We start from the raw sequence: 71,562 nt of genomic DNA on the forward strand, positions 1-71,562 counted from the left end.
ATGTTCACACACTGAGAAAGCATCAGGAACACTATTAAAAAATGACGTATAATGAGAATACCCGCCCGTCTGGGCGGGCCGGGACGACACTTTCAGGCCATTGCCGCCCCAGCCTCAGGGAGAGCTAATAAGAGACACCTCCCTGGCCGGGGAGAGGTGTAGGATACCGTCCCCCCCCCCCCGGCGCTCCAGACGGGCCGCCTGCCCCCGCCCGCGCTGCCCTGCTTAATAATGGCGTATGGATATAAAAACGCATAGGCAAACACTCGCAGGGGCAGCGCCCCTATCACGCCGACCGCCCGAGCGGGACGCCATCGCGCAGTCCGGCGCCCCGGCCGAGCGGCCGGCGGACCGACCCTGCCTGCAGCGTGCTAGGGCCGTTGTGCAGGGCCGGTCACGGGTTAGCCCGGATGGGTTAGGGGCGGGGGCAGCACAATGCACAGTCCATCACCAATGCCGATCAGTCAGCTGCGGATGGTCCGGGAGCACATTGTGCTCACACGGAGGCTGACGTACGTACACCATAACCATACACATACAGCGACGTACACAAATACATAACAATCCACATTCGGAGCTCCTACTGGTGGCGGTGCTCAATATCCACAGTGTTACGGAATGACAGTCCGAGAGGGGCCCACTTTCTATCGTGCTCATTGTTCTTATTATTAATTTTGGCATTATACTTCTCACTGTCCTTGTCTGCTTTCAGGATTGCAATTAAAGCCGAAATTGATGGTACTCTTTTTGAACAAATGATGTGCACTGCAGCACTTACACAGTGATTTGCCAATGCATCATCCGTTATTCCCAAAATTACCTTTTGTAATGCGATTTTTTTCAGCTAGAAAACCAAGTTGCTTGCCTCTAAACCACGCTTTCAACTCAGTCCATAGGCCTTTGGCTCTCGGACAGAACCAGACTCTGTGTTGAATATCATCTAGTTGCCCACAATATTCACATTCATCTGAGTTCCTGATGTTCATCATTTTTAACAAGCTGTTTGTCGCTAGTATACGAGTAATTATTTTATATTTCGTACTTCTGTACTGCATTGGGGTTTCTTTTAATGTTAAATAAATTTCACTCCAATTTAAGGCAGGGAACTCGCTTTCCCATTTCGCCTCCCATTTGTTGTTTTGGCATTCAGTTTTCTTTCTTACTAGGACATTGTACGCATTAATGACTCGAGTTTCTGGGCTTAAAATAAAGCCAATGACCGGATCAACAATTGGCTGTTCCACCTTGTGCCTGTCCTGTGATGTAACCCAATCATTGGGAAGACTACTAATTAAAGCAGAAAAATCAAGAAAATTTGCCCCTACACGATAAGTCTGGTTAAACTCATCAAAAGTCATCAACATGCTGTTAGACTTCAAAAGATCATTTAACGTTCTTATGCCACTTTCGTACCATCTCCTAACCCAAGTGCACTTAAACTTTGTGAAGTCGGAAAAGAAGATATTACTTCGAGTAATGTCATCATCTTCCATTTGGTAACTATCTCGGAGATCTGCTAGAGCCAGCATTACTTCTTTCCAGAACTGATTTCGAAGTCCATTTGTTTTCTTCCTAATCGCTTCTGCTCCTAAACCCCAGGTAAATCCTATTTTTCGCATTTCTTTTTCTACAATTTCGCCCCAAACATTGGGATTTATTATTGCTCTCTTAATCCAGCTAATCTTTAATGCCGATATATAAGAGTCCAGGTCAACCATGCCAACACCCCCCTTCAAAGTACTTTTGACCGTTGTTAACCGGTTTATCTTATCATTCTTTCCATTCCACAGAAAGCCAAATAGCATTTTCTTAAGACTCTTCAGCACAGCTGTTGTAGGTCTGGGAATTGACAAAAACAGATAACTGACTTTTGAAAGCAGGAGAGTTTTTATAATTGTAACCCTACCTTGTAACGATATATTGCGGTATTTCCATCTTCCTATTTCTCTTGCGACGTCATTGATTTTGTCATCATATGCCTTTATAACCTTGCAGAGATCATTTTCGAATGTTACTCCTAGAATTTTAACTGATTGACACCAATCTAATGAAACTTTCCTTTCTAGGTATTCCTTATTTCTGAACACTTCGCCAATCCACATTGCTTTAGTCTTCTCTAGGTTTGGGCGAAGTCCAGAGTACTTGGCAAACCAACCAAGCTCTTGAAACAGTGCTCTTAAGCTATTTTCATCAGGGTGTAATAAACACACAGTATCATCGGCGTACATTGATATTTTGTGCTCTCTGTTACCTAGTTTCACGCCTTTGATCTCACGATTCTGAATGATCTTGTTCGCCAAAATTTCCATCACCAAAAGAAATAGATAGCAGCTCAAGGCATCGCCCTGTCTACACGATCTGCTTAGTTTAATTTCGCCAGAAAGATGCCCATTGTAAGCCACTCGTGCTGTTGATCCAACGTACAAAGCATTGAACCAACGTATTATATTAGCGGGAATATCTTGCTTTTTCATTATCTCCCGGAGAAAACTCCAATTCACAGAATCAAAAGCTGCCTCAATGTCTAAACTGATGAGTATTCCGCTAAGTTTCTCATCATTCATCGTTTGTATGGTGTCATAGATCATTCTAATGTTATCTCCTATGAACCTTTTCTTCAAAAAGCCTGTTTGATGTGCTCCGATCAGTTTATTCAAAACTCCTTTGAGCCTATTCGCTATTGATCCTGAGATCAGCTTGTAGCATACATTGAGTAAAGTGATTGGCCTATAAGATTTAATCTGATCTCGCGGTTTATTTGGCTTTGGGATAAGTACAATAATGCCCTCTTTCATAGTGTGCGGGAGTGTCCCTTTCTTCCAACAATCATCGCACATAGCTTTGAAAAAGCATTTCAACTCCTTCCAAAAGAATTTGTAAAATTCTACCGGGAAACCGTCACTACCAGGTGATGTACCGTTTTTCATGTTAATTAAAGTCTTCTCAATTTCCTCTATGCTTATTGGCTCCGCAAGATTCAATTTGTCCTCGCTAGAAATTTGCTTAATCATGAGATATCGCATATCATTTGATTCGGCTGCTCACCAGGAACACAATGACACCATTTTTAAGCTCTAGCGTCATTATGTGCCAAGTTATTGGCAAAAATGCCATTTGACCTCAGTTGACCTCATTTGACCTGACCCATGGATAAGTAGGCACAAAAGAAAGAAGCACCAGGTGGCCTGCTGTTAAGTACTGTGGTTTCAAAGCACAAAAGTGACAGAAAGAAGCGGATATTTCCAGTATTTTCCGAATTTAGTACCTATTTTCCCATAGGCTTAACATTACGACGCAATGACCTCTAACTGACCTCAGGTCAGTGACCTAAAAAAAAAAACGAACTATATGTTATACAACCCGGTGATCTTAGCACCTCCTGAAAGTTTGAAGGATATCAGTCCAAAACTGTGAGTTGGATAGTTGCAAAAAGAAAATTGAAATTTGACCATGACCTTGTACCGGTTTTTCTGACCTGGTGACCTGACCCAAGGTCACCCGGACCTGAAATTTTCAGGTCATATGTAAATAGGTTGCCCCATAGGCTATGCCAAATTTGGCGGCGCACCGTTTTTACGCTATCTTCGAAAAACCTTTGGGGGGGGGGGGTGTCGCATCGACCCCCCTGCCGGGGCGAGGGTTAAGAGCCTGGATACTCCCAAACCTTGAGCTCGATGAGAACGTGATCTCCAGGCCAAGGAGCCTTTTTTCCCCTGACTACCAATAAGGTAAGGTTAGGTTAGGTAAGGTGGCTGCTTTGCCCCACTCTCCCCTATTAAGGGTAGTGTGCCAGCTTTCTTGGACCGTATGGAGTTAATGGCCCAGATAAGGAGAACCGGATTTTTAGAACTTATCCATACCTTCAAAACTCATGGAAACGTCTTAAATTCTTCAAATTTTGAGTACCCCAGTGCGAAATTCGCCCCGACGGGTTGTCGGTCGTACCCCAACCACATTTCACACCACTATGAACAATAAATGCACACACTGAAATCGCTATTACCGATATGCTCATCCAATCAAGTTTCGATAAACCCGTTCATCATCATCTCCTGCGGTTTCGAACACGCCTGTTAGGTGGCTTCTAATGCTCGTCGAGGTCGGAATTTCCAAATACGCGTGGTGCGTCGGGCCGCGCGCTCTGACTTCGGCCAAGAAAAATGCGTCAGCTGATCATTGTCATTTCTGCCACTTGCGTGTGGTGAAATGGGGTCATAACTTATAAGACGGCTTTTTCATATCAATTATTTTACATAAAATCATATTTCAAACCATAAATAATGTTCGACAGCCAAATAAAAGAAACAATACCAATACGGGCTTACAGTTTAAGGCTCGACATTGTGTTGTCTACGATTAGACAGCTGATAACTCATTCCCGTACGTCGTATGGTCGTAACACTATAATGACCTTGGCTTATTGTCACAAGTGCGCCGCATTCGCGATTGTTGCCCGACGCCTGTTTGCAGGTGAGCCCACTACAGTTGTTATACATATCTAAAAACCGAAAAACTTTTAGGCGAAAAAGGCACTATTCCAGGCCCATTTTTGATTTTTTTGCGATATTAGGTAAAAACAGAAGCTTCTTATCCTAGGAAAAATAAAATGGGAAATCTTTCAAAGGTGGCACACTACCTTTAACCCGCGCCCGGCTGGGGGTCCTGGATTTCCACGCCCTGCTGGGGGGGGGGGGGGGTGTTTGAACACCCCCCCCTACTAACTCGGCTCCTGGGCCACGTAGCGATACGCGGAAGGCGGCGTTCGAAAGAGCGTCAAAAATAATGAGGAAATCACTTCGGTCAATTTTTTGGTCAGGTCAAAGGTCAGGTCACCAGAGGTTATTGAAGGCAAAATTTCGCCGATTTCCAGGTCGAATGTCGACAATTTCCAAGAAGCCAAGGCCAACGCATAACTCAGGAACCAATAGAGCTACAGCGCCGCGGAAAAGCGCATTTGATAGCCCTATTAACGCCTTTTCTGAGTGATTTTCTCAGATTTGACCTAACGTCAACGGTTTTGCCTGCAGGGGGCAAAAACTGCAAAAAAGCCGATTTTTTTCGGAAACAGTTTTTTCTGCAATAACTTTTGACCCAAGCCTTGTACGAGCTTACTTTTACCGGCATCGTGTTCCTCTCGTCAAGACACATCGAATGAACTATAACTTGACCTTGAAAGGTCAACTTGAAAATTTGACCTCAGGTCAAGGTCATGACCTGACCGGGAAGGGTCATGTTGCATATCAGTCGATCCGTATCGTCGAGCTGAACACATCTAAGGTGTTTTCATCGCTCGAGCATGCCTCTATCAAAAGTTATTTGCGAAAAACTGTTAGATACCATTCGTGACCTAAGATGACCTCAGGGCATAAATAGGGGTCACGACTCACGGACACCATTTTCATGTTCAGTGTGTCTAAACCACTTGTAATTCAGTGTTTGAGTGTTTATAATGTCTTTCGTCCAAAAGAGGCGCATTTCAATTTTCTCCCATTGACTTATAATGAGGAGGTCGCAAAATTGACCTGACCTTAGGTCATCGACATCAAAATTCTGAGATATACATTTTGTACATGCTATTGCTCTTAGCAATCGCTGGAAGTTTCAAAGCGATCGGTCACTCGGTGTAGCTATGACAGACATTGAAACTTTTTATGAGGTGAGGTCACTTCAAGTGACCTGGTGACCTGACCTTGAATGACCTTGGTCTGAAATTTTCACAACTTGTGTAGAATTGATGTATGATAAGGTGTACCAAAAACAGGCGCCGCCGTTTTTGAGATATTCGCGAAAAACCACAAGGGGGTGTACAAACACCCCCCCCCCCCCCAGCAGAGCGCGGGTTAATGCATCATTGACCATTTAATGTATTCATGTATGATGTAGGCATTGTACATAGTATCTTTTGACCTTCTGATTTCATATCTGATAATTATTCGGTTTATATCGAATTACAATTAAGGACCGGCGCAGTGGCGGCGGAATAGGGGGTGCAGGGGGTGCTGCTGCACCCCCATCGAAAAACATGGGGGTGCAAACATATCTTTTTGCACCCCCAAAATCCGTACAAGGGGCCCGTCGCACCATCCACAACATTTCTCCTGAAAACCAGTGATCGGAAAACGAACACTGATGTGGAATCATCCGGGATGTCCAATTATGGTCAGGAGCGCCCCATGCTAGTCTTTGGGGCCCCCACACCGGCCGGCTAGAAGTGTCCGAGCCGCGTTTGGTGCTCCATGCGGCATCTGAGGGCCCCCACGACGGCCTCAGAGGGCCCTTTTATGACGATCTCTGAGGGCTCCCACCTGGGGGCTTTCTTTGCCCCTGGGGCCCGGCTACAATGGCCACTAAGTGCCGTCATGACGACCGCTGAGGGCCCCACAGAGACCCCAGGGCCCCAAAGAGACTCCAGGGGCCACGCTAGCCTCTGAGGGCCCCTATGACGGCCTCTGAGGGCCCTTACGATGATCTCTGAGGGCTCTCACGACGAACTCTGTCCCCTGGGGCCCTATAACGACCACTAAGGGCCCTCATGACGACCACTGAGGGTCCCACAGGACTCCAGGGGCCCCACTGGCCTCTGAGGGCCTCTACAACAGTCTCTGAGGGCCCTTGTGACGGCCCAAGACCCAACTCAAGTCTGAGGGCCCATTTAGCTTCAGACGGCCCAGCGACGGCCTCTGAGGGCCTCAACACAACCAGGCTGCAGGGGCTATGCTGGCATCTGAGGGCTCTGCAACGGTCTATTGAGGGCCCTAACAACGATGGCCTCTAGTGGTCTTAACAAGGCCTCTGAGAGCCCTGCAAAAATATCTGAGGGCCCATGAAGACCCTCAATATGGCCAAGGACCCTCATGACGACGGATGACCTCTGATGATCCTCTCGAAGACTTCTAAAGGCCCTCACAACAACTTCTGAGGACCCCAGTACGGTCCCTGAGGGGCTGAGGGCCCTCACGACGACCTCTCTGGGCCCTCACGATGGTCTCTAAGACCCAACGCATGCTCCAAAGGACCACACTGGCGTCTGAGGGCTCCACGACGGCCTCTGAGGGCCTCGATGCAGGCAGGCTCCAGGGGCCATGCTGACCTCTGAGGGCCCTCTTGACGGCTTCTAGGGCCTAACAAAGGTTTCAAGGGCCAACGCTGGCCTCTGAAGAACCCTACGACGGCCTCGGAGGGTCTCAACTCAACGCAGGCAGGTGCCAGGAGACATGCTGGCCTCTGAGGGCCCCGGCCCCCGCAGAGTTCAGATTCAGAGGATTCAACGACCTTTGTGGACCTTACGAAATACGAAGGTCTCCAAGAGCTCACGCAGGCTCCTAGAATTCCACACTGATTCTCAGGCCCCATGTCAGCTTGTTGAGGCACTTAAACTTTGCACCCCCATCCAAAATTACCTTCCGCCGCCACTGGACCGGCGAAGCGCGAGAAACCATCATTACTTACAATATTTTTGACGTAAGCCAACGCGCAGCGCCACATCAAAGAGAACAGCACCTCTCCGCTAAAAAGTTGTTTGTTTACGCTTTGGCTTGGACCAAGGACCAAGCCAAGGTATCTTCTTGGGTGTATTTAGGGCCTTATTCTTCAAAGCCGTATAAGTTTTCTTGGGTATCTTGGGTGAAAACACAGGGGTCGCATGGGGCGATTTGATCAAGGGTCTTGAAATTCACGGGTGACATTAGTCACTCGCATATTCTTCGACAGGACCATAAGTGCAGAGATATTAGCCGATGTATTTGATGTCGTCATAGCTAACTGCGTGGTTCACGAAAATTGATTACACATTCAAAAGTTTTCATGAGTTTTCATTTAGCTTTGCTGGTTAAGTACAGGTTTTGTAAGGTTAATTTAGGTCAGACTTGTTTTATTTCACCCATAAGAAAAAGTAAAACCCCGTTGGATTTTACGTTGTGCGTGAAGGCTTATGACGTCACTTTTTCATCATGAGGCATTTTCCTTTCTTGATAAAGTACAATTGTGACGCGAAAGATTATAGAGTTCGGTTTCAGTGGTTCCGAGTGATTCAGTCGGAGTTGCTTGCGTTCTGCGGAGTTGTATAGCCTTGGTTCAGTCGCTGGTTCAGTCGTTCAGTCAGTGAGAAAGATTCTCGGAATTTTCATACTTCAAGGCTGAGCGTCCTAACCCAGCAAGCAAGCAAGTTGACTCTGGTTCGCGGCGTTAGCGATTAGCGAAGGTAAGTTGTTATCATTATGGATTGATGTTGTAGTTATTATTTTCTGCTTGATACAGTGGCGCGGGAACTCCTTCCAGACTGGGGGGCTGAACCATAATAGAGATCAACCTATGGTACCCCCAAATCTAGTTCATTCACCGGTTTTAGGCCACTTTTTCAGACCTTGACCTTGGCCTTTTCAACAAAAAAGAAAATACAGAGCTGGGCACTGCGCAACGTAGGTCGGCAACTCCGCAAATAGCGGACTACCCTCATGGGAGCGGAGTTACGGATCGGCTACCGAGTCCCAAAAGTTGTGGAGTTGCGAGTTGCGGAAGCAAAAAATTATAAAGCGCAACTGCTACCGGGGCCGCCACCAAGATACGGGATTGAAGCGAGATACAGATTCCAGGACAAGTTTATTAGATATGTGTTTATCTCATCAAGACTAATCAATTGATATGCAACTTGACCTATTTGGGTCAGGTCATGACCTTGAACTGAGATCAAATTTTGAATTTGACCTTTTGAGCCGAGGTCATCTTATATATCATTGATGGCCTTGAAACGACGCTCCTTGGTGGAGAAATGCTATGGCAATTAGATTAATGACCTAGCTAAACCAGTATAACGCCTTTTGGGGCGACTAACGGAGCGAGCGAGAGGGTGAGCCTTGCACATGCGAAATTTCGAGGGGGTACCTCCAGCTGACTTGCGCACGGCACCCTACTAACCGGTCTCTAGCGATGTGCCAAATTTGACCACAATCGGCCCAGCCGTTCTCGAGATCTGGAAGCGGCACCCGGCACGTGCGCACGTGCAAAATGGGTCCCAACTGACTTTTGCATGGCACCCTACTAACCGGTCCCTAACCATGTACCAAATTTGAGCGCCATCGGTCCAGCCGTTCTCGAGATCTGGAAACGACCCCTGCACGTGCGCACGTGCAGCAGCACCCCAACTCTGGCACATGGATGTGCAGTGCCTAGTGGGTGCCTACCTACATGCCAACTTTCAGCGCAATCGGCCAAGTAGTTACCGAGATATTGCAACAATTACAAAAGTGACACCTCTTCGTTTTGCACGTGGCACGTGCATAAGGGGTCACCCACATGCATCGGGAATAGTTCAATACTTGATAGAAGGAATGAAGCTACCCCACAAAAATTACCGCATGTAAATCGGTCAAGTGGTTGCTGAGATATAAGCCTCGCAAAAGCGTGACCACGGCCGGCCGGCCGGCCGGCCGCTCATACTCAGAAATTTCCGTTATTCTACGTAAGACTCCGCTCGCTTCGCTCGCTCCGTAATTATGAGAAGTATGCGCATCTGGCTGACCTTATCCTCACTTCTGTATGGAAATATGAAATTGCCAAAATAAATTACTGTATTAAAAATCGAGATATTTCGAGCACAGCTCTTCGTCGGTCGATTGTAATTATTTACACACATAACAGGCACACAATTGTGCCAATTGTCGATTGTGTGCCTGTTATGTGTGTAAATAATTACAATCGACCGACGAAGAGCTGTGCTCGAAATATCTCGATTTTTAATACAGTAATTTATTTTGGCAATTTCATATTTCCATACAGAAGTGAGGATAAGGTCAGCCAGATGCGCATACTTCTCATGATGATATTCCTCAGAACGCTTAACCACTTACGCTCCGTAATTACGTTAGAAGCTATGCCCGATAAAGACTAGCTTTGTCAATATTGGCGATTTTGCATTATTTAACGCCTGTGGGCTTAACTGTGCAACTGAGGGCAATTCTGAACTCTGACGTCTTACCTACTCCAGATAGCGCTGTAAATGGAGTTAGAATGGACTATTGTTTCTTTTTCCGTGCCTCTCTAGCCCTTCTGGTTCTCGAGTTAGCGAGTTAGCGTCTGTAGCTAAAATTCATCAAAATCCAGGAAAACCGGGAACATTTTCACTTTGATGACCTCTGGTGACTTTCAAAAAGTGCTTCCTATCAGACATAGCACTCCACTTCAGGACGAGAACTGATCAAACATTGGTACAGGTCACCGCTGAAGTTATGTGAGGTATTCGTGGTGGCTAGGGTTTGCATCTGTATCTCAGGACCTATTTGTCCGACTGCCATGAAATTCGGTAGGTAGCTTACAGGCGCTGACATCTTTTCAGCTGCAATCTCGTCCTTTGCTGTCCACCCCTAGATCGCTCCGTATTTTAAAATCGTTGGTCAGGGCCATCTGTTGAGGAGATTCGTAACTAAAATCCTGATTACGCCACTGATGCCCCAACCACGTGATTCGGCAGCGAACCAATCACCGTTCTTGTAGACAGCATGAATGGTGCCAGGTGTCCTTGCGTCGAGGCTAGCGTTTCTCGGTTGTGGCATGACCGAGAGTCGGGTCGCAGAGCAAGGTCAGTGGGGTCAGCCTCGTCAACCGCCTCCGAGTTAGCGGTGCGCTGGGCAGCGCGGGTCTGTCGGCGCGGCGGTTCCTCTGCGCCACCGATCGTGTTGACTGTTGATAGTTCTTTCTGGGTAGGTAAATATGGAATGCGTTCATGGCTGTGCTGTTCACGATGCCGTATAAATGAAAAGGGCAAGATGCATGGCCACCACATCACGACAAGTGTTTCCGCAGTTTGCACATCGGTCCTGACAAGGTCTCATCAATAACGACTCACAAACCAGTTATATCGTCGAATGACTTAACCCGCGCGGGGCTGGGGGGGGGGTCAATTTTACCCACCCTCGCGAATTTTTGCAATAACTCAAAAACGGCGGCGCGCAGCGCCGCCAAACTTTTCTTACATCAATTTGACACGTTCCCTGAAAATTTGAGCGAAATCCGTCGGAAATTTTTTGAGAAATTGACGTTTTAGTGACGTCGTGTTCGCCATTTTCGCCTCAAAAACGGCTAAATTTCAAACGCCGCTAGCATCTTCATTTTTAAAGGAATCAAGACGTAACAAAAAAGGTTATACGTAATTCTACTTTTTCTATCAAATGGCTATCTCGGTTTTTTGAAAATTTTGGATTTTGGCCAGAGTTTAAAAAAAAAAACTGACTTTTTTGGCAAAATAATTATAAAATCCAAAATTTTGATTGTATTGAAAAACCGGAATATATGTCAGAGATGTGGTCTATGTGCACCTACATACCAATTTTTAGAAGAATCGGCTAAAAAATGTGGGAGTTATTAAAAATTTCATGACGTCACGACACACAAAAATTTTGAAAAATGAATTTTATGGAAGTTCTAGACCTCGTACGGAAACAAAAATAGTACCATTCGATTCGCCGTGAAAAACTGTATCAGATAGATACCTTTTAGGCCTTAACAACCAACTTCAAAATTTGACCTCACTTGACCTGACCTTGACCTGACCTCGACCTGAAATTCATCCAGATGTGGTCCATATCACCTATTGAGTGTGCCTATTGAATTCTATCAATAAAATGACCCATAAAACATGTGTCGCACATGCCCTTTTCTATATTTTGTTTTTGGTGACCTGACCTGACCTGACCTGACCTTGACCTCTGAATGATATTGTATGCAGAGAATATTGTCTTGGTAGCCTAAGAACATGTTTTGGGCAATCAGTCTCAGTCCATTCTTCGGCAACTACGGTGCAAGGCCGATACTGTAGAAACTTGCAATTTGTACCCTTGACCTGACCTTGACCTTGAACTCAAGGTTCAAACTTTAAATTAAGTACATGTTTTTAGTTGTTCGTGATGAGATCTTTCGATTGGCGTTTGAATTTTCCAAATCGGACCATTAGTTCGGGAGATAACGGGGGGGGGGGGTAAAATTTACCCACCCCCAGCCCCGCGCGTTCGGCTGGAGACCCCAGCCCCGCGCGGGTTAACTAATGATTATAACCGGTCGCCCTCCAACCGGTCACCCTACGATTCAGATCTCGGATCCGAGTTAATCTGACTTAGGGCCCTTTCAACCCAGTCAGTCAAGGGCCCTTTTGACTGCGGACCCCCTGGAAGAAATCCTACACTGGCGAAATCCTACACTGTAGATAGGCCACTGGCGGTAGACACTAAACGCCATCGTAAGGGCCCTCAAAAGTAGTCGTGAGGGGCTTCATAGGTCATCGTTAGGACGATCATAGACCAGCCTAGTCAAACAAGCCTCCGTGGTGGCGTTCGGAAACCGTTGTGGGGCCCTTATAGGTCTGCATGGTGCTTGAGTGCCCTCAAGCCCATCGTGGGGACCTCAGATGCCAGCGCGGCCCGTGGAGCCAGCGTGGGAGTCCTCAAAGGATGTCGTGGGGGACCCTGGAGGCAATAATGGGGCCCACAGAGGCCGTCGTGAGGGCTCTCAGAGTCAGATGCCGTCCAAAAAGTCGCTGTGTACCGTGTGGGCCGAGAGACCGGCATGGGGAGCACCCGACCGTATTGGACTCTCAATAGTCCCAGATCGACTTTTGTCTCTCATCACAAGTATAGGGTGTTCACTAAAAAAAAAAAATGACACAAACTTTGAATGGCTGCATATCAAAAGTGAAGCAAGCTATTACGATGCAACTTAGCATAGAGATAAAAGGGACGTTTTTATCATTACCGAGCATAAAATTTCACGGATGTAATGAAAACAGTGGCGTTGGAGGTCGTTTTAAACAAGGACTACCAAAAGCCCATTGGCAGGCTTATCCAAAATAGCACGTCAATGGGAGAGTTTGGCACGTACAAATGCCAAATGAAAACTTAAAATGTCAAAATTAGTTACATACCGTACAGTGGGACGAAAGTTCTAGAGGGTGTGGGAGTCCGAAAAGCTGAAGTGGTGTAATTGTGAAGATATTGACCTGAGGAAGGGTCGGGGCCCCGAAAATGCACGTGGAGGGGCTTTTTGACACCTCACGGCGCAATGCTGCTGATCAGTAAGGCATTAACTGTGCCTAAGCGAAGAAGATATATCACACCTGAGACTAGGCTGAGTTACACCGGCGCAAATGATTTCTCGAAGCGACTGGGAACTATAAGGCCAGAGAAGTAAATATGCTATGGTCAAAAAAGGGACAAAAATGCAGAAAGAAATTAAACTATTTAAGGTAGAAAAATCATGTTTTTAGTTAAAGGGCGACAATTAACTAGACAATGGAGTGTTCTGTTGTGATGTGATCTGTACGGTAGTTGGGCGTGGTCCATGCGACGACTGCGGGGCCGCGCGGTGGCTGCGCGTGCGCAGGGCGCGGTGTGCGTGCGCCTGTCTGTTAGACTGTACTGCGGTGTCATCGTCTGCGCGGTTCAGCCGGCCCGCGCGGCATTCTGAAATAGAGTGACAGACTGAACAGCTGTGTTCCTCTACATGATCGATGATGCAAGGGCTAACGTCCATTTAAGTGTCAGCATGCAAGCTAACGCTGGATGCCGTGGTGTATGTGTTATTTCAGAGAATATCATCAGTTCGACTTTATTCCTCCAGACTGGTCCTTTACAATATGATACTTTTTGAGCCAAGTGTATTATTAAGCACTAGAGGTTCATGCAGAACAACATATGTAACCAGAAGGTGATTTTCTGGTCCGACCTCGCGCCAGCACACTAACCAAGGGCTGCCTTGAGGGCCCCGGCCGATGTAAAAATTCCCATTGGAACGAGACCCGATAAGCCATTTTCCACGCCTGAAATTTAACAAATGAGTATCTAATGTGATTTGCCTAAGGTTATAACGTATGTTTGTGTCTTTCGATTGCATACAAAATATCAACTGGTTGCTCATTACCACCATCAACTGGCCAACATCACGGTCCACTGGTGCCAGAGCTTGTGACAACACTTCCAAGGAAATGTAAAAAAAATGACCTATGGGGATCAGGCAAATCTGTTGACGCTCTAGGGCTTGCAGCAGATGCAATGTGCATTACAACAATGCCTCGTTTGTTTAAATCGGTACATTTTTACCGAAGATACAGCCTGCTAAACTTTGTCTCAATTTTTAGTGAACACCCATTATGTTATAAATAATGCGACGGGTTGCTTGAAGGACAGCCTACAGATTTAGGGGGCGTTTTTCCCCATCAGGGCAGAGGGCATCTTTCCCCAAGGTACCGAATGAACATTTAATCAGTACAATTTGTTAGCCATAAAACTACACCCTGAAAGCTGGTTGTGACACAGGACACGCCTGTTTAACCCGCGCCTTGATGGGGTCTGCCGAGCAACGCGGTCTGATGGGGGGGCCATTTTGCCCCCCCCCCCCCTAAGATCTCGAGAACCACGCAACATAGCGACAAGCGGCAAACGGCGTTGGATAGCCCCAATGGGTAACTACCTTGTGATCGAATTTCATTGACCTAAGTCAAACCGATGACGTCACAGGTCAGGTCAAAGGTCGAATTTTCACCGTTTACAGGCATTTCAAGAATTGCGTTGTAAAATCGAGTAAAATACATTTCATTGAAAATCATCGATAGGTAAATGTTCGTCAAACACATATTTTGCTATTTGAGGTCACTGATACCAGGTCAGGTCACAGAGGTCAGGTCACTGAAGGTCACAAATTAAAAATATCATGTGATGCGTGTTTTATGGTCCATTTTATATGCCAAATGCGATTATGTGGGACAGGCAACCCTTGGGGTCAGTTCATATTATGTTTTGGTCATGGTCAGGTCAAGGTCAGGTCAAATTAGGTCAAATTTCAAAGTAGATATTTTTGCATAAAATGGGTATCTTTTCGATGCAGCTAGTCACGGGAAGTTCAATGGTGGTCTCCGTTTTGCGCTACGTGGTCTAGAATTGTTAAAAATCGAGTTCAAAAATTTGACGTCATCAATTTTAAAAGTTTTTTCGCTATAACTTGGCCAAAAAAGGGGTATCGATCTGAAATTTGGTATGTATATCGAAGAGCGAAGGGACTATCACATATATTCCGTTCTTTCGAAATTCGAAAAAATGATTTTTTTTAGTTTTTCTAAAAAATCAATCAATGTTTTATATTTACAATGTTTTGACACCAAAATATTTTTTGAAAGCAGCAAATAAAAAGCATGCAATTACTACTGGTGATTCACCCGTCAACCGTTGCCCAACTGAGCTTCGCAAATTTTTGTGCAGTTAACAAGACAGGCTTCCGCTTTACGCTAAGAGTATAAATGTCCAGGTTCGATTCTTTGTTCCGCCGCTAGAGGGGGTGGGGCGCCTTTACCACATGCCGAGATATTCCTTTAACATTAGCACGTGCATTTGGGAAATGGCTTCGGCCCGCCTCGGCTAATGTTGAAGGTATTTGGGAAACGATTCGGCCCTAGGGCTTTTTGATTTTCCCAGACAAAATTTTACTGAATATTCTGAGCGGAAGAACCAATTTCAAAGAAGATATTTACGGATTGTGTGTTCACTAACAGCAACAGCAAAAGTAAGTGACTGCGTGTTTACTTACTTTTGCTGTCAACGTAATTCAACTAAACAAGGTTATCGTTCCAATGCCAATATATTTATTGCTGCAGAACATGGTCGGAATAATAATTATTTCTACATAATGCACGCAAAAAAAAACGAACAATTTAAATGCGTGAAGCATCTTAACGTGCCACAATGAAACATTTGATATTGTTCCACCTGGGATCCAAGACGCGTTTGATTAAGCGTTTCACCCAATTTTCAGTTTTCCTCACGGTTTCCTCACTCCTGCTGGACTCCATATCTTTATTCTAACTTCTTCACCATCTTCATCCTCAGCTTTTTCAAACCCTAAATAAGGGGGAAGTAGGAATTTCATCTTGCATGCTCAACGCAGCCCAATAATGAAAAACACAAAAAATAATCACGGTGACTATAAATATGAACATAGTACTAATATAATATCAACACAATATTAAGATTAAAGTGTAAAATATCAAATGAATATGATATTAACTGTTGCGCCAGTACGGCATGTGGTAAATCTCTTCCCAACCTTGGGCTGTGAAAATGCAGTTTTATTCACCTCGGTTTTTTGCTACGGACCTCGTGCCTACCGGCACTCGGTCCTCCGCACAAAAACCTCGGTGAATAAAACGCATTTTCCCAGCCCCGGTCGGGAATATATATTCCCATACGCCGAGATATCCCTTTAGCATTATCCTAGCCGTGCGGGAAACATTTGCACGTGATCTTTCCTGCACTGTTTTCCGGCACGGGTTGATGACCTACAGTTCTGGTGATTTTTTGATAAAAATCTTAAAAAAGGTGATTTCAATAATTAAATTGTGAGTTTCTGAATAGATATCACGGACGTATAAATAAAAGTGTGATAGATATTAAACGGCGTATGGGAAATATCTTACTGAACTTGCTCTGGGAAGAAAAATGGAAACCTCGGTCTTCAAAAAATCTCCGGCACTCGGCTACGCCTCGTGCCTACAATTTTTTAAAGACCTCGGTTTCCATTTTTCTTTCCCAGAGCCGTTCAGTAATATATATTCCCACCCTGGGCATCTTACCCCACTCTGAACTCTCTACTTTAATTTTCCAATTTTTAAGGTTTTGAAAAGCTGAGATAGTAGTTTGATAGCCCTGTGTATTCTGAGTCTTGTCATACAAAGAAATCAGATATATTAAAGTGACCATCCCACCTTAACATTAGTTTTGAGCTGAGATAGCCGATTGGGCTCCCTGTCTTGCACACACCGGTTTGGGCACTCACAACATCGAGAAAGGCTTTAATTCGGAGATATTTTATTTCAAAGTTGCAGCACTTTGGATTTAGAGGGACTAATGCATTTGAATGCCCCCTCTCAATTTGTGACGTCCAGTGGCGGCGGAACACCTTCAATAAGGGGGGGGGGGCACTGCCGACTTTTGGTCCCATTCTTTTGATGCAACATCCATAGGGCTAATGTAATGTAGGGCGGTGCAAAAATCAAAGTGGACACGGTGCCCCGGTGTCCCCCCCCCCGTTCCGCCGCCTTTGGTGACGTCAGCGCAGATCTAGCGATTTAAAAATATTGCACTAACATCTTTGTGAATCAGTGATGGTGAACACTGCTTCGCACGCAACATCTGCCGTACTTATAAGATACCAAATTATTGCTTCCAAATGATGTTGTAGGAACAGCGAAGGCTCCGAAAAATAAACAAAAGTAATTTTCTAATATCTCAAAAACCGGTTTGTATTTTTCAATGAAATTTGTTAGATATTCATTTTTTTCTCCATTTGAACAATGCGACACCACTGTTATGGCCAATTCATTACCTTTTTTTAACCCTCGCCCGCACATGCCAATTTCCCATCCTAGAACGCACATGGGGGGGGGGGTGCCACCCCCGCGCCATTTCGTTCCTGTTGGAGATAGAGCTTCGCGGTAAAGACCAAAAAGATTCTTTGGGAAGAGACGAATCCAATGATACCCAGTTTTACCTTCTCAGGTCAGTCATTGACCTTCCAGGTCAGGTCAAACTAAAAAATGTTGCTGTTTTCGGTCACCGTTGGATATCAAGTGCGCTGCTTATCATATACCGATGACGATGCCGTTTTCTGGTGCCAAGTCAGCTAGAGCCTCTTTGTCACACTATCCGACCAGTTTTTGCTGCTGAGGTCATTTCAGGTCAAGTTAGGTCAAGGTCAATGATATTTGTTTGTATGTCTGTGTGTGTCTGTGTGTATACTGATGTGTGCACCGATTGTTTAGGTGTCCATATTACATGAAATCATGATCTGAGAAGCTTTTACCAAAAATGCAGTCAAAAAACTTCACGGAAAGTCAATTCAGCTTGCCTAAAACGCAGTTATTTTAGATGACCTTGGTTGACCTTGACCCTGACCTTGACATCTGTACAGTCTGTCTTAAAAGTACCGCGCAAAGTGACGGTGGATCCATCAAGCCTGACCGAGGAAGGGCCTGCTATAATTTGAAAGTCACCGAAACAATTGACCTGGGGAATGAACGATGATGTCAATTGCATTGTATAGTTTTAAGACAGACTATACATCGTCTATCAACATGTTCCATGATAGGTGGGAGGTAAGACTGACAAAAAAGGTCGAAATCAAGGTGTCAAAAGCTCACAAGGCCCATAGCCAACGCAAGATGTTGAGAATTGGTCATTTGGGTCATGACATGACCTGAAAAAACAAGGTCATATCTCCGAAACCAAAAACCACAGAAACTTGACATTTTCAGTGGACATCAAGAAAGGATAGAGGAGCAGCTATACGAAAAATCAGGCTTCTAGCTTCAAAAAATGTTGAGTGCAGAGCAGAAAGACTACCTGGTGGGGGTGGCAACCCCCCCCCCCCCCATGTGCGGGCGAGGGTTAAGGTGGAAGCCAGGATCCCTTTAAAAACTGAGCTCTTGAGAACGATTACCGTAGTTCAATGTCTTGCATTAAAATCGGCCGAACATGACGGCACTCTGACGTCATTTCCGTCCGACTTTTGGTGGCTACGAAATTTTTGTTTTGACGCAAGTTGTGAAATTGATGTAGCCGAAGATACCTTCTGTTAGTTGTTAATACGCCCAGCGGTTTAAAAGATATGGCAAAAAACGGGAGGGGGTCTGTATGTCATGCGCGGGTTAAGCAGGAATTGAGCTGCCAACCCCGCCCACCCACTGTACCCGGGCGAGCAGTTGGCAAATGTGAGGCACCCTCTGCGCCGGCAGCGAAAGTTTGTCGTACCGCGGGCCAAAACTGAGCGGTATAAAAAGTCCACTGTGCCTGTACTCATAGATCTACTGAACAGGATGTGATCCCCACGTAGATATGCTCGGAGTTCTTTTGAAATGCACTGTGTTTTTAATTTTTGTGATGCTTTTCAGTTCATGTGGTGCCACCATTGCACAGGAGCTCATGTACGGCCTTTTTACCAGTCGTTCACTGTCACGTGGTCAAATACACTTTTATGTATGTATGTATGTATGTATGTATGTATGTATGTATGTATGTATGTATGTATGTACGAAAGGGACTCCGGTATGAATAATGGTTTTGAAACCAGATCCTGTATTTAATGTGTTGTGATGTTGCTGGTGCCTGCTGTCAGCTGTCTTTTCTCATCCTCTCTGAAAATTTCAGACTGGTATCGGACAGAAGCGGACAAGCCAGGCTGTGCATACAACGCCGTCAGACATGAGTAAGTACTCTGTTCTCCAGTTATTTGTCAAAGTTCCGTTATGAAATTAACCTCCCCTACCTCATTCAAGGAGTCAGTTCAGCTGCCCACTCAGGACGCAGGGCGTATTATAACTTATAAGGCACTTACTGTGCCCCATTTCGGGAAACAGCACCCTTGCCTTAGTACAGAGCCCCTGTGAATTTGACCCACTGTATCCCTTCCCTGTGCCCTGTCCAGTGACCCGTGCCCTGTGCCCTGCCTTGTGCCCTGTCCTGTGCCCTGCCCTGTGCCCTGTGCCCTGCCATGTGCCCTTCCTTAACCCTGCCTCCTTTGACCTGCTCGCTGTCCTGCCTTGCGCCTTGCCCTGTTCCCTCTGCCCAATAGTTGGCCAGCTGTTTGTGTACTTGTGGGCGTCGGGTAATCATACACCAACGTCCATAAATGCTTCTATACCTAATTGCAAGGATGTGCCATTGGTGCGCTGTCGTAACCATACCGTATGCCTTTTGCTCTACTTCGAGAGCCGAGACACTAAAGATTTATTAACCCGAGCCCCGCTGGGGGGGGGGACAGAATCTGCCCCCCTCCCCACGTATTTCGCCAATAACTTATAAACGCGTTACGCCAGCGACGTCAAACTTTCAGTACCTGATCATACATCAATTTAACACGTTCCCTGAAAATTTGAGCGAAATCCGTCGGATTTTTCCCTCAGAAAATTGCGTTTAAGTCACGTCATGTCACGCGATTTTTGCCTCAGAAACGGCAAAACTTCAAACGCCGCTAACATCTTCATTTTTAAAGGAATCAAGACGTAACAAAAAGGTTATACGTGATTCTACTTTTTCTATCAAATATCTATCTTGTTTTTTGTGAGAAATTTGGATTTTGGCCCATTTTTTTTTAACTCACTTTTTTGGAAAATAAAATCCAAAATTTTGAGTGTATCGGCTATCGGAAAAAAACGGAATATATGCCACAGAAATGATCTATGTGTACCTACAATCTACATACCAATTTTTAGAAGAATGGGTTAAAAAAAGGTGGGAGTTATTCAAACTTTTATGACGTCACGGCACACAAAATTTTTGAAAAATGCATTTTTTGGAAGTTTTAGAACTCGCACGGAAACAAAACTAGCACCATTCGATTCGCCGTGAAAACTGCATCAGATAGATACCTTTTTAGGTCTTAACAACCAACTTCAAAATTTGACCTCACTTGACCTGACCTTGACCTGGCCTTGACCTGAAATTCATCCAGATGTGGTCCATATCACTTATTGAGTGTGCATATTGAATTCTATGAATTAAATGACCCATAAAACATGTGTCGCACATGCCCTTTTCTATATTTCGTTTTTGGTGACCTGACCTGACCTTGACCTTGACCTTTGCATGATATTGTATGCAACGAATATTGTCTTGGTAGCCTAGGAACACGTTTTGGGCAGTCTCAGTCCATTCTTCGGCAACTACGGTGCAATGCCGACACTGTAGAAACTTGTATTTAGTACCCTTGACCTGACCTTGACCTGACCTCTGACCTACTTAAGCAAAAAAAAAATCATTTCAAAAGATCCGCCTTGTTGAGAGCTTACGATTGCCGTCTTTCTACGACCATCGGTTCGGAAGTTAGACAGAAGGGGGCAGAATCTCCTCCACCCCCCCCCCCCCTCCCAGCAGGGCCCGTATGGCTGAATAGCCCAGCGGAGCGCTGGACTGAATAGCCCGCTTTTTACGCGAGTTATTCGCGAAAAACCGAGTCAGTCGGGGAAACTGGTCAAACCTTCCATTTTTTGAAGCCTTCCATTTTTGGAAGGATTTTCCATACTTGGGTACACAACTTCCAAAAATGGGTACGCTGACGACGTCATCGTACCCAAATATAGAAAATGTTGCGCATATGTTGGAACTTACTGATTTCCGCCGAACATGAGGCCCGCAAATGCGACTATCGCCCCTGGTCGCTTTCAATTCGCCATAGTGAAGTGTACATATGTAATCTAGCGTGGATGTCTAAATCCTAGCGTGGATGTAATTTATGTAATTTTTCAAAGTAATGAGTCGTGGAAAATTGACAAAAATTTACCGACAAACGATGGATTTATAAGACTTTATGAAACATTTTGTAAGCAAAAAGCATCCAAAACGAAAAGTAAATATCCTTAAAAGTACTTTAATGATGGGCCATGCTTGTTTGATACCGCCGACTTTGTTTACAGTGCGGAATTGTCGGGACGGAGTGCGGGGGTCCTGCAAAATCTTCCATTTTTGGAAAATGCATTGGAAGGTCCTTCCAAAAATGAAAGGCTTCTAAAAATGGAAGATTTGACCACAGTTTCCCCCACTGGAGTGAGCCGTTCGACCCCCCCCCCCCCCCCATACGGGCGAGGGTTAATTGCCCAATGACACGAACCGTTTCCGTTCGTATCTCATACGGAAACTTGCATACGAAGCTAAGAACCTTGGCAAACGAACTTCTTGCATACGAGCCTTATTCACTACGAGCCTTGGACATACGAACCTTGACCGATGCTACTTCCCCACTACGAGCTTAAGCCGTTACGAACCTTATTCCCTAGGAACTTTATCCGATACGAACTGTTCCATACGAACCGTTGCCTGCGAACTCTTGCGCATACGAAGTTTGGGTTTACGAACTGTTGTCCGGGTGGCGGTAACTGGTGTCTTTGTCGCCAGGTAACGGGTGCAGGTCGTGGATGCTGAAGATGCCCTACGCCACTCTGTTGGCCACCCTGCTCTGCATCATCGGGGTCGGCGTCTTCTGCGGCTGCATCTACAGGGTGTTCACACTCTGCCTTAGGATGTTTGATGAAGTCTTCCACTTCCACCTGGACTGGTAGGTGGCGGAGCTGACCGTCTCATGCATCATATCTTTTTAGACCACTGGAAACTGTGCGAAGCATGTGAGTTCATGCGAAGCTGTTCATTCTTAGGTGGTGTGCACCATAGGTGGGCATCGTTAATCAAAAAGTTAGTTTCGTTAATCGATAAAATCCTTTAACTAAAAAGTTAGTTCCGTTAAACGATAATCTAACCGTTAACCCGGCGGCCGCTGGGCCTCCGCGCCACCTGCCGGCCGCTGGGGGGAGGGGGGGCATATAGTTGCCCCCCCCCCTTTACTTCCGCGGCGATATCGTCGCAACGCGAAGAGATAGAGAAGCGAAACTTTGCACACATCTTCCTGAATACCTAGCCGAGATTGTGTCCAAATTTGGTGTCGATCCCATTTGAAATGACGTCACAGTGACGTCATAAGTCAAATTGTAGATTTGCGACTCTCAGTTTCCTCACGATACATCAGGTATATGGGACCGAATATAAAGGGCCGATTATTGGTTAGGAACTAGATGGAAGTGTACTTAGATGTTTTAGGATGACAGCAGGTGCTGTCTAGTTCATTTACAGTTGAGTTTCATGCTCAGCGTCATCAGAAACGGTCCATATCGGAAAACGACAAAACTTTATGACGTCACTGTGACGTCATCTTAGATGCTACAACCACCAAACTTTCTTCAAACATTGCCTAGGTATTCATTTGAAGCTATACCAAGTTTCACGTTCGTAGCTCATCAGGTTTCGGAGATATTCCACAAAACGTAAGGGGGGGCAACTTTATGCCCCCCCCCAGCGACTCGTGGGTTAATTCACAACAAAAGTAACGGAAGTTACTTTAGTCCGTTAACCCGCGACCGCCTGGGGGGTCGGATCCGACCCCCCCCCCTCCGTTTTTCTTGAATAACTCACGAACCACTTTCGCTATCTACTTTTAACTAGGCATACCTTCTCCCCCATCAATTTGACGTCTCCTGTGCAATTTTTAAGAAAAAAGTTCCAAAAATCTCTGAGATATATCGATTTTAGTGATGTAACTACATGGCGTTTTTAGTCAAAAAGTGGTAAATGTTTAAAAAATCGCCATAAATCAGAGTTTAAAGCAAATTGCACATTAACCTGCGAGTTGCTGGGGGGGGGGCGTTAAACGCCCCCACTTTTTTCGCCGGGCCATAGCATAAAAACGGCGCGCCGCAGGCGCGCCAAATTTTGGGTACCTGTAGGGAATTAATTGAAGTTTATTGTGACAAAGTTTCAAAAAAATCGGTCGGAAAATTTTTGAGATATCGAGGTTTTAGTGACGTCATGATTTCTGAGTTTTCGACCAAAAACGGCATATGTTCAAAAAATCATATAAAATCACAGAATAGACATACAGACATGCCGTAAACGCCATTAGACTGCCAAAACCATGATCAATCAAATCGCTATCTTCGATTATTGATTATCATTCCGCATTTTCCAAAATCTTGAACTGAATCTTGGCAATTTTTCGTGACTTCTTCACGACCATGATACATGAATTTCTTAAATTGAAGTTTTTGAGCCAAACACGTACACATATGATAAAATGAATGTCACCATCGTGTTGTACGCCCCAAATTACCTATAAAACATGTGTCACAGGCTGCGAATATCAGTTTTGATTTTCGGGGATATGTGCCTACCCGGTTGACCTGACCTTGACCCTGACCTATGCTTGACTGACCCCTATATGGAGCTGACACTCTTGTAGGCCTTATAGGGTGGATTGTGCACCGTTTTGACAGAGTTTATGGCGAGAGGCGCCCATTGCGAAGTCCTGAAATTCATGCTACTGAAAGTCCGATTTCAGGTGTTTGACCTGACCTTGACCCTCAATCTTAAAATCTTAAGAGTGCTTTGGGAAGGTCTTGTAGAGACCTTTCGAACGCCGCCTCGCGGGGCTCGATACGACCATTGGTTCTCGAGATAACAGGGGGGGGGTCGGATCCGACCCCCCCCCCCAGGCTGTCGTGGGTACGGAAATAGCCCAGGCGGTGCCGGGTTAATCGTTAACATTTTACACGGTAATAAGTAATAAACAATATGAAAATGCTTGTGCATTTTTCTGAGGACAACTCGACCAACCTACGCTAACGACTAGGTGCCACTCACTTGTCGTAGCGCGGTTCTGCTCTCGAAGACCTGCCAACAACTGCGCCTGCTCGGTGACGGTATGGATAAGATATACCTATTTATAAATATAATACATGGTGATGATATGTGTGATGCGAAGGAAGGGAAAACTTCGCCAGAAAGGAAAAACTTCGCTGCATGAAGGTTTCATACACACCAGTAACTTTACAGTAAACTTTTTCCTTCGAAATAAAAGTAACGATTAACGGATTAACGGACTAAACTTAAACGATTAACGGAGCCGAAAAGTAACGGAACTAAAACGGTCCGTTACACGTGGAAAAAAATTAGCGAGTCCGTTAATCGTTAACCCAAAATTTAGTTCCGTCCGTTAATTAACGGATTAGCGATTTAACGGACTTGCCCACCTATGGTGTGCACCTGTCGCCTACCACAGCCAATGTCTGAACATTGGTTCGCACTGCGATCGCCTCTAGTCGCGGTCGGCCGCTGCAGTCACGTGGCCGCCCGCCCGTGACGTCAGACACCGGCCGGTGATGACGTCACGGGTGGGTGGGGGCGGCAGGAAGCGCGCCGTCTCGGTACTGATCAGTGGAGCGCGGCCGGCGCCCGGGGCCGCGCCCGGAAGGCAGCCGGACAGGTGCACGAAAAACGGTCCGGACTGCGCCCGCGGCGCGGCGCGGCGCGCTCCACGCGTGACGCGCACAGCACCGGCCCGCCACAGCCAGTCCGAGGAAGGCTCCTAATGACATCACGCCACGATTTCTGTCATTTTTGCTTCGCCGGCCCTTCCGTTTTGCCTATAGTCATTTTTTCCCAAAAGGGGTTTGGCTTCAAACACATTTTTCGACTGAATCCAACGCTTGAGCCATTATTCGATTCAGCAGGTCTTCCTGAGTCCATTGGTGGCTTTTCCCACTGGGTAGCTCATTTTGATCGGAAGTTATTGACGGAAAACTCTTATTACCCTTGTGACGTCATAAATGACGTCACGGAAGGTGACAGCGGTTGTAGTTGTAGTTGACCGGTTGTAGTTGCACTCCTCTCATGGTGTCCAAATCCCAATACGCTTCTTTCAGTTTCGAGGCACCACCTCAACTAGGGGCTAATCACCAAGGCGTTCGCTCGGGCGGAAAATTCCAATAAAACCTTCAGCTAAAAAAAAGTCACAAAAATATTTTTTTAAATAAAATCTCACAAAAATTTCCACTAGTAAAGGAGACATGCAAAAGTTACTTTTTCAATAGAAAAGGCAGAACAATGCTTCCCTCGTATAAAGCTCGCGTTGCGTGGTCACGAGGTCACGAGATCAAACACGAAAATTTTGTAAAATTAAGGGTGTAGATTTACTGCTACGCTCATTGTGAACACATTCATATATTGTTTTGCATTTTTTTTTTCACTTAGATATAAGCCATCGAATATCGTCATGTTTCGTGACCTCAGAAAAATGCCGGAGGCTTTAACTCCGTAATGCTTGCTCCAATCGAGCTGAAACTTGCAGAGCTGGAATCAGCGCATCAGATAACCCGACAGACGTATTTTGAACGAAATATGAGGTGCACCCCTGGTCGATATATCGTGGAATGTCCCGAGACCTGTGGTCTGACGCCCGGCCCGGCTCGTCTATGGTCTGTGGTCTGTGATCTGACGCCCGGCCCGCTATATGTGGTCTGTGGTCTGACGCCCGGCCCGCTATATGTGGTCTGTGGTCTGACGCCCTGTGGTCTGTGGTCTGTGGTCTGACGCCCGGCCCGCTACATGTGGTCTGTGGTCTGACGCCCTGTGGTCTGTGGTGTGTGGTCTGACGCCCGGCCCGCTATAGGTATGTGGTCTGTGATCTGACGCCCGGCCCGCTACATGTGGTCTGTGGTCTGACGCCCGGCCCGCTATATGTGGTCTGTGGTCTGACGCCCGGCCCGCTATATGTGGTCTGTGGTCTGTCGCCCGGCCCGCTATATGTGGTCTGTGGTCTGACGCCCTGTGGTCTGTGGTCTGACGCCCGGCCCGCTATATGTGGTCTGTGGTCTGACGCCCGGCCCGCTATATGTGGTCTGTGGTCTGACGCCCGGCCCGCTATATGTGGTCTATGGTCTGTCGCCCGGCCCGCTATATGTGGTCTGTGGTCTGACGCCCTATGGTCTGTGGTCTGACGCCCTGTGGTCTGTGGTCTGACGCCCGGCCCGCTGTCTGTGGTCTGTGGTCTGACGCCCGGCCCGTCTGTGGTCTGTGGTCTGACGCCCGGCCCGCTATATGTGGTCTGTGGTCTGACGCCCGGCCCGCTTTGCCGCCAGGCTGGAGCCCGTCCAGCTCGTCTGTATGATTGTCGGTGTGGCCATGGCCGCGCTGGGCATCATGATTCTGCTGGTGGGCTGCCTGACCACGGGCTCGACGCGCGCGCGGGTGTTCCGGAGCCGGCCGGGCAGGGCGCGCGGCCGCACCTCCTGTGCCGTGGTGAGTGCTGGGCCCTGGCTCTACAAACCCAGCGAGAAAGCAAGCAGTAGTAGTGGTTATCTGGATGGGCTCAGTTGGCGAACCCGACCTGCCGCCGGGTGGGTTTCGCTGTCCAATGGGTTCAGTTGGCCGCGCGCCGGCTGTCTGAGTGGTTGGTAAGCGGTCTTCTATCTCGTTGGGTTTGTTTGGCGTCTGTCTCAGAATAGTGTTTAAATGCGACCACCATTTGATTTTTTTAATGAAGGAACGATAGAGGAAAATGCGGATATTGTTAGTGAACGTTTCAACGGAAATTGCGTTTGAAATAGCCGTAGTTTCCTATTTAAAGAAAAGTGCCTCCCTTTTATCCAGGCGGGGGGGGGGGGTGTATCATTCTTTAAAGGGACCTTCCCACCTTCAAAAAAGTTAATGAATTGGCATGAGAGTGATGTCGCTCGGTTCAGAAAGAGCAAAAACGAATATCTCAAATTTCACCGAAAATATTCACCGGTTTTCAAGGTGACTTTTACTTTTGTTTACTTTTTTGGGATCTCCGCTGTTCCTAGCGAGTTCATTTTGGAAGTGCGGCGTTTACGGCGGATGTTACGCGCAAATAGCATATACCACCACTGCTTCACAAAGATGTTAGTATAAGGTTTTGAAATCGTTAGATCACAGCTGACGTCACAAATTCTAAGGGGACGTTCCAATGCATTAGCCCCTTAGAATCAAAAAACTGCAAGTTTGAAATTCCATATCTCCGAATTAAAGCATTGTTCGATGCTGTGAGTGTCCAAACCGGTATTTGCAGGCCATGGCCACCAATTTGGCTATCTCAACTCAAAACTAATGTTAAGGTGGGATGGTCACTTTAACATTTGATACAGATGCACAATAGGTCGGATGCGGTCGCTAGCACGCCATAAATGGTTTTGGTGACTTTCGCGAAGTACAGAGTGTCCCATAAGTTCGTTCTCACCTTATATTGGCATGTAAAACAGAGTATATTGCGTTTTGTTATGTTTATGACCCCTCAATGTGCTCCCCATTTCATAGGCAAACACCTTAATATGTGCTGCGGCATGCCAACCGGCATGTTTAGCAGCATAGTAGGCTTGAAGTTAGCCCAGACTGACTTGACATGCGCCGTGAGCTCCTCGAGGCTGGAACAGCGCTTCGCCTCGATGAGCCTCGATTTCAATATTTCCAACCACAGATAACAGTAGTACTACTGTTATCTGTGTTCCAATACATTTTTATGAAATTTGGGTCCGATGAGTTGCCTGGGATGTGATCTTGCCACAGACGCCTATCACAGTCTCCTGGCACTGCTTTTAAGCTTTGCTTGACCTCTGCACTGATGCACTGTCTTGCTTGAAGATGGGCCTACGACCTCCCGGATGCCATTTTCTCCTCCAAAAATGTGTTCATATCGCGGTTCGAATTGAGCTAGAAGGCTGAAACTCCTCCTAGATCTTCTTGGAGAGGCATTCTGCGTCCCAACACTGTTTCTGGAGTATCAATCGCAACCTGCTCAGCGTCTGGACGCATATTACCCCACATTACCGTGACCCTGGCCTTTTGCATAGGAATAAAGCGGGATGACACGAAGGCCTTTTCCGTCGCCCATATGGGACCGTTTTGGGGTTTGGACGGGTGTTTTATCTCGAACACGGACTTGGTAGTCCAGATGACCATATTGATGTCATCGTGTTTTTTTTTTTTTTTTAGCCTCAGGCATACCGAAACAAATGTTTGGCCATATTAAGGCATTTTTGACTGTTTTGCGTCCTCCGTTAAGTTTAAGCCCAAGTGACCGTGAGTTATGTACCCCGAAATAATACTCTTAGACAGCTGGTAATCCATCCTGAAAAGCCTGCTTACCAACTTTCTAACGCTAAGACGTTTTTGACGGCCACTATGGGTATGGCGCCACACAGTTTTGGCCACATGGCTCACTCCTGAGAGCTGACAAAAAAGAGCATAAACTTGCAGCGATTGACTCCCGACAAATCATCGGCGTCACTTGCTGACTGTGCGTCCAGTTAGCGACAGACATTGGCTATAGACTGGATGGCCTCAATCACCCCCAACCCGCAACCGTCGCAAATGGCCCACGTGCAGACTAAATACCGAGACGTACCCGTATCGGAGACCTTTATGTTGCGGCGTAAGCCGTCTCCACAGGAAGTGAACTCTCTAGCAAAGAATATTTTGTCTAGACGAATTAGTTACCGTGGAGCATATTCACAGTTGTCATGGCAACCCCAAAAGCTCAGTTACAAAATAAATTAAGCGTGACTTTAACCCTCGCCGGCACAGGGGGGAGGGTTGATGCAACCCCCCTCCCCTAAGGTTTTTCGCGAATAACTCGCGTAAAAAGCGGCCGATCGCGACGAAACTTTCAGTACCCTCGCATTGATCAATTTTACACCTACCCTGCAAATTTCATGACCCTGACCCAAATGACCTTTGACCTGTGACCTCTTTTCCGAGACCATGTTTGGCCGGAATCGCGATTCCGCGTATGTCGGCTCGCATTAGCCGCGCGTTTGCAAGCTTTTCGTGGTTTCAAACGTTCAAACATGTAATATGAATGATGTTGCTCCCATGCATTAGGGTTGGTGTCAAGGTCACCTGAAGGTCAGGTCAGGAGGTCAGGTCATTGACCTTTGATGACCATTGACCTTTGATGACCTCGGTTCACTTTTTCGAGTTTTACATGTTTCTAGGCTAGTTTTTGGAGCTGAATTCGAATTTAGCAACCATTTGAACATTTAAGAAGTAGTTTTGGTGCCTTCGTAACATGTTACGAAGCTGTCTGAGGCGGTTGACACGTATTACGAATACCCGTCACAACCCCTACCGGTTGACCTGACCTGACCTGACCCGACCTGGTCTAAATGCTTAAAGACATCATCTCTGATCAAAACTAACACGATATTCGTGATCAGCACCCCGGAAAACCACATAGTAGCCACACTTTACGACTTTCTAACAGGTCCCGATTTTCCCGGTTTTCGGGTCATTGACCTGACCTGGGAGGTCACCCGATGACCTAGGACCTTAAAATTGGGTATCATCGGCTTCCTCTCCTGACGTGTAACACGCTCGTTTTTTTCCGCGAAGCTCTAGCTCCATCAGGGGCCAAACGCGAGGGGGTCGTACCCCCCCCCCCCCTTGTGCCGTCGAAGGACGCAAAATGGCCTGTGCCGGCGAGGGTTAAATATGAGAGCCTCTAAAAGAAAAATTTAGGTGAGAAGGAACTTACGGGACACCCTGTAACGTAATATATGGTGCAAACGAAGCAAAAATGTTCACAATTTTATATTCTGGCAGTTATTTTACCTACCCTGTGGCATCGCACTTGCCACTTACACGTTATACCACCGCCAACTGGCATGTTTGGTGAGGCTCCAATGCTCCCGTTATAATAGCGATAAAGTTGGTGGTCGAATAATGCCAATCTACACTTAATCCTTCTTATAAAAATGTTTTATTTTATTTTCTGATCATTCTGAGCAGAAAAAAAAACAAATCCATTGTAAAAAAGCTGATTTCAAGAAAGTGAACTATTCCCTTTAACCGCACAAGGTATGTAGACCCGTAAGTAAAAGTTTGGGACGGACATAGGTATGCGAGCGAAAATTGATGCAAAGTTGGCATATCAGATCGTCTGGGGCGTTGCCTTCCCTCCCCCTCCCCCACCCCGAATCGAATTCGAATCCCCCGCCACTGATAAGCAGTTGCATTTCGTTTTGAATCTTTTCTACGCAATTTGAATCTTAACTGGTGTTTCCCTTCAGCACCAAGCTCCGTCCTGTGCTAAAACAAAATGGCGGCATGATATCGCCTACTGTGCCCCGCCATTGGTAGGTATGCTGTTGTGACTGAGCGGTGGCGCTGGCTGTCGCGTCTCTGTGCTCCAGTTCATGGGTGTCGCCTACATCCTGCAAATGGCCTGGATGCTGATGTTCGGCGTGCTGGTGATCGGCTGCGTCATGTTCGCCATATTCTGGAACATGTGCCTCTCGGACCGCGTCCAGGTGCTTCAGGAGTGCATCGACTTCAGGCAGTTCGGTGGGTGCTCCCGATGGGAGGCGGGCGGGCAGAGTATCGATGAGTATCGACGATGAGTGCCAAGTTGGCACTCATTTCTGCCTTGGCACTGCCAAGGCACCATGTGGTGGTGCATGGCGCTCGTTGACGGGGTTGTTGTGGGGCGCTCGTTTCCCTTTCGTTTGTATTATCTTGGTTATCTTGTTACCACATTATCTTGGTGCCCGTTCTGGCGCATGACCTGGCCGGGTCACCGGCAGACCCCCTCTCAGCCGTCCCGGCCACGTGGCTCCGATCGTCGCTAGCGCAGCTGGGGGGGGGGGGGGGGGCAGGCTCTGTCTCTGACCACTGGCCAGGGCATCCATTCCTAACAATCGTGTTCCCCAATAACGCGCGGCCTGGCCTCCGTTCCCAGCGTTCGTGTTCCCCAATAACACGCGTGAGGAGGACATGCAGGTGTGCGGCGCTGGCGAGCAGAAGCTCTTCTGCAAGGACTACGTGGAGAACATCCAGGTGAACCTGGTGCTGTCGGCGGTCGGCTGCTTCCTGGTGCTGCTCAGCCTGGTGAGCGCAGAGCGCGGCAGACGCGGCCGGCGGCCCATACTCACTGCGTTCTGCTCTTCCGATAGAGCTCTCACAAGACCCAGCTGTACGGTCATTTTACGATCGTCATCAATGCTATCAGTTATCAGTCAGTTATCATCGTTATCAGTTCCTCATACGTGCCTGTTTCGACTGCTGCTGCTGCTGCGAGCTACGTCCCGCACAGAGCGTTACTCTGTTACTCCGCTGTTTACTAAGTTGGGTCCGATAAAAGTTACCATCCCACCTTAACAGCAGGTTTGAGGTGAGATAGCCAAATTGGGGTCCCTAGCTTGCAGTCACCGGTTTGGGCACTCACATCTAGAAATGCTTTACTTCCGAGATATTTAATTTCAAAGTCTGCAGTTTTCGGATTCTAAGGGGTAATGCATTGGAATGCCTCCTTAGAATTTGTGACGTCAGCGCAGATCTAACGATTTTAAAATCTTATGCTAAAACCTTAGTAAAACGTGGTGGTACAGTTCATCGCTAAAGTAATGTGCGGTTTTACCAATCATCTGAACGGATGGTTTTGACTGGCGATTTTTTTAATGCGGAGTGATTGAAAAGAAGACGTCAATAGATAAAGTTGCAGCTGCAGGGGTGACGTGAGAAACTTGTTTGGGGTATTCCCATCGCACCGTCCAAGACCGCCTTTCTGGATCCGCGAGTGGGGTAGGTACGAAATTTTCCTTTTGGCACAAGGCCTCAAATTGATGCGGTCAAAGGCACTGAAAGTTTTGTGTCGATACGTTTAGCGGCTTAGAAGATAAAAACGGGAAGGGGCTCTACGTCTGCAGCATCTCCCCCCCCGCGCCAGTCAAGCGCGGTTCAACTTAGTTGTAAAACTGCCCGCCGACATCATCGAGCATTGATAGCTGGCCATTTGTTACCGGTGTCTGGTGTCCAGTGTCACCTATGATGACTATGCGCGTCTGACCGGCCGGCGGCCGTCCCGTCCCGCCAGGTCAACTACCTCATGTGTCTGGCGGCCAACTACGCACACATCAAGGACCAGGAGAAGTTCGTCGACCTCAGCGAGATGCAGTACCTGCAGGTGTCTGAGCCGGGCACTCTGGCCAAGGACCGCTTCTAGGCTCGGCTCGCAGCCCGGCCTCCCACGGCAGTGAGCCGCTGTCCTGCGGCTCGTTACTTAACCTTCGCTAGATCAGCGGAGGATGGCACCGAGATTATGTATATGAGGCGGCGGTCTGTCACTAGTGTCACGTATAGAGACAGCACAGGCCCGCTCGGCCGCTGGGTGCTGGTATCCGTTCAGCGTGCTGCCGAGTGCCGGCAGGACCCGCGCCATCGCACCATTGCGTGCTCTGTGGCCGGGCGCCTGCTGCTGCGGCGGCGCAGAGAAGTGGGCCGTGTTACCCGACCATCGTCCGTGTATGTACAATCCCGTCTGGTGTTGTGATTTCTTCCGTCCAGTTCCTGTCCCATGTCTAGCGTGTAGGTTTGTGAGTGATGTGTGTGCGTCTCCAGTAGTGTGTTTTGGAGTGCAGTCTCCGTCGGTTACGCAGCACTCCGAGTGTGTGTGTGGGGGGGGGGGGAGGGGTGACCAGCGGGACTGGGAGGTGCCACTGGAGGCACATGGACACTCGTGGGTCCGCGACGCACCGCACGTTGATCGCGCTATTCACACATGGACGCCCGCAGCAGGATGCCGAGCTGGCACGCGCGTTCGAGGTCGCGCCCGCGATCGAAGGCTCGCGGACACGGCTGGCTGCGTGCGAGATATTATTCAACAAAGCTACCACTTGTTTGTGATGAACTGATGTTCGAGGCAGCTAGAGAGCGTTCGCGGTAGGTGGTTTCGCCGGATTAATTTTAGTTATCAGCGTTCTGGTTTAAGGGGCGGCAGTGCGGTTTCTGCCCGTCCGTCCTGGATCGGCGGCCGGTTCGCCCGGCTCAGGATGTGCAGGGCTTGGGAGGCGGCGTTGGGCCCCGCGCCGCGCACAGCATCGTACTGATAGCCTTCACACGCCGCGCCGGTGATGGCATTAGCACAGAGTCTGCGTCGCACTCGGAACCGCCCGCTTCTTGCCAGATGGACGCCGCGCAGCGCGATGGTCCCGTCAACGGCGAGGTGCAGACGAATGTTTTTGATATTTATAATATATTTTAATCTCTAACGCTGTCTCTCCCGAAGTGACTAGTAACAAATGGGCATACAAGAGCACGCCTCGGGACGCGCCTAACGGCACTCTATCATCGTCCCACCTTGACCAAGCACAGTCAAGGCGGGACGTGCTCAGTGCAGTGTTCCGTTTCACATTGTCAGTCTGCTCCCAGTTCCCACCCTCCCAGTCACCAGCACAGCGGAGCGGCGCCGTCACCGCCTGTTCCACTCCTCCTGTTTCTCAGGGTGGATGTTAAACTTGCCGTGGCGGCCGACACCGGCGAGGAAGCGGCGCGCCCCGTGGCGGCCCTCCCGCTCGAGCGGCCCCCGGCCGGCGGCACGCGCCTCTCGCAGCGCCTCCTGCGGCGAGGCGGCCTCGAACGCCGCCCGGTAGGCGGCGCGCCGGTCGGCCGCCACGCACTCGGCCGGGAACTTGGCGATCGAGGATGCCAGGTTAACTGCCTGGCCAAGCGCGGTGCCACAGGCCACAAGCCGGTTGGCCAGCCCCCACTCGAAAGCCTCCTGGCCGGACACGGTGCGTCCAGTCAGGATCATGTCCAGCGCGCGCGAGAGGCCGACCATCAGCGGCAGGCGGTCGGCGCCGCCGTCGAGCAGCGGCACGCCAAACCGGCGACCGTACGCACCCAGCACCGCCGTCTCCTCCACGACACGCAAGTCGCACCAGAGCGCCAACTCCAGGCCGCCGCCCACTGCGAACCCGTCCACGGCGGCCACCACGGGCTTGGCGCACGGCTGGCCGGCGGGTCCCGGCGGCGGCTCCTCACCGGCGGCCAGCTCGGCCAGGTCGCAGCCCGAGCAGAAGTTGCCGCCGCGGCCGTGCAGCACGGCCACTGGCGAGGTGGTGTCGGCCTCAAACCGGCGCAGCGCAGCCGTCAGCTGGAGCGCCGTCTCGGCCGAGATGCTGTTACGCGATGCGGTGCGGTTCAGCGCTATGGTCGTCACCGAGCCGACGCGGCCCGTCAGCACGTGAGGCGCCGCATCAGCCGGCCGGTCGCTGCTGAATAAGCAACGCTGGAGCCCAAATGGCCCATTGGCCCTTTCTCGCAGCAAACGCAACACTGCCATCCTTTCCACTTACCAAAACCACAGCTGTGAACCTGCAAACAAAGTAGAAATTATGGGTATAAGGATGTTGAGTGTATGAACTTCCTAACAATTACATAAACATTGCCTGACAACAATGAAAATCTGTATTTTGTAACACTAATTCATTTTGATTTATGCCTACCATGGGCATAATTGTGAGCACCAAAATCAAGTCACATATTTTGAAACAGAATACAATGATTCATCCAAAGCCCCTGCTTTACAGTGCAGTGAGAATAAGTGGAAGTGGAAGGAGTGGAAGTGGACTGATACAAGCTGAGTGTTAGGTACTAGCTTCTGGGATGAGTGCATGGCTTGCATTGATGAAAAACAACGTTAAGTTCAAATGTTTTAGTTTCCTGGTGGTCTGAAGTCAATGAGGTTGCAGTGAAGGTTTGTATAAGGCACATTTTTTACACATTCTGAGCAGAGGCACCAGGCAGGCTGTGTGAAACGCACCTAATCTTTTATCCTGAATAGATCCATGCCTACTGAGGAGAACTCTTGAAACTGTTCTATAGTCCTTGGGTGGGTAACAATATTTTTTTAAGTTGTCTATATGTTTCATTTCCATTTAAGTTGGTTTATATTAGTCCTTAACAATACATATATGCAACAGCTGGGACATACCTACCAACCTACATTGATAAAATGAGAGCAAGTACCTGGGAAGGGAATCAATGTCATACACAAGCAAATAAAATTTATATATTTGAGGGCAACTTGCCTAGATTGAGATAGAACTCAATCTATCGTCTGGAAGAATATCAGATAGGCCTCTCTTGCACGGAGACTGAGACTAACCCCGAATTCAAATTCGCAGTCTCCTTGGACGAATAGGTATGTCTATAAACTTGGCAACCGGTATTAATAGTCTGCGGACCATTAAGAGTGCATTTAGAATCACATGAAAACGATCTTGACTTGTGCCTCCAGGCAAGAGAGGCCTATCTTTATCCAGACGATAGCAATAGAGTGCATAGATAGATATAAAGACATTATGGGCCTGTTCCAGCGCCTCCAGAAGAAATTCTTGACTGGAGGCTCTACCAGAGGTTTTACTGGAGGCGCTGGAACGCAATCTGGAGATTTCTGGAGATTGGCGTCATAGATACCAAAAGAATGACGATTGTTCTCTCTTGAAACGCAAAATTTGTTTTCAATTTTAGTTAAAAAGATAAATAAAATTATAGCAATGTAATTTTCTTTACATTCAAGTTGTAAAATAATCAGTCAAATGTCCTTTGTTTACATTCGTGATTGTCACATGTGCACCATAATTGTAGACCAGAGCCTCCAGAGAAATTTGGACCTCTCAACTCTCTGGAGGCTACTGGAGGTTTCTGGAGCTTTGGCGAGAGCTTTCTGGAGCTTTCTGGAGGCGCTGGAACGCTCTCTGGAGGATTCTAGAGCTTTCTGGAGCTTTCTGGAGGTTTCTGGAGGCGCTGGAACAGGCCCTATTTCTATGTAGAGTTCAGTGGATAGAGCGATCCTTAGCGTTACAAATGCAACAAGCGCGTCAGTCTGAAATAAAAACCGGCCACTAAAACATTTTGTTGTAAAGGCCTGGTTACTACTTACTAGAGATGTCAATCGGATACCAACTTTTATTAGGTACACGGTACACCGATACTAGAGCACTTCACGGATAGGCTTTTTAGGATCCGGCCCGGCCCATATCCGGCAAGTCATATCCAGATCCGCCCATTATCCGCCTTTCTTTGAATATCAGAATCCGGCCCACCCATGGCCCGTATTGCAGCCAAACTTCCAAAAAATATCCGTAATAATCCGTTTCACCAATAACTGGTTTCACCCAAAACTGGACTAACAAATTCAACAACTGGAACTACACTGTAAAAAATGCTAACAAACCAGTTAGTTAATTCTTCAAGCAAAATCTAGTATTAAAACACACGTTGTTGCAAAAAATGGGTCAGGTAACACATATGTTTGCAACCTAACACCACATCCATTTCATCGAAGCAGAAAAGCTAACATCATTGTAAGCCGACAAATATTATCCGTGCAAACCATGCCGTGCTATTTGACAAACATGTTTGTTTATGCTTCCTTTGCCTTTTTTTTGGGTAACGTGTTAACTAACAAATCAAACGCATGTTGTTACTCACAATCTTAGTTTTCTTACTACTCTTTTTGTTGTAGCATTACAAAGACCTTAGTTAATTGAAAAAAAATCGCCATTTTGTGCGCCCCTCTGCGCCCGCCATTGTTCAGTCTGTGCCAAGTCAGAGAGGGGAGAGGACGCGTGCGTTGTGAAGGAGCTGAGCTGTGGCGTATAAGTGTTGCGTGTGCAGTATAAGGAGCTGCTGTGGGATGCAGAAGTGGTGATACTGTGGTGATACATAACCCGAATAAGAATAATAAGAAGTCAAACAGTGAAATGATATGGATTGTTGGACATGGCTTTCATCCTTACTGGTATGGTGAGTGATTATGGGAAAGATCAGTGGAGATATTGCTGGCGTTTTAGTGTGGTTTATGTATGTCACTCATTTTCTTTTCAAATGAAGCTCCAACCAGGCTTTAGAGGGTCTCAGGTTGGAGACACTGTTCATTTGTTGACTGTCAATTGACGTCTATAAGTACATATGACGGACTGAACAATGAGCATGTTGCACACTAAAACCGCATTAAGCTTTGAACAAGAAATTAAATGTACCTAATTTTTGGTTGGGCACTCAACCAGTGAACGCAGTGAGGTGCTGTTTTATGCAATTCCTGTCACTGCAGCCATGTTGTCAAATAATTTTTTTTTGTAGACACATGAGCCACCATTGTTCGGTCAGGGAATTTTTGCCCTTTTGTTGCAATTTAGTTTGCCCATATCGACAGAAATGAAGCACTCTCAATGTTTTCGTAATAGGTATTTGGAGCCTGTATGGTGTCATGGCTGGTGCGGATTCCTGCAGGCTATATATAGCTTAGAACGTAACTTTAGAACGGAGCGCCTTTGCCGCTCGGCAGTTTCCTACAGAAGATTACTTTTTTAGGTTCATTTTTAGTACAATAAGAGAAATATTACTGTATGCAGTTGTAAGCTTGCTGAAAGGAGCTTGAATGCAGTTTTGAATAAACATGTTTGATGAGTTTAATTCGATTCGTTTTTTTTTTTTTGGGGGGGGGGGGCGGCTGTGAAAAGAGGTGACTAACACGCACATTAGTTAAGTTACACGCCTGTTCTCAAAAATGCATTTAGTTTATTAACACGCACAGCTTAGTTAGCTAACACGCAATATGTGTGTTTTGCGTACACGCATATAGCTAGTGAAAAGTGGCCGTGTGACAAACACATGTGTTACCTAACACGTCTGTAGTTATTAACAAAACACACCGATGATAGTCAATAAACACGCTTACACGGCTTATCTTAGTAACCTGGCAAATATTCGAAAACTAGGAGGTGTGTTTCAAAACACGCTATTCAACCTTTTGCGTGTAATTGAAAACACACTTAGTCATGAAATGCGTGTTTTGCTTACACGCCTATGGTTAGTGAAAAGTGGCCGGATAACTAACTAGTTGGTAAACTTTTTTTACAGTGTAACAACTTCAGCTGTCTGGTCAGCCATACATCTCATAGACCATCATGGTTCCAAAAACCATGCATACATTGCATACATTATCCACTTGAAGACAAGTCTTGTGACAAGTGAGTGTCATAAAATGATGCCTATTACTTTAATCAAACCTCTGCTGCCGCTTAACACATAGGGGAGAGTGGTGCAGGAGGCCCCCCCCCTTAAGCTCAGTTGCTATTTTTAGACAACTGATAATATTTAAGAGCAAACGTGTGCATGCGCTGTGAGCATGCATCATTTTCCCATACATATTTGCATTCAAAATGAATCTAGGGGGTACAAAAACCGTAAAATTTAACATTTTGGAAAAAGTTGCAAAAGGGCCTCTTACACTATGGGTATGGTCCCAGCCAGCCTTCTCAAGTGGGGCCCACATGGGCCCCAAGCGGGCTCCAAACTGGGACCCATCTGGGCTGCCCACCTTGGACCCAGATGGGAATGTCATGGGCGTCCAACTGGGTCCCATCTGGGCACCCCAGACGGGGCCCATGTGGGACCCATCTGGGGCCCGTATTGAGCCCGCATATGGGCTTTCCCAGTTGGGACCCACATGGGCAGCCCAAGTGGGGCCCATATGGGACCCAGCTGGGATATATGCATATACATGGGTCCCACACGGGCTTCCCCAGTTGGGACTCAGACATGCAAAAAGCGCACATGGAATTTAATTGGGATTTGGTACCTAGCTTATGTCGTCCACTATTTCCGCGTGAATCCCAAAAAGCAATGTGTTCACACGTGGGAGAACCACATACCCTTTGCCTCTCACTAGATCCCCAGAGATTCGAACTCAAGACCTATGGAACATGATGCGGGGACCCTAACCACTACACTACGCTAACACTGCAGGTAGGCGGCCGGCGGCCGGTAGAGAACGGAAGCGTGGATGCGTACCTATTGTGAAAAAAGGGAAGAGTTTGTAACGATAGTGATAGAGGCCCGAGCGGTCCGTCAGCTCCGTATTGCGTCTATTTATAGTCACCAACTGCCGGCGCGGCCGCCCCCGCGGCCGCGGCACCACACAACGAACACCGGCGACGCAGTAGGTATCAGCGACCTCGCAGGGACGCGGGCAGGGGTGTGCCCAGGCGGCTGTCAGATCAGGAGTCTGGCAGGGTAGCGGCACAGATCAGGCAGGGTAGCGGCACAGTGGAGGCGCTGGCCAAGTCCAGCACGTAAAGTTAGCACATCTAGCCCATCTGGGACCCAGTTGGACGCCCATGACATACCCAGATGTAGCCCAGCCCACATTCGCCCAGATGCCCCACTTCCAGCCCATGTGGGCCCCATTTGGGATGGCTGGCTGGGGTAAGACGCCCCCCCCCCCCCGGGTGTTTCACAAGTCAAGTCGACTTGTAAAAGACGCTTTGCGAACACAGCTGCAAGGCCTTTTATTTCGAAAAGCTAAGCAAATACGGTGTTATCGAAACCAAAAACACTTCCAAAGCGCTCGAACAATGCGAAAACTAGCACAACCAAACGCTGATGACCAACGAAAATTGTACCTATTACCTCTTAGAAAAGAAACAGAAAAAAGAAACAAAAACAAACTCCTTGAAAAAAGAATGCCACGCCTGCCGCAGGTGCAGGCGTTTTATCATCGGGGGCGTTTTTTATCGGGGGGCGTTTTATCATCCTCGAAGGGAGGGCCTCTTAAAAAAATGCAGTGTTTTAACGTCACAATATTTATGGTTTATGAGACATTTGCAGCGCACCAGAACAGGGTCTATTCTGAAGCTAACATGCGACAATTTCGATGAGATAAGATTGTAGTTTATAGCCATTGTTTTTTCAGATATGTAAGGGTGATAAAGATGCATATATCTAGCAAGTAAAGGGGCAAAAACAGAAATAGACTTACCAAAAGTCGCTGCGACGCACCTGATACCTCAGGTTTCGTGAGTTGTTGTTTCAAGAGGGCTTCTGCTTTACGAGAACATTAAAAAATAAATAACATTATTGGTTTGGTAAAAAAAGCGATGGGGCCTCTTACCGACCCTGGGCGTCTTACACGGATCTCCCCTAAGGTTAATTTTTAACTTCAATGTTGAATGTTAAAATTTTGATCCGTTTTGATCCGGGTTCAACCTTCAATTCCCGAATCCGGCCCGCCCATATCCGTTCTTTTTTAACAAATTTAGAATCCAATCCTATCCGGTCCGCGGATTTATCCATGGATAACGGATTTATCCGGCCCATGAAGTGCTCTAACCGATACCAAACCGATACCAAGTTGGTACAATGGACCCTCGATGATGTACACTGAAAGAAAAAATTCCACCCTATAATAGTTAGTTTTTGGGTAGTGGACTAGTGGTCATATACCTATTGAACAGCCTTTTACTTATGGTATTGGTAAACCAGTTCACAGAAACAGTTCACTTTCCTGAAATTAGTATTTTGCTATTGATTTATGATTTTTTATGCTCAAAATGATCATGAAATAAAATAAAACCTTTTTGTAAAAACAATTTTTTTCTATATTTTAATATAGGACGAACTAATGGGTGTGCACTTAGTTTCTGGAAAAAGATTGATGATCCGTATCTTTAAAACTATTACAGCTATCAATACAATTTTTCGTATAGTGAACAATCATTTATTTGGAAATGAGCATGCCAAAATTCAGACCAAACCGAATATTTTTTTCATACAGAAAGGAGCTTACAACTAAGTAATGAACGCGGAAAAACGTGGCGGAATTTTCACAAAAATAACAAAAATTCGAGAGAAACAACTTCTCTTCCCACTGGCGCTTTCATGGGTGTCGATTTGTATACCTTTGGGGGTGCTGCAGCACCCCCAATGCTCAAATGAGCACCCCCAATGGTTTTCCGGGCACCCCCAATGATTTTGTCCCTCAATAACTCCCACTAACTCTGCTTGAGGAAAATAATTGTTCTGCAGTCTTTCAGTACTAAAAATAAAACAATTACGCAATTTACAAGGCATGAAATAAAGATGTAAAGAAAAGAAAAGTTAGTTTTAAGAAGAAGGACGAAAAAAGACGTTAAGTTGCAAAGACACTGGTGTGGGTCCGTCGTACACGGGTGTCGGACCCTTAGAGCTCACAGTGATGCAAATGGGGTTCACGAGTGGCCATAAATACCCAAAAGTCAAGTTTACCAAATCGAGTTAATTGCGATATGACCGAGTAGACAAATGTTTGGGGCATCTGAAATCACATGGTTTTCATGTTTTTGTCAAAACCGGCCTCGTGTATAATCGTCAGAAGTCGTGACATTTTCTAGGTCGTAAAATGACGGTCAGACACTCGCAAGTTCAAACGCAGCTGGTTTGCGTTCATTTCGTACAAATTGAAAAAATTATACATGAGAATGATCCCCAAAGCCTTCTGCTTCTAATGCTGGGTCACAAAAAGCCTTATCTCATTCGCCTTGGCGGTAATCTGACTATTTATCATCATGTTGCAATCCCAGTTTTTTACTAAGAAAAAAAATGCTTTCGTTTCACCTACAGCACTTAACCCATTTACGCCCTTCGTTGCGTTTTCGCAACGCAAGCAAGCGTCGACGTGATCGAAGCTTGAAAAGTGTGTAAAAGAGACTAACCGATGAGACAAGTTTCAGCGTGTGTAGCATGGTTGTGCGCATGAAACTACGCAGTTACAAGTCTGTGCGGCCGGTAAGTTACTGCCTAGAGCTCCCAGAGGGAAGTCGAAGGTTTTGTGAGTGATGACGTCACGAAAACCAAGATAAGTAGGCTAAGTGCTTAATAATATCGTAATGAAAATTGTGTAAACATATTCTGCAGAGTCCCTACAATAGCGTAGATATGCATTTTGTTAAGAAATAATGCTACAAAAAGGGTTTGTGACTATTTTCAAATATGACTACGGTCGCGTTGCGGGAACGCAACGAAGGGCACATCGGAAAGACAGCGGTGTTGCGAAAACGCAACGATGGGCACATTGGCAGGGTAGCGGAAGTATAAATATCAACAGTAGACTTCACTCGTGATACGCTGTGGGTTCTCTCTTTCTCTCCCCCATCTTCCTCCCTCTCCTCCTCGTTCCCCAACTCTCTCCCCCCTCTCTCTTTCTCTCTCTCTCTTTCTCTCTCTCTCTCTTTCTTTCTCTCTCTCTCATTTTGTAGCCATGAGGCTGTAGCGGCGGAACATCTTCAATTAAGGGGGGGAGCACTGCTGACTTTTGGTCTCATTCTTTCCATTTCCATTTCCATGCAACGCCTATCGGGATAATGTTAAAATGGCAAAATCAAGGGGGGCACGGTGCCCCGGTGCCCCCTCCCCCCGCTCCGCCGCCTATGCCATGAGGGACGTATATAGGTATGTTTAGTGCAAGGTGCGTTCGCACGTAAAATGTTGCGACACATTTCATATTTGCTGGCTCAAACAGCCACAAACACTCCTTTCTTTTTCTCTCGCAGATTTTCGGCCTCGGGCTGTTCGTTCACTAAGCAATGTGTTCCCATGCATCTGAAAATCGCATGGTAGGAAAAGGACCCATGCATCAAACGGTCGGCGATGCTAACGGAGCTGAGAGATAATTAGGTCCTTTGGAAATTGGATCTACTATGTACATTGTGCATAAATAATGAATAACGGGGATGTATTCTGGTATCAGGCGACAGATAGGCATCGCCATTCTCTGGATAGAATCTGCTGACTACCAGCATTTACGTTAGAAAAGATAACTGAGGGTCGGAAAATAGTGGGATAGGCCCCCTCTGAGGGTAGCTGAGCCCTTCGGCAGGGGTAATGAGGGCGGACCCATGGGAAAATAATAATTTTTAGGATTCATAACTCGCATAGATTCATAAGCTGCTTGATGTGGAGTATACGCCTGTTTTCTTACTTTGATAGGCTTTTTATCTAATCAGACCATTTTTAGAGCTAGCAGGATTATTGGAATTAGGGGAGACATTTGTCTGACCGGACACGGTCAATCGTAGACTGGAGACTGAGCCCAGCCAGTGGGCAGCCGCCACCCATGACCCACCCCCTTCCCCCCTCCCAAGCACTCACTGCACCCGGCTACAGGCGCGCTCCTATGTGAGCTGCCCGATTGCGATACACGTTGCCGGTCCAGCCCGGAACAGGGGGATGAGGCGTGGAGGAGGATTCAACTATCCTGAAGATGGAAAGGACGGATTGACGTCGAATCACCATTCTGTCCTGGCATTGTCTCGAGAAAGAGGTTACACGTGAAGGTCGCTGAAAGTGGGGCCATGAAAATTTTGGATTAGGTGTTAACATGATAAACTGGGAGTCGATTTGTTGTGATGCGCTACGCCTTACGCGGGTAATTTGTTAGAGCCGGATCAGTCCTTTTTTCTTTTTGCTGAGAGTGGGTGCGACTAACCTGCAATGGAATTTAACTTTACTCCTAGGAGGGTGGTTAAAAATGATTGCGGATATACGCGCATACGAGAGGCACTGGTTTACTCCCAATCCTCCGTTTAATTGTATTCAGTGTGCACTGTGCAGGGTCAGGTGGAGACACAGATAACAGTAGTACTACTGTTATCTGTGATGGAGGTAATGGATCTGTCTAGCTTCCAAAAAGAAAGCATCACCCTGGATACGTGTCGACCACAACTTTAAATGAACAGCAATGGACAACGTAAATGGTTGATAATGACCGTGTTGCCATCTCCCCGTTCGCGAATCATGAAGTTATGCTTCATCACTGAGGCTCTTAGGCGGGTTATAGAGCATGACGGATGTGGGTTCCGCATTTTCAAGCAATAGTTGTCAACAGTTGATTGATATTTTGTCAAAACATATTAGCATATACGGCAGTTCAGTGTACTTTATGTCCGTCTGATGTGCCCGTCGTTGCGTTTTCGCAACGCTGATGGCGCCCGGTGTGCCTTTCGTTGCGATTTCGCAACGCATGTTTTTTACGTTTTTCTCGAGAAACTTTTGCTGCAGGCAAAAATTATTTTCGATTCCATACAAGGCCCTGGTAGGAGCATAACATATTTTGATTTCGTCGATTTTCATGATGGTCAATATTCCTGGGCATAAATGGGTTAACACAGTGTGTGCCCGTTAGTCCACCATATCAAAGCATTCCCTTAATCATTTCTGAGTCGCATCGTGAAAGAATTAAGGCGCTAGCACAGGGCTGACCGGCGCTACAGAGGTTTTTGTCCGGGCGGTCGGGTGCCGCAGTGGGCGCGCAGTGGGCGGGTGGGTGCCGCCGCGCGGCGGCGCGGCCGCCCGGGCCGCCCGCTGCGCCGCGGCACCCGACCGTGCCGGACGAAAACTTCTGTAGCGCCGGTCAGCCCTGTGCTAGCGCCTTAATTCTTTCACGATGCGACTCAGAAATGATTAGGGAAGGGTATGGTATGGTGGACTAACGGGCACACACTGTGTTAAGTGCTGTAGGTGAAACGAAAGCATTTTTTCTTAGTAAAAAACTGGGATTGCAACATGATGATAAATAGTCAGATTACCGCCAAGGCGAATGAGATACGGCTTTTTGTGACCCAGCATTAGAAGCAGAAGGCTTTGGGGATCATTTTCATGTATAATTTTTGCAGTTTGCATGACATGAACGCACGCTAGCGGCACTTGAATTTCAAGTAACTGACAGTCATTTTACGACATCGAAAATGTCTCGACTTCTGACAATCCTACACGAGGCCGGTTTTGACAAAAACATTAAAATCATACTTTTTCAGACACCCCAAACATTTGCCTGACTGACCATATTACGATTTATTCGATTAAGTGAACTTGAATTTTGGACCTTTTTCGTATTTATGGCCACTCGTGAACCCCATTTGCATCACTGTGGAGCTGCTGGCGCGTACCCTTTACAAGCCGGCAGAGGGCTCCAGAGACCGGCGACGGGCCCTCAGAGGCCGGCAAAGGGCCATCAGAGGCCGGTGGTACCTTCAGAAACCCTGTGGGGTCGTCTTTAGAGATCGGAACGGACTCAGACGCCGATGGGGCCCTCAGAGTCACCGGTGTGGGGCCTTCAAATGTCACCGGTGGCAGGGTGGCCGTCACATGCGCACTTGTGGGGCCTTCAGAAGCTACGATGTTGGGCCCTCAGAGCCGCCGATATAGGGCCTTAAGAGGCACTAGTGTGGGGCCCTCAGATATGGCAATGTGGGGCCCTCGGACTGGAGGCGCCGGTGTGGGGGCTTCACAGTCGCCGCGGTGACGGCCCTCACAGGCGCCGTTGTGGGGGCTCTCAGAGACACTGGTTTAGGGCCATCACAGGCGCGCGTGGGGCCCTCAGAACTGCTGTTACGGAACGGACCCTTCATAGGCCGACAAGAAGATATCAAGAGGTCACCGGTGCCTTCAGGAGCCTTGTGGGGTTCTCAGAGACTAGCATGGTGCGCTCAGACGCCGCTGGGACCCTCCGAGTCACCTGTGTGGGGCCGTCAGGGTCGCTGGTAACTGACAAGGGCCCTCAGAACCGCCCATGTAGGGTTTTTAAAGGCATTTGTGTAGGGCCTCAGAGTTAGGGGTGTGAGTGAGGTGAGGCCCTCAGAGACGCCGGTGTGGCGCTCAGGGGCGCCGGTGAGGGCCCTCACAGTCGCCGTTATAGGGGCCCTCAGAGAAATGGGTGTGGGGCCATTACAGGCGGGTGTGCAGCTCCTAGAGCTGGCCCCCTATAGGCCGGTTAAGACCTCCAGAGGCCGGCAAGTGGCCCTCAGAGGCTGGCTTGGGCCCTTATGGAGATCTTAATGTTGGTACTTGTGGGCCCATGAGGTGTTCTTACGAGCCCTGTGGGGCCCTTCTGAGTCCAAATATAGCCAACGTGAACCCTCAGCGGCCAATTGGCGCCGCAGGGCCCCTCAGGCCCGAATAACCCGATGGGCCTCTGAACCTGATGGGGGGGGGGGCATGTGCCTCACGGGCCCACCTGGCTACACCACTGAGGAAAATCGTAAACACATAAATACCGAAATGCGACCACCCGTCATTTTTTTCAGCGATTATTGTGATCGTCTGATTAACGCCAGAGCCTCGTAGCTATACCGTTGCCTCCCGCGCAATGTCCGCCCCTGTGGACCGCAGGGGCTGCTGCACCGGTGCTAATCGCGGTCATCGGTTTCTGTCACCTTATTACAGAGGTGCCGGGGCTGCTGCCGAGCTGCCGGCAAATGTACGAATTTTTTCGGAAAGATGTTTATGTAATGAGGTAGCCAAGTACTAGGACGAGCAGAATGATTTTGAAGGACGTTCAACCTTTGGGAAATATTAGTGGAAATCCCGGGATTATCAGAACCTTATGGGGATACCCAATCATGCCTTGTACGGTTGTGCCCCATGGCAAAGCTGCAATCTTTCACCCGGTGCAGTGGTTGAGCACCCCCAACCATTTTGAAAAATCGACACCCCTGGGCGCTTTCAAGATATTGCTAGAAAGAAAGCTTGTGCCATTAGAGGAACGGCACAAGCACGGGGAAGTGCATGGCACATGCACAGTGTGCAGGTGTGTTGGTTCGTGGCGAAAGTGCCACAGCAGAAGAGGCTCGTTCTGGTAAAAGGTATTCACCATCTTGTGAGTGTTCCCGATACGCTTCCCGTCCTCCCGTTTTCCATGTTTGTAAGAAAAAATTTAAATTGTGATATTGTTAACCAAAAACTAAAAAGGGTTGAGATACCATGATCCAGCACTCGGCAGCCGATAAAAGCAGCAGAGGAGCAATGAGACATGGATGTGTACGCTATCACGATAAATGCTGAGTGCACAGACGAATTAACCCTATTCCTGGCGGGGGGGGGGGGCCTCAGGAGCCCCCCCCCCTGAGGTTTTTTGGTTATATCGCCCAAACGCGTTGAGCTAGGAAGCTCAAATTTTCTGACTTTTCCTAAAAGGCTTCTTCGCAACATGTCTGAAAATTTTGAGTTGATCTGACCTCAGGTCAGGTCACCAGAGGCGGTTTGGTGACGCTACCTCAGAAAAGTTTGCAATCACGCCAGAGCTAGAGTTTTTGACCGATCAATTTCTTCTCTTCAGGGTTTAGTTAGGGTACCAGTATGTGCAATTTGTATATCTCGGAATTTTGATATCGGTGACCTAAGGTCAGGTCAATTTCGCGACCTCCCCATTATAAGTCAATGGGGGAAAAATCAACTCCCTGTTTTTACCACTAAAACGGGTCGGAATGGCCCCATATACCATACATGACTTCATATACGATCAACCTTCACTACCTTGAGGTCTGTTTTGCTGTTGGGCAGCTGTGAGGTCATGTGACGTCATCAAAGGTCACCAAAGGTTTTTGGCCAATAACTCCGTACAGGAACAAGATACAGACGCGTGGATGGTCTCATTGTGTTCAGCTCGTCAAGACGCATCGAATGATATACATGATGACCTCGAGGTCACGTGACCTGAGGTCAACCTTTGACCTTGACCTTTCGAGGTCAACATATATATCATTCGATGCGGATTGACGAGAGGATCACGATGATGCCCTTAGTTTGTTCCTATCTTGACTAATTCGAAAGTTATTCGAGAAAAACTCTCTCCATATCTAGCGCCGCCATTTTGACTTTTTCGACCCCTGTGACGTCATCTTTGACCTGACCTGAAAATGACCTTTGTAAAAATTGTAGATCTTGGCCGTGCGTATCCGATGCCGTTTACCGCTTGTCGCTATCTTGCTTCGTTCTCGAGATCTCAGGGGGGGGCCGAATCGCCCCCCCCCCGCCAGTTTCTTGTCCCGGCGGAGCCCGCCAGGAATAGGGTTAAGCAGTCACCTGTGGATGCTTGAATTAGATCGCCTAAAAGGGAAATTTTATGTAATGAAGATGGGGTAAAACACCAACTCGAGAAGCAGGCGCTCACAAAATGTGGAACCTTAGCCTGTTGACCACTTTCGACGCAATCTTCTGGTCAGTGTACCGCCATATCCCCACGTGCGGTATCCAATCATTATGTTAGCACTATGAAGCCAATGCCGACGTCGATATCTTTTGACAGCAGTGCTTAAATAAAGAAATTTTGTCACATTGGGAACATCACTACCCGAGGAAAGTATAGGTGTCATGATCACACCACAATGCAGTCACTGTGCGCGCGGAGCGCTGGATCTACGGGACGGCGCACAGTACCGTTTGTGAGCCGCGAAGAGAATCTTCTTGACATATCTGAACGGCGACCGAATGGGGACTTATGAAGACAATATAGTACTAAGGAGGATGTTAAGTGCATATTAGCGCCTATTTGAAGTCCATAACCCGCTAGCCATCGCCACACCTGGACCCGGAGGTGCCGCGCAATTTCAACAGGGGGCGTCTGTATAGCACGTGGACTGTAGACCGCCTGGGAGGAGAGAGCGCCTAATTCTTTTGACAACTCTTAACTATTGCTGCAATTTATATATGTGCCAAATATCATCTTAATCTAAGTTCAAACACTAAAGTTATGGCAGCACAAACTTTTTTCCAGAAACTAAGTGCACACCCGTTATATTCTACGTAAAATCATGCAGGGCATATTTTAACATACTGACTGCGTCCCATTTTGGGACGCAGCCCCCTGCCTTTGGGACGTAGCCCTCGCGAAATTTGGACCACTGCGTCCCACACTGAAATGCCACGGTTTCAGCCGAAAAGTGCGAGCTAAAATAAGTAGCATGCCTCGGTCTTTTACTGTGTAAAAGATGTTGGCTTTCCGATTGCTTTGTACCCTAATTTACTATGTACCTAAGCACATACATGCCCTCTCCAGTCCTTGTGCCCTGCCCTACCCTTGGTCATACACCTTATTATGTTCTTCCCTACTATACCCCTAGGATATGTGCCCTGCCCAGTGCCCTGTCCTTAGGTCTTGTACCTTGCCCTGCCCTTTCTTCAGGCCCTGTGCCCCGCTCTGCACTGCCCTCAAACACGATACTTTATATATTCTGCCTGGAAATTTGATGCGCTGCCTTCCCGTCTTTTTTGGCCCCGTGCCCGGCCCTACCCTAGTTTGGGGCCCCTGCCCTTCTCTGCCCTCAAGCCTTGTGACACGTCCTGCCATCAGACCCCGTGCCGCTGCCTTGTCTTCAGGTACTGTGCCCTGCCCTGCCATCAGGCCTTGTGCCTTCCCATGTCCTCATGCCCCGGCCCCGCGCCCATCCTCGAGCCTAATGCCTTGCCCTGCCTCAGGCCCTGTCCTGTCATGTTCTGCTTCCAGGCCTCATGTGCATTGCACTGCCCTTAGACCCTAAGCCCTATTCTGCCATTAAGCCTTATGCGTTGTATCGCCCTCAGGCCCGTGCCCTGCCTCGCCCTAAGTTGCTGTGCTCTGCCCTGTCGTTAGGCCTTGTGCCGTCCCATGCCATCAGACCCTGTGTCCTACTCTGCCCTCAGGCCCTGTATTCTGCATTGCCCTAAGGTCTCGTGTCCCATGCCCGCTCTCAAGCGCTGTGCCCTGCCCTGTCATCAGGCCCTGTGGTGTCTCCCGCCCTCAGGTCCCGTGCCGTTTCCCGTCCTCATGCCCCGTGCCCTTACCTGTCCTCAGAACCCGTGCTTTGTTCTGCCTTCATGCCCTGAGCCTTGCCCTGCCCTCAGGCCCCATACCCTGGCCCTGTTTCACCGGTGATAGCAGCACGCTGCTATTGCACGTGTCAAATTGGGTTTCCATGGAGACATCAACAGGCCCATTGCTCAAACACTACCACAAGTATGACGTCAGCTCGCGGAATTTGATAGCAGCGCCCTTGAAACACCGCCCACGTCTTGTCATACCTTCGGGGCCCGAAGGTATGACAAGACGTGGGCGGTGTTTCGGGCCTTGTGCCATACCTGTGTCTTATGTCTTGCTCTACCTTTAGGTACTATTTCTTGCCCTGCTCTAAGATCCTGCGTGTTGCCCTGCCATCAGGTGTGTTGATCATCAGGTGTTCTAAGGCCCTGTGTCTTGCACTACTCTCCGGCCTTGTGTAATGATAGCCTCAGACCCGCGCCTTGCCTTGCCCTCGGACCCTGCATCCTACCCAGCCCTCAAGTATCCGTCTTATCTTAGCTTCATGGCCTGTGCCTGCCCTGTCCTTAGGGCTCAGACTCTGTGTCCTGCCCTTCCCTTAAGTCCTGTTTAGAGATGTCAAGTTGGAGCCCGCAGGCCCGGAGCCTGGCCCAAAATCCGGCCCTACAGGGCTTTTGCATGCACAGTGGATTGTGTCATTGTTTTGAGGCTTTTGAGGTACCTCATCGAAACGCATCGACTGATATGCGACATGATCTATCTTGGTCACGAAATGACCTTAATGTGAGGTCAAGTTCTGACCTTGACATTTCGAGGTAAAAATGAGAGAAGAACGATCGTGCAAACGAAAATTATCTACCTTTTTTTAGTTCAAAAGCTTTTCATGAAACCTATATTGACAAAAATTGTAATTTTACCCGTTTTTGGCTATGGAGCCTTAACCGTTGATCTGAACTCAATTCTGACGAAATATTGACGAAAGAGCTGTTCAAGATATATCGATTGCTTTTCTCCTATCGATTGCGCCCTCCTAGCTATCATAGTTTTTGAGATACCGGCACGTTTTCCGAAAAAAATCGTATCCTTGCGAAGTTTGACATTTGATGGCATACGGTCAGATCAGGGCCGTCATGGCCGGCTGGCCATAGGAGGATATAGAGGGGGCCACGGGGCCATGCTCCCCCCAAAAGCGCCCGGAAATGGCACAAAATCGACACATTTCTGGGCATAATAATTATACAAAGGAACTTCCATTGGGAAAAGTTTGGGTTATATTACGTGATAGGCAGTAAGGAAGCGAAATCCGAAGCATCCAAAGCATCCGTTCATCCAAAGAATTAATCTATGATGTTTTTTTTTATGTAGCTTTAACCCGCGAGTTGCTGGGGGGGCGTTAAACGCCCCCACTTTTTTCGCCGGGCCATAGCATAAAAACGGCGCGCCGCAGGCGCGCCAAATTTTGGAGACCTGTAGGGAATTGATTGAAGTTTATTGTGACAAAGTTTCAAAAAAATTGGTCGGAAATTTTTTGAGATATCGAGGTTTTAGTGACGTCATGATTTCTGAGTTTTCGACCAAAAACGGCATATGTTCAAAAAATCATATAAAACCACATAATATACATACAGACATGCCGTAAACGCCATTAGACTGCCAATACCTTGATCAATCAAATGGCTATCTTCGATTATTGATTATCGTTCCGCATTTTCCATAATCTTGAACTGAATCTTGGCAAATTTTCGTGACTACTTCACGACCATGATACATGCATTTCTTAAATTGAACTTTTTGAGCCAAACACGTACACATATGATAAAATGAATGTCACCATCGTGTTCTACGCCCGAAATTACCTATAAAACATGTGTCACAGGCTGCGAATATCAGTTTTGATTTTCGGGGATATGTGCCTACCCGGTTGACCTGACCTTGACCCTGACCTATGCTTGACTGACCCCTACATGGAGCTGACACTCTTGTAGGCCTTATATGATAGATTGCACACCGATTTGACAGAGTTTATGACGAGAGGCGCCCATTGCGAAGTCCTGAAGTCCATGCTACTGAAAGCCCGATTTCAGGTGTTTGACCTGACCTTGACCCGACCTGTGACCTCAAAATTCAACTTAAAAGTACTCATCTGAAGCGTCTCGTCGCGCTCTTTCGTTTGCCGCCTCGTGCGTTTCGCTGCGCCTATTGGTTCTCGAGTTATCGGCTGGGGGCGTTTAACGCCCCCCCCCCCCCAGCAAACGGTGGGTGGCGAAATACCCCAGCAACTGCCAGGTTAAAATCCGATGATTTCACAACTTAGGTGGGTACTGTTTGACCTTACGTCATCTAATTATTTCAAACACATAGTATCGTCAATGCAAATTGGCAATGTTTCACACGTCAACCTCTATTTTGAATCGATTGATAAGGGTGAAAAACGCATGAAGAGACGTATGTATCGCATTTTAATCATGTGCATATTCATTTTTATTCTCTAAGCATAGGTACAATTTGGTGCGTCAAGGGAGGTCAAACACGCCCAACGCCGTTCAGGAAAACGAGTGACTAATAACAATGTAAATGTCATTAAATCGCCGGTCCGCCCTTTGAATGCGGATAAAGAACGCACTACGACTGGGCGAATTTCGAGACTGGCCAAAAGCAATCACAGCCCGCTCCCAATATCCCGCTTGCAGTGCCCCTCCACCAGCACAGTACACAATGTATCTGTACATTATCGCACTTGCATTACCTAACCGTAAAGTGGGGCTATTTGAGACAGTGGGGCTATTTGAGACAGTATTTAAAATCGCTATAAAATGAAGATCGTTTGATTTTTGTGTGATATTTTTGATCAGGGAGGTGTGGAATCGAGCAGTAAATGGCCTGAGCAAAAAATTCAGCATAAATTTTAAGTGGTTTTTATTTTATAGCAATTTTAAATACTGTCTCAAATAGCCCCACTGTCTCAAATAGCCCCACCTTACGGTATATACTATTTCGCTTGCAATGTGCCCTTTCCGATCAAAGCGTGTGCCCTATGCCACCTTTGGGACGCAGTGGAAAATCCTAAAAATATGCCCTGAAATCATGTTTGACGCGGAAGCTTATTACGCGTTGACCAATCATATCGCGTAGTTCAAACCTACGCATACTGCATTGGCTGTAAGCAGCATGCTGATTGGCTGACGATGACGTGGCTGCATTCCTGTGCAAGGCACACATTCCTCTGCAAGGCACTCTTTTCGGAACGAGAAATGGAATATCTTCGTCTAGGGTGATCATTGAGCCGTAAAAGCTCCTGATTTGTGCTAGTCTCAGCTCAAGCTACGAAACTGCTATTCCAGTTCAAAACCCCATGTTAAAAGTGAACTATTTCCTTTAACGATCCCAGTACAATAGGCGGAACTATGGTCAAGCGTGCCCATTTTCGGGAACGCATTTTCGTTCCCATGTTTGGGAACGATAAACCCAAGGCCTTGGGCGTAACACTTACTGGCTGACCTGACCAGACCTGACTCGACCTATGCCAAATGCTAAAAATGTTAAAAAGGACTCAGGTTCGGCGCAAAATTTTGTGCTAGTTAGCATTGAGGCTGGAGGTTTGTATTTTCGATTTTTTTTAATCGTCTAGTAGGGCAATGTGAGGGGGCAACAAACTAATATAAAAACATGGGTCGATTTCTGGCGCTGGGGGGTATTTGTCCCAAAAGCCCCCTCCTCCTGAGCCCAATCTTACCAATGCCGTAAATAGGATTTGGCAGCACTGACCGGAGTTTACGGTACTGATATAAAAATATCCTTTTTTATTTACATCCAGGCATCTTGTCCAATGATTTTGGTAGCGTTAAAGGAAAAGGGCCACCTTCGTGAAATATGAAGATGTCGTTGTTTTTCATTTTGACATTATTATTTTTCATTTTCTTTTTAAAACTGGTGCCAGAAGTGCACAATTCGCGAAAAAGTATTTAAAACTATTTAACATATTGGTACTATGTTGATAGGGTAGACCGGGGCAAGTCGCCCCGCCGAGGTAAAACGCCTCACCGATGTTTCTCGGAACTGGCAAGGTTCTGGGGAAACATCCTCTCTTCTATAAAACGTGCACTATATGATCATTATATGAGCAAACTGGAAAGAAATTGTGATAACTCTTTAGGGAGATATAGCCAAAAATTTGTTTTTGGAGTGATTTTTATGTTTTGCAGTCAGATTATGCATCATGGCGTTCTTTTATTGTCGACACCAGGTTAACGACTTTAATGTATTTTGAACAACTAGTGTCTAACGCTTATAATAATGGGTTGGTCCGTTTTAAATTATCTCTTGCTGGAGTGCAAGGCGTTGTTCTCTGACCGAACTACGTGATGGGGTAAAACGCCCCAGTAGGTCGCGGGGCAAAAAGCCCCATGGGGCGTTTTACCTCATGTGTTGTTCCGAATACCCACTTCCTAATGTTCGGTAACTGGCGAACAGTAAGTTTCTATGCAATTTTATGTGCTTTTCTCAGCAAATTAATGGCAAAGGAAGTATTTTGTTAACATTTGCATTGCAATAATTTATTATTTGGCCTTATGAGCCAGGTGAAAAACCTGTACATACAATAGTGTCATAGCTGAACACCTGACAGGATGGAAGGTGCTAACTTCAGAGCCGTGCCTCCAGAGGTCTAACGGGCCTCCCATATAAGATTTAGTCAACTAGCATGTTTAATCTTTAATCTAGAGTATGGGGCTTCTTGCCCCAGGCCGTGGGGCGTTTTGCCCTGGGGTTGGGGCAAAATGCCCCATTTGCAGTTGCTTCACAAATCACTTCCTAGCTGGGAGTTCGATCATAAGTGAATGAATTTGACGGGTGGAATTTAAAGTAAAATGTCCAAAGAACGCATTGAGCACAAATTTGGCCTTCCAGGTGATGTGGGACAAAAGTTATGTAGCAAAATAAATTATCTGGGGCGTCTTGCCCCAGGCTACCCTACTCTCTACGGCACCTACTGTATGATGGCATAGCGATGACGTCACACTCAAGCCAATCAGCGTTCACAAGACAGACGTGAAGATATCGTTGTTTTTCATTTTGACATTATTATTTTTCATTTTCTTTTTAAAACTGGTGCCAGAAGTGCACAATTCGCGAAAAAGTATTTAAAACTATTTAACATATTGGTACAATGTTGATACTCTCTAAGGCACCTACTGTATGATGGCATAGCGATGACGTCACACTCAAGCCAATCAGCGTTCAGAAGACAGACTCGTCGGATTGTGTCAGATAAGCTGATTGGTTAAAGCTGAGCTGGTTGGAGCTGATTGGTAAAAAACCAAAGCCTCGCCGCGGGTGGCTGTATTGTCGGATAAGAACGCATTCCTGGGATAAGGACGCATTCCTGGTGTATTTTCTTTTAAAATTGCCGATAACTACGAATGGAGGCCGAAATCGGCCGTAAGGAGGTAGACGGATGGGTTTTCGGACACGGGCTACAAGATGGCTATCTCAGTTTCAATCCCCATGTTAAAGGTGGCCCTTTTCCTTTAAGGCTGAGCTGGTTGGAGCTGATTGGTAAAAAACCAAAGCCTCGCCGCGGGTGGCTGTATTGTCGGATAAGAACGCATTCCTGGGATAAGGACGCATTCCTGGCGTATTTTCTTTTAAAATTGCCGATAACTACGAATGGAGGCCGAAATCGGCCGTAAGGAGGTAGACAAGTAGGTTTTTCGGACACGGGCTACAAGATGGCTATCTCAGTTTCAATCCCCATGTTAAAGGTGGCCCTTTTCCTTTAATGATTATGATTGTTGCCCGAACGAATGAATAAGTGAATGTGGAATAGTTTTGAATGTATTTGGTAACTTGGTAATTTGGAATGTAGTTGGTAACATTCAGAACTATTCTACATTCAATTCCCAGTAAACATGCCGACGTCGGGCCGAGGCTCGGCCCGACGTCGGCCCAACGTCGGTTCAACCTCGGCCCGACATCGGCTAGACGTCGGGTATGCCCGCATGTTCCGACGTCCAGCCGAAGTCCAGCCGACGTCGAGCCGACGTCGGGCCGAGGTCGTTTGCCGAGGTTGACGAGATCGTTTGTCGTTGGACCGACGGGGCTGACGTCGGCATGTTTACTGGGACAACACGCCAAAAGAATCAGCAGGCGATGGGATTCGAACCCCATGTCATTTGAACGCGAGGCTAGTGCGCTAACCACTACACCACGCAGCCCAAATAGCGAGGTTAGTTTGTTTTGTTGGGTTATGCCCTTTCGGTTTGACAAGACCATTTCAGAGCCGGAAGGATGATAGGATGGAGACATTGGTCTTCTTGGCGAGCACCCTGGGTCCAGTTCATATAGAGTCCCTGGTCCCATTGCTGTTACGTGACACTTATTGGAAAGGGCGACCCCACAATGGATTCGTATAGCCACTCTTACACACCTGCACCAACGTTTCTCAAAGTGTCCCTTTGATAAGTGGCACTTTGGCAAAGTGACACTTGCCGACTGGCCTTTCTATTTGAACTGGGCCCGGCCCTGGTGAGTTGCTGGGGCTGAGCCTGACCAAAGGATAGGCCGAGCAGCCCCCAAGCACTCACCGCACCCGGCTACGGGCGAGCTTGGCTTACAGGCAATCCCAAATGGGATGAAGTTTCCCGTCCAGTCCGGATCAGGTGGTTGCGGCGTGGAGGAAGAATGAAGATTTGAGTTTCCTGAGGATATTTTGAATACAGAAGCTCTTTATGAAACATGAAACATGTATTTTATATTATTATTTACGGTCAAAACAGCGGCCGATGTCGGTCCGACGTCGCCCCGACGTCGGCTGGACCTCAGCAATTGATCTCGGTCCGACGTCGGCTGGACCTCGGCTTGACGTCGTTACATGCGGGCATATCCGACATCCAGCCGACGTCGTGCCGAGGTTGGACCGACGTCGGCATGCCGATGCCGAGATGCCGACGTCACCCCGACGTCGGGCCGACGTCGGCATGTTTACTGGGTTATGCATTCGTTCAGGCAACATTCATAATCATTAATGCTATCAAAATCATTGGACAAGATAAGCTGGTTATAAAAAAGGATATATTTGATATCAGTGCCGTCAACTCCGGCCAGTGCTGCCAAATCCTATTTACGGCATTGATAAGATTGGGCCCTGGATCGGGGATCCGCCAGTGGGGTCAGGTGGCCTACCATGCTTACAAAAAAAAAAAACCATCGTATCAGGGCTATGACGAAAAATAAGTGGCCTAAATCCGATGAGAAAACAGGGTTTGGGGGTACCCTAGGTTTGGCTCCGTTACCTGGTATGCCCCCCCCCCCGCGCTGAAACCCTGGATCCGCCAGTGATATCACACTAATACACTAAGATTCGTGTTCGACATTTACTTATTAATAGACAACTCTGAACTCAGCTAGGGTAATTACAGGGAATTATGGGCAACAAAAACAGCATCAACGTTTTACCTATTCTAATTTCTGAAATTCGCACCACTTGAAGATACAATCTTCTTGGAACCGACGAATGAAGTTACCTCGCATGTCTATCGCTTGAAACAGAAACGTGCGCAGGTAGAAAGGCGCTTACCTGTAAACAACGCTCAGAATCAAAACCAAACAATTTTCCTGGACGGGTGTATTACCATGAATCCGATAGTTTCACAGGATGCACATTAACAAAATGGTGATGATACTGACAACACGGAATGAGCCCTAAGGTCCCCAGCCCAACAGCAGTCGACTGAGACTCGGTGCGCCGACCACCCAAGCGACGAGTAGCATTCAGCGGCAGGGCCGGCACTGCGCTGGCACTGCCGCCCGGTACCGGAGAGTCCCACTACTTCTCCGATGGCGCTCAGAGGCCGGCCGCCGGTTCCTCTGAGCCGCCGCCAGCTCGGCGGTATTCCGGAATCTGGGGAGCGGAGCTGTAACCGCCGGACCGAACCGCCGCGCGCCGCCCACTAGCTGATGAGGCCCAGGTAGTCGTCCATCAGTGTGCCGATGGCGAATATGTCGCTGGCGTCCACTCGCGTGCCGACGATTTTTAGCCGGATCTCGTCGTCTTGCTGGATCATGACCTCCTCGTCCTGGGTCTTGTAGCAGGGCGGGTTCGAGTTGGGGTCGAACACCATGTCGCTGGGGATCGAGTGGCGCGACACGAAACAGCTCAACGGGCCGATCTCCGTGAACAGGCCCACCTTGTTCACCTGCAGGCAGACGACACGGCCAGTGACTAGCACACACGGACATCAGCAAATCCAGTCTAGCACACACGGACATCGGCAAACCCACTCTAACACATACGGAAATCGGCAAATCCAGTCTAACACACACGGACATCAGCCAGTACAGGGTGTCCTAAAGTTCATTCTCACCTTATATTTGCATGTAAAACAGAGTATATTGCGTTTTGATATGTTTATGACCCCTCAATGTGCTCCCCATTTAATGAGCAAACACATGAATACATGCTGCGGCATGCCAACCGACATGTTTGGCTGCATAGCAGGCTTGAATTTAGCCCGGACTGACTTGACATGCGCCGTGAGCTTCTCGAGGCTGGAACAGTGCTTCGCTTCGACGAGCCTCAATTTCAGTAGGTATAACCAGCAAATTTTTATGAAATTTAGATCCGATGAGTTGCCTGGCATGTGATCTTGCCACAAACGCTTGTCACAGTCTCCTTGCACCACTTATAAGCTTTGCTTGATCTGTGTACTGATGCACTGTCTTGCTTGAAGATGGGACTATGACCTCAAGTACGCAATTTTCTCCTTCAAACTGACTGTTTCGACTGTTTTTAGTCCTCCATTAAGTCTTAAGCCCAAGTGATCGTGAGTTATGTACCCCGAAAGGATACTCTAAGGCAGCTGGTTATCAATCCTGAAAAGTCTACTTACCAACTTTCTAACCCTTTGACCTTTTTGATGGCCACTCTGGCGCCACACAGTTTTGGCCATTTGGCTCACCCCTGAAGGCTGACTGGAGAGGACAAACTTGCAGTGATTGACTGCCGACAAATCATCGGCGTCACTTGCTGACTGTGCGTCCAGTTAGCGATGGACATTGGCTACAGACTGGATGGCCTCAATCACCCTCAATCGTCCCTAATGGCCCACGTGCTAATTAAATACCGAAACGTACCTGTATCGGAGACCTCTATGTTGCGGGCGTTAGCCGTCTCTATATGAAGTGGACTCTCTAGCAAAAAAATATTTTGTCTAGAGAAATTAGGTTCTGTGGAGCATATTGCAAGTTGCCATGGCAACCCCATAAGCTCAGTTACGAAATAAATTCAGCGTACCTTTAAATACGAGAGCCTCTAAAAGAAAAATTTAGGTGAGAACGAACTTGTGGGACAATCGGCCCCTCACACAGACGGACATCGGCAAACCGAGTCACACACACACACACACACGCACGCACGCACGCACGCACGCACTGAAATCAAATCCAGCCTAACACACACCGGCATAGGTTAATCCAAATCCAGTCTAACACACAACGACATAGACAAATCCAGTCAACACACACAGACATCTGTAACTCCATTGACTCACGCACGGACTTTACGAGGGATGTCCGGAGTCGGACCAGAGTCAGAGTTGATTTTAACTGCTCTGAGTGACAGCGGAGCCGGAGTCACCGAAAATACATAGACTCCGCAGCCCTTAATACCTAATACACCAGGCCATCGAACAAAATAGCTGTGTAGCTATTGGCACAGCTGGCAATTAAGTGAGTTGCTTATCAATGGAAATAGGTTTCAATGTCTGCAATGTCCGGCAGCGTAGAAGCCTCTGCCTGCCGTCCCATTCCATTACCTGTGTGACTACTGCATCGAGGACCTCGCCTTTGAACGGTCTGAACACAATGGCCTTGTACTTGACCGGGTAGACGACGAAGCCGCGGCCCGGCTGGATGCGACCGGCGCCGATGTTGTCGATGGTCGTCACCGAGATGACAAAGCCGTACTTGCCCGTGCACGTGCCTTCCACCTGCGGAGCGCCGCGTCAGCGATCACACTGGTCTTTGGGGAAAGGGGCGAGGCGACCTCAGACACGGACTCTTCCCATTTATTGTATTTCAACAATTGCCTGATGTCGTTTGGGTTTGCATATCAAGCATGATATTGGATTGCCCTGTCGAAGGTGTGCTAATACTTGCACGCAAACTCTGGAACTCATCATAGGCGGCGAAAAGGGGGGGGGGCACCGGGGCACCGTGCCCTCCCCCCTTGATTTTGCCATTTTAACATTAGCCCTACTGGCGTTGCATGGAAAGAATGGGACCAAAAGTCGGCAGTGTCCCCCCCCCCTTAACCCTCGCCCATGTAGGGGGGGGGGGTTGGTGCAACCCCCCCCCCTGAAGTTTTTCTTAGCTACACGCCGAACCGTTTCAGATAGCCAGCTCAAATTTTCAGTACCCTTTGGGGCATCCTTTGCGCAACTTTTGGTAAAAATTGTTTGCCAAGGTCATGTCAGGTCACGGAGTTATGACGTCATAAAGGGAACAACCTCCGGCCAGATTTACGCTAAATTGGAGATTGCTTCACAATGGTATAAATGCCGATTGACCTGACACACTGATGGATTGTTTTAGAATCATAACTGGCTGATTTGACATTGGCACAATGTCCGTTGACCTTTTCAAGGTTACTAAAGGTCAAAGTCAGGTCAGTGACCTCGGTTGACCTGTAATGACTTCTTGCACTTGTATGCCTTTTCGGGGTATTTTGATGCCCTGAATTCGAATTTGCTAGGGTAGTGTGGGGTAATTTGAACATATTTTTACGTCTTCTCCGTTGTACCAAATTCCAGCTTAACCCTGGATGAAGAAAAACTGCTTCAGTAGCGCAAGTGTCACTTGCTTTCACCATGCAAGCCTCATTTTTGGACGAGCCGAGCATGCCTTGAAAAGCATAGCCTCACTTCTCCACCAAGTCGCGGTGTGTTCAAATGGCCCCACCGTGGAGTAATTTGAACATACTGCCTTTATCTGTCATAAAAACGATAGTCTCGCCAACACCGATGTTGTTTGACCCATAAACAAATAGGCAGAACAATTCTAAACATACATTCACTTGAAAAATCAACACAACAAAAATAACAGTTGCAGAGTATCAATATCTGCACACTGCACACCGGTCAGTTGACAGAATTCGCCTGTCTTCAATTAACAGAACGTCTATCATTTTTGTTCGATAAAAACTCTCCCATCCTTACTGCATCTGTTATAGTGGTGCCAATCGAAACCTGGACATTTGGAGTTCTGATTTTGTCCAATGTCCAATTCGGAATTGGTAGGACAAAGGTAGCAGACTGGACAACATTGGACGATGGCTTGCTACACTTCAGCGCTTTTTATAAAGTAATCGTGCATAGCATTGATTGGCGAATGGAAAGCTTGTTAAGCTCTCAATATAATGAACACTTTTCGGCTGGTAAAAGTACATTATAAGCAATTTAAATGACAGTTTTGAGTGTTTATTAATGCGTAATTTTCGGACATGTTTGGACAAATGGCTGACTTTAACATTTTTGAACGGAAATCAACAAAAATGCCGGACATTAGACGGACATTAGACGTAAATTTTATAAAACTGGCATCACTTATCTGCTACTGCTTTGGGTCGAAAATATTGGCAAAAAAAAAGCTGGGAGCGTTGTTTTTTTTTCGGAGCTATCCCTGTCTGGATTGAAATTCCTACACTATGTTCAAATTACCCCACGCTAAAAGTTATTTTGCCATATTTAAAAACAGGTTTCAAAAGCAAATTTCTTGTATTGAAGGCACTGATTAGGTAATTGTACAACAAAAGCCGTTGCGTATTAGGCGCTAGCAATGCAAGATTTTGCGCTGCAATGAAGTTGCAATGACGTGTTTTTAGGCGTTTTTACTTGCGAAAATGATTTTTTACAGTGTGCGTCAGCATCTTCATTCCATGAAACTTAAAACCCCGTTCATATGATAGCCCTTTTAGTTACGATAATTTCCCTCATTGGTCATATTGTCATGCCACTTATGGATTTTCCGTAATTTTGTGTTTTTCACACTATGTTCAAATTGCCCCACATGTTCAAATTACCCCACCCTACCCTATCCATTTCAGGCATCGTCAGTTGTTTCTTGTAGTTCATTTTGGGTCAGGGTCAGGTCAGTGACGTCACACGCCTGACGTGACCCAATGCACAAATGACCTTGCAGACTTCCGATGCTCCCAACGCATCATTTTTAGAGTTATGACATCGAAATACACACCAAACGATAGAGAATTGATCAAGGATCACGATAGTGAAGGTTTCAAGTCGATATCTCTTACCGTTTTGCCGCAATCGGCGCGGAAATCTGAAAAAGTTAGATTTTTCCGAAAATTTAACCTTTGACCGGTCATAAGTAGGTCAAATGTTGACCTAGGACCAAAAAATATACCACCAATCGCGAGATCTAGTTGAGAGCAATCCGTTGGTCTTTTCCGCTAAGCTCTACGACGCTCCGTTTTCAAACGCCAGGGGGGGGGGGTCGCACCCCCCCCCCCTGCATGGGCGAAGGTGGCAAAACGCCGTTTACGGGCGAGGGTTAAAATGAAGGTGTTCCGCCGCTACTGGAACTCATCCGACAGGCTTAGCAATTATCAATGGTCAATCAAGGGCGTCGCCGACGGGGGGGGGGGGGGTCGCGGGGGTCGCGACCCCCGCGGTCATGTCATGTCCTGGTCATGTCTCATGTCCTGACCGGAAAAGAACCTGCTGCATATGGATCGATCCATGTTGCTTAGCTGAACACACTCCAGGTGCTGTCATCGCTCTAAAGCGTCTCCATCAAAAGTTGTTATCGAAAATGTGTTAGAGACCTTTGATGACCTGATGACTGACCATTCGAGTCACCACTGGTCATTAGCTGCACCTTGTCTCTAAAATGAGCAGAGGTGCCATGGCTACAAAAGTATCTAGCGTTTTTAGCATATTCGTTCAAAGCAGAAGGCATTCGTGCATTTTCCCATATCTTATCATGATTGGTGAAGTCACATATTTGACCTGACTTCACTTCTCAGATTAAAATCCCAGATTCATGAACTGTTGGCACTTATAATCCCATTCATTATACCAAATTTCAGGCTTATAGAAGATACTCTATAGGAATGACAATATTGCAATTTTTAGATGCATTAAAACTGAACTTGACATAGCATTGTGACCTGACCTCAGGTGACCTGTGCTTGATTTATATGCACGATGCAAAAGTGATGTACAATAAGATATACCGCTGCTTTCGTGGCGCTGCGCGCCGAGGTTTTTCTCAACACACGAAAAAAACCGGAAGTGTGGCTAAAACACCCCTACTCATCAAGACGAAGACCGGAAACCCGACCCCCCCCCCCCCCACTCAAAAATCCGTGGCAACGCCCCTGTGGTCAATTTTGCATTTAAGCTCAATCGACACATTCTTACCTCTGAAAATAGTTTTTGTTTGACAGTCTCCAGCAGTTGTGGTCCGAAGTAGCGAGGATGCAAAAGAATTTCATGCTCCAGAGATATGTGAAAAAACATTGCAGCAGCTCCTGTAATAAATGCAGTTACTCTTAGTAATGTCGCTTGCTTTAACTTGGTTGACACGATAAGGGGCAGCATTTTTGCGTAGGTCGCATGCACCGATTTTTTAACGCACCGATTTCTTAGGCACCGCTACTATCTCAAAGGTATCGGTGCAGTAAGGGGGGGTCTCCATCTGTTCCAACTCCCAGTCGCGGCTGGGCTGAACAGTTTGAGAGGCACTGAAAGTACTGACCGATGTCTGTGGGACAAAATCGCAGTGAGCTCCTGACCTCAATCGCAGCTTTGTCAGTGACATTATTGGAAAGCACGAAAGTCGATCTGTTGGCATGGAGCCTTGCCTCCAAGGCATTTGGGATACGGCTGCCAGCCCCCTATTACTGGTGGGGGGGGGGGCAAATCGACCCCCACCTGTAGTTTTTTTTTTTTTTGCTCTCGACGGAAAACCACTCTAGCTAGGGGCTTGAAATTTGGTGACTTTTCCTTGCCATTCATTGGGCACATTGTGTCAAATTTTTTAGCTTCTAGCTTGCGCAGAGGCGTCTCCAGGACGAGTTTCTCGGGGGGTAGTTTTGGCCCAGCTTTGACTGTTCCGATATTTGCCGCTAAGCAGCGACTTACTTAGGTTTGTAATGGTGATCAGTGGCGCCCCCCGTCATATGTATGCACCTTAAGACTATGTGACGTCATTCCAAATGAAAATATTGGAAAAGGCGGACCCAGGTACCTGAGAAAGGGTACCTCAATGTACAGTTCATCTCAATGTACTGCCCCCCGTCTTAGCATGCCTGAATCCGCCTATGCTTAACGAAAACGTGTATTTTGTGCTTACGTTGCATATTTTACCTACATGATATATGACATATCATGTCATAAGACACATGACATACAATGACAAAAAACTCAAAACATCATCCCAAGTTAGGTTACCTGAAACCGCCTATGTTTTTGAAATATCCAAAATGCCGGAATATATATGATAGACCAGTTCATGAAGAAGGGTCCCCTGAAGTTTCATCAAAACCGGTCAAAAAATAAAGAAGTCATAGCATTTTTAGTGATAACCCTCGCCGGCTGAGGGGGGGGGCGGGTGCCCCCCTAGGGTTTTTTCGCGATAGCTCCGAACACGTTAGCGATGGAGAGCTGAAACTTGGCATACCTGACCTTTGGTTCAAGCCGCATCTTTTGACACCAACCGCATTTTTGAGTCAGGTCAGGTCACTGACCTATGACGTCATAAGTGAACCTCTGCACGGTCTTCAGATGTCGCAACTTCGCAACGCCCTCACTGCCAGAGGAGATGTCACAGGGAAATGAAACTTGCATGATCTAGTATCCATTATGAGTCCCACAACCTGTATATCTCGAATTTTTCCTAAAGGTCAATGAGGTCAGGTCATTTTCGTGACCTCACCATTATAAGTCAATGGGGAAAATGAAAACTGCTCTTCTGGCGCCGGGAACGATCTCCAACTATCTCAAGCACACAGAATCGTGATTTGATGCGCTCCTTGCAAGGTGAAATCCTCCTTTTGCACCCTAGGCTCAAAATTGAAGTAAAACCACACCAAATCATCAAAAACCATTTATCAACCCAGACAATGTTTGCACTTTGCACAATCATATAATACTAAAAAAAAAATCAGATGCACTTCAAGCAAAAATAACAAAACCTTATCTGCCCTGACCTAACTTAACTTGTAACATAGCCTTACCAGAGGGCTGTTCTGGTTCCTGCAGCATAGATCTGTGCTGCGTGCCTCATACTTGGGTGACGTCAGCCTCCTGGCTCCGCCCACTCTCCTGCAGCATGCCGCTAAACTAACGATAAAACCACTGAACTCTATAATGTGGAAGGCGCATCGGCCGCCAGATGGTGTCCAACGGTGCCGCCATGTTGCGCAGACCAGGAAGCGGCCGCCGCCTGTTTTTTTTTTATAAATTTTGTCCGAACCTTTTGATAGGAAGGATTCACAAGGACAGAGCCACCACTAAGCGAAGCTTGTTGCGGTGACCCTGCCCTCTACCCTCCGATCGCGCAATTCCAGTTCTATGGCAGAATTTAGAGCCCAAAGTTTAACGTGCGCACATAGCCGCGCACGGCCGGTCCCCTCACTGACTTCATCTGGCTTCGGCCTGCCACCAACCGCAACCATACCTGTCAGGAGGCCCATAAATGTCAAGCGCCCGTCGCGCTTTGAACCCGGACTTTTATAACCGGGAACGCGTGCTCTCACTACGCGGAGTCCAACGCTCTACCAACTGAGCTACGGGACCTGTGTTGGGGAATAGGGAATTCGGGACCTCGATTTACGTTTGCGGTCGCTGCATCCGTTACGTTCAAGCTATGTGGACGCGGAACCCAGCATCTTACGCAGAATTGAGTGGAGAATAAGATGAAATCCTAAAAAAAATCCTCAGATACAAGGAACTAATACGCTAAACCTTTATAAGTCAATGGGGAAATATGAAAATTGCTATTTTGGCGCCGAGAATGATCTGAAACTATCTCAAGCATATAGAATCATGATTTCATGCACTCCTTGCAAGGTTCTATGCTTCATATTTGCATTGTTGCCCTTGCGTGACGTCATTTGTGACGTCACAAGGGTCACAGTTTTTCTTCAATAACTCCCGATCAAATTGAGCTAGCGAGTCGGGAAAGCCACCAATGGACTCAGGAAGACCTGCCGAATCGAATGATATGCGACATGACCTCTTTCGACCAGCTTCGTGACCAGGGGGTGCTGACCTGACCTTGACCTGAGGTCAACACCCTAAGTTGACGTGACCCGAACAAAAAGTATATCATTCGATGCGCCTGAGCTAGCTGAACACGATGATGCCAAAATCGCGGCTCTACGGCCATTTTTGGCGAAGTTATTTACCAAAAACCGAACCCGTGCCTTAGATCACTTGACCTGACCTCAGAGGTCACCGGTTGACCTGAGACCTTTACAGCGGGTTCCTACCAGTCACTCTGCATTATACTTTGTCGCATACGACCACTTTACCGCTTAATTCTAGTTTAATTTGCGGCGCATTAGCGAGGTGGGTTCAATCAACCCCCTCGGCCGGGGCAAATGTAAGTCCGGCGAGTGAATTTGAGGAATTCTGAAGATACGATCGTGTTCCCCACTCAATTCTGCGTAAGATGCCGGGTTCCGTATCTACGTAACTTGAACGTAACGGATGCGGCGGCCGCAAACGTAAATCGAGGTCCCGAATTCCGTATTCCTCAACACAGGCGGCAGCCGGTTCCTGGTCTGCGCAATATGGCCGCCACCGTTAGACACTACGGCCAATAGGGTTGAAGCGGCAGTGCTCCCCTGTGGATAAAACTTACGGTAAGAAATATTGGATGATAAACTTAAATCCGCGCCACTTTTGTCTCCTGTAGCACCAAATTTCCAGCTGCAGGAAAGAGAAGTACCTATGCTTTAGTGGGTGACATCACACAGGCAATGACGCAGTGGTGTGGGCGGGACTAATGGGCGACATAGCCCTCACTGCGCATGCATGCTGCAGCATATTTCATTTTGGCTGCACAGCCGAACAGCCCTCAGACTTAGACTCAACATTGTGGTTCAGCTAAATCAGCATTACTGATGTTTTGTGTAAAAAGTATCATAAGTCATCCATATCTCCTATAAGTCATCCGGGGCTAGTCAAAAACGGCTGAATTGGCATATTCGTCAAAACTTCTATCAGGACTACCAAGCGCTCTTTCCCAGGCTGCAATCAAATCGAGCATCTGTGGCTGGAGATCCCTCTGCGAAACCCAAATCGCCTCCTCATTGGATGCATTTACCGTAGCCCATCTGCCCATGGACCGTCTTCTACGTCTGTTACTGGTTACGGAGTTACTGGAGCTCATCACTAGCTGCACATCTGACAGAAACACCCAAGTGTTGATTGCTGGGGACATCAACTACCCCCAAATCGACTGGACTCACAGCTACTCCACTACCCCTGAGGGCCATCATACACACCAATTTATGGAAGGGCTGCAAGACTGTGGCTTCACACAACATGTCACCAGGGACACACGATACAGGGAAGGCAACAGGTCCAGCGGATTGGACATTATCCTGAGTAACGAGGAGGGGCTAGTCAAAAACCTTGTCTACCACCCACCCATAGGACACAGCGACCATGTGTTACTGAGGTTTGAGACCGTGCACTATGACCAGGGAAGAGAACCAAGGGAGCCCCGGCTGAACCTCAACAAAGGGAACTATGCGCTCCTGAATGATCGGATCAGGGAGACTGTCTGGGAAGTGCCCGATCCTCCGGACCCGCGCACCAGATACAAGTACTTCAAAAGGACGCTGGATCTTCTGACGACTCAGTGTATCCCCAGGTCTCGCCCAACTAATAAGAGACGCAATATCTATATGGACAGGGAAGCTATGCGATTGAAAAAGCTGAAGAGGAAGTTGTGGATCCAGTACACCCAATCCATGGATGACATCTGCCTTGCACGTTACAAGCGATGTAGCAACGACCTGAGACGGCTCACCCGCAATCTAAGGAAGGAACTGGAGAGGAAGCTGGCGGCTGACCTGAAGGTAAACTCAAAGGCGTTCTGGCGGTACTCGGCCTCAAGAACCAAGAGCAGGGCCGGCGTTGAGAACCTCCGCACAGAGTCGGGTCAGCTTACAGTAAACGACGAAGAGAAGACCGCGGTCCTGAACGCATTCTTCAGCTCGGTCTGCATCGAGGATGACCTTCGGCCGATGCCGCACGCCGGGGACGCGTACAGGGGACCAGTAGTAGGGGACGTTGACATCTCAGAGGACCTGGTAAAACAGAAGCTCGCCCAGATCAAGACCTCCTCAGCCGCTGGACCTGACAGCATTCATCCAAGGGTACTCCACGAGACGAGAGACTCAATATCAGCTCAACTAGCAGCCATGTACCGGGAGTCGCTCGATACAGGGATCCTTCCAGAGGACTGGACGTCGGCCAACGTGGTCCCCATTTACAAGAAGGGCAGCAAGGACGACCCCAGCAATTACCGACCAGTCAGCCTGACGCCAGTGCCCTGCAAGGTGCTGGAAGCCATCATCAGGGACAGGCTGATGGAGCACCTGCAGGCAGAGGGCCTGATTACTGAAGCCCAGCATGGATTCCGGCCGGGCAGGTCCTGCGTCACGCAACTGCTACTTTCAGCATAGGACTGGAGCCGTGCTGCAGAACGTGGTGACCCCATGGACATCATTTATCTTGACCTGGCCAAGGCTTTCAACACTGTATCAATCCGCAGGCTTCTCCACAAGGTGGCTGCACATGGAATCCGTGGGAAGCTGCTACGATGGATAGAGGCCTTCCTGACGGGGCGAAAGCAGCGGGTTACGATCGGCAGTTCCTGCTCGGAATGGACCTCAGTCCCAATTGGAGTCCCGCAAGGATCTGTGTTGGCACCTACATTGTTTGTCCTATATGTTAACGACCTGCCAAATGTCCTAAGCTGCGGTGTCAAGGTCTTTGCCGACGACAGCAAATTGTACCAGGTCGTCTGTGACCATGAGGACGCGCGGGCTCTCCAAGCGAACCTGGACGCTGTGACACAGTGGGGTGAGGATTGGCAACTGCAATTTAACGACACGAAGTGCAGGGCCCTCCACGTCGGTCGTCACGTCCACCGGCACGACTAACTTTTGAACGGTGAAGTCCTGCAGACGGCGACAGAGGAAAAGGACCTAGGAGTGATTGCTGACGCGGAGCTGAAGTTTAGGACGCAAGCAGCGGCAGCGGTCAACAAGGCATCTCGAGTGATGGCCGTGATAAGACGGTCATTCAGCCTGCTGGACAAGATGACCCTGCCAATCCTGTTCAAGACGCTTGTGCGACCGCTCCTGGAGTACGGTAACATTGTCTGGGGGCCATTCAATCGAGCGGATCAGCTCCTCATCGAACGAGTCCAGCGCCGAGCGACCAAGCTGGTCCAGGAAGTACGTCACCTACCGTACCAGGAAAGACTGAAGTCTATGAAGCTGCCTTCTCTCCACTACCGACGTCGACGCGGCGACATGATCGCTGTCTACAATGTGCTGCATGGGAGACTGGACCTGAATCCGGAGGAGTTCTTCAACCGAGTAACGACCAGAGATACAAGAGGACACTCCTGGCGTCTTGCGAAGCCTCATGCCGTCACCCGCATCCGTCGAAACGCGTTCGCAGTCAGAGTCATTAACGACTGGAACAGCCTACCATCATCCGTCGTAGACGCCGACTCTCTAAACTCGTTCAAGAACCGGCTCGACACTCACTGGAGACACCTTCACTTCACCCCGCCCCTACCATACGAACAGTAACACTGTCAAACATGAACTCGACTGGAGCGGACACTACAGGCCTTGGGCCTCTCAAAATTTTCTGTGCATCTTAAGTAAGTAAGTAAGTATAAGTTCTGTGTGTGGTCACACTTTTCAGCCTTAGGATATGTTCTTTCTTTTCATGTTCCTGTTCTATGAATTTCATCAGTTTTTAAAGGGTGCCTAAAGGCGAAATCGGTATTAGTATATATTAGGTCCGAGTGGACAATTGTGACGCTGTTGATACAAATATGTAACAGCAAAAAAATTAGGTTTTAATGTTAGGTTAGGTTGTAGGTTTGTAGGTTTCAGGTTGGTAGGTTTGTAGGTTAGGTTAGGTTAGGTTGTAGGTTTGTAGGTTGTAGGTTGGTGGGTTGTAGGTAAATAGGTAAGGTTAGGTCAGGTTTGATTATGTTTTTTCAGGACATATAAGTATCATTTTTGGATTCAGGATGTCAAATAATGTAAGAATATGAAAACTTTATCTTTTTACAGTTACTCGGACTCAATGTATACTTTTACCTCGAAATCAGCTGGGAGAGTGCTTCATAGAGGAACTGGTATTAGTAGAGCAGACGTCACACGAAGGTTTTCCAACAAAGAAAGGCGCTATGCCTGGAGGTAGGTACTTCTTTCTAACAAAACCTAAACAAACCTAACCTAACCTGACCTAGGGTTTGTTCCCGTCGCTCCTCCAACCTCCTCCAAGCTCCTCTAACCTCATCTCGTTTCAAAAAATTGTTCCCGTCGCTCCTCCAAGCTCCTCCAAGCTCATCTTGATTTCACATCTCACCACCACTATTTGCCTCCTCCCTCATCCCAAACGAAAGTTGGATTTTTGGAGGAGGCTCTGCGTAGACACATTTGGCGCACGTAATACAAATGTGAATTGTTTATAAATGAGATTTGAGGAAAGTGGAATTGATTTCAGTGATCGATGAGGATGGGATATCTTTTAATAGTAATGTTCGATATAAACCTATGGTTAATTTATTAGAAAGAAAAAGTTAACTCTAAATTGCTGTTTGCGCGCCATAAATCGCCGACCGTTACAGCCCGCAAACAGCTGATTTCCTCGCAAAAATGTTCCCGTGGCTCCTCTGAAACGGCTCTCCTCCAAGCTCATCCAACCTCATCCGAGATTTTTTGGGAGGAGCGACGGGAACAGACCCCTAACCTAACCTACAAACCTTCAACCTAAAAACCTACCCTACAACCTACAAACCTACAGCGCTTCTCCCTGGTTGGAAAACCTTGGTGTGACGTCTGCTCTACTAATGGAAACTTGCCTGCGAGGAACTTGCCTGATGTCAATGTGCAGAAAAAACACTGAACCCAAGGCGCTGAACCTGTCCGTCCTCAGATTTCTGTGCAAAAGACTTGGGTCCTGACTTCCTCTAATCCTGAGGTACAATCTTGGGCAAGGCTATATAAATTTTGGGTACAATCGCTATTACAGTGCCTTATAGGACTAAAAACGGTTCAATCAAATATGTGTGAAAGGCAATGTCAAAAGCGACCAAATAACAGCAGAAACAATGCGTGTCGATCACAGAACTCTATTATAATCAATGCCATAGAAACCAAGGCCATATAAGTTAGAACTGGTTAGAACATACCTACGGCCTTGATCAAGGCTATAGCCACGGTGACTATAAATGGCAATAGGAAGGCCCTATATACCGGCTATAGAACGATTATATGTAAAGGTTTGATATATACCCTGGGTTTGATGGTGTTGATCGAAATTCAAGCCAAGATACCTATAAGAAACCATAAGAAACTGCCGGACCATTTTTGTCGACAGACATTGCGCTGTTGATAGATGCAGTGGCGCAGCCTATTTAACTGCAATATTTTAGGTTATAAATATTTGGCATATGTTATTCTAAATGGTGGGTACCTAATATTACCTTACCTTACCTTCAAGGTGTTCGGGTTAAAGAAGGCCACTTGGCCAGGGGCGTCGACACTGGTCCGACTTTTCCGACTAGTCGGACCACTTTTTCGACTAGGCGGTGCCCTGCTGTGGCTCGCGGGGGCCCCTGCTGCCAGGGCCTCGTCTAAGGAATTTTCACTGGGGGGGCAGAGACTGAAGGACCCAAACCTAGGGTACCCCCAAATCCTGTTTTCTCACCGGATTTAGGCCACTTGTTTTTCGTCACAGCCCTGAG

General features: G+C 47.5%; 3 protein-coding genes across 16 annotated transcripts; 1 reads left to right on the forward strand and 2 right to left on the reverse strand.

Moving 5' to 3' along the window:
* The first annotated feature begins 7,953 nt into the window (after positions 1-7,953).
* On the forward strand, positions 7,954-33,406 carry LOC122371766 (neuronal membrane glycoprotein M6-a-like). The gene is made up of 7 exons (XM_043348424.1): positions 7,954-8,200; positions 19,176-19,233; positions 21,918-22,077; positions 26,486-26,645; positions 30,554-30,704; positions 31,099-31,247; positions 32,233-33,406. Exons 2-7 carry the CDS (start codon positions 19,230-19,232, stop codon positions 32,359-32,361), a joined length of 753 nt encoding a protein of 250 aa, XP_043204359.1. The 5' UTR covers positions 7,954-8,200; positions 19,176-19,229; the 3' UTR covers positions 32,362-33,406.
* Positions 33,374-34,479, reverse strand: LOC122371765 (probable enoyl-CoA hydratase). Its single transcript, XM_043348423.1, has one exon. It carries the CDS (start codon positions 34,477-34,479, stop codon positions 33,607-33,609), a length of 873 nt encoding a protein of 290 aa, XP_043204358.1. The 3' UTR covers positions 33,374-33,606.
* A 22,657-nt stretch (positions 34,480-57,136) lies between these two features.
* LOC122371767 (DNA-directed RNA polymerase II subunit RPB7) lies at positions 57,137-71,195 on the reverse strand. Of its 14 annotated transcripts, XM_043348436.1 has the most exons (6): positions 71,111-71,153; positions 64,784-64,889; positions 64,233-64,356; positions 62,967-63,076; positions 59,340-59,513; positions 57,137-57,722 (listed from the first exon to the last, which is right to left on the reverse strand). In XM_043348436.1, the coding sequence occupies exons 4-6, from the start codon at positions 63,063-63,065 to the stop codon at positions 57,477-57,479; spliced, it is 519 nt and encodes a 172-aa protein (XP_043204371.1). In that variant the 5' UTR covers positions 63,066-63,076; positions 64,233-64,356; positions 64,784-64,889; positions 71,111-71,153; the 3' UTR covers positions 57,137-57,476. The 14 variants fall into 14 exon arrangements, with proteins under 14 accessions (XP_043204371.1, XP_043204370.1, XP_043204362.1 ...); XM_043348435.1 differs by lacking the exons at positions 64,233-64,356; positions 64,784-64,889 and adding an exon at positions 70,678-70,755 and having other exon boundaries at positions 71,111-71,171; XM_043348427.1 differs by lacking the exon at positions 64,233-64,356 and having other exon boundaries at positions 71,111-71,168.
* Positions 71,196-71,562: the final 367 nt, after the last annotated feature.

Source organism: Amphibalanus amphitrite, unplaced genomic scaffold, assembly GCF_019059575.1.
Source record: "Amphibalanus amphitrite isolate SeventyFive unplaced genomic scaffold, NRLGWU_Aamphi_draft 001277F_arrow, whole genome shotgun sequence".
NCBI lineage: Eukaryota > Metazoa > Arthropoda > Thecostraca > Balanomorpha > Balanidae > Amphibalanus > Amphibalanus amphitrite.

Excerpts from the sequence above, each read along its gene's own strand:
- LOC122371767 (XM_043348425.1), bottom strand. The coding sequence starts at position 71,183 with ATGGTCCGGCAGTTTCTTATGGTTTCTTATAGGTATCTTGGCTTGAAT. Across the intron at positions 59,514-62,966 it reads AACAAAAACTATTTTCAGAG|GTGGAAGGCACGTGCACGGG; the intron begins GTAAGAATGTGT and ends GGCGCTCCGCAG. Across the intron at positions 57,723-59,339 it reads TCGATGCAGTAGTCACACAG|GTGAACAAGGTGGGCCTGTT; the intron begins GTAATGGAATGG and ends GTCTGCCTGCAG.
- LOC122371765 (XM_043348423.1), bottom strand. The coding sequence starts at position 34,479 with ATGGCAGTGTTGCGTTTGCTGCGAGAAAGGGCCAATGGGCCATTTGGG.
- LOC122371766 (XM_043348424.1), top strand. Across the intron at positions 26,646-30,553 it reads GCCGCACCTCCTGTGCCGTG|TTCATGGGTGTCGCCTACAT; the intron begins GTGAGTGCTGGG and ends TCTGTGCTCCAG. Across the intron at positions 31,248-32,232 it reads TCCTGGTGCTGCTCAGCCTG|GTCAACTACCTCATGTGTCT; the intron begins GTGAGCGCAGAG and ends CCGTCCCGCCAG.